Source organism: Ranitomeya imitator, chromosome 4, assembly GCF_032444005.1.
Source record: "Ranitomeya imitator isolate aRanImi1 chromosome 4, aRanImi1.pri, whole genome shotgun sequence".
Classification (NCBI taxonomy): domain Eukaryota; kingdom Metazoa; phylum Chordata; class Amphibia; order Anura; family Dendrobatidae; genus Ranitomeya; species Ranitomeya imitator.
The window spans coordinates 336,746,430-336,818,518 of record NC_091285.1 but is presented as its reverse complement, the minus strand read 5'-3'; positions in this window follow the sequence as shown (position 1 = coordinate 336,818,518).

Here is a 72,089-nt window from a genome sequence, read left to right as displayed (position 1 = left end):
GAGGGTGGTGTTGGACAGTGCAAATCGCTGCAGCACAAGCGGTTTTGTGGTTAATGGACCCTGCCTAACGCTATCCCTGCTTCTGACAAAGCGGCAGCAACCTCTCCCTAAGCTCAGATCAGCAGCAGTAAGATGGCGGTCGGCGGGAACGCCTCTTTATAGCCCCTGTGACGTCGCAGACAGCAAGCCAATCACTGCAATGCCCTTCTCTAAGATGGTGGGGACCAGGACCTATGTCATCACGCTGCCCACACTCTGCGTTTACCTTCATTGGCTGAGAAATGGCGCTTTTCGCGTCATTGAAACGCGACTTTGGCGCGAAAGTCGCGTACCGCATGGCCGACCCCGCACAGGGGTCGGATCGGGTTTCATGAAACCCCGACTTAGCCAAAAGTCGGCGACTTTTGAAAATGTTCGACCCGTTTCGCTCAACCCTAGATGTAAATATTGGTGTGCATGTTTTTTTTTTTGTCGACATTGTGTTAGGATCTTAACAAGGTTAATTTTCTTCTCTGTTCTTTTCTGTAGTTGACTGCTGCCTGCTCTTCAAAAATGTCATCAAGCCAAGAACTGACTGATTCCCAGGGTGGACTTGACAAAGATTGTGTAATCACAATTGCTATACTGATTGGTATGTATTGACTGGCAATTCTCCACATGTGTTAAATCATGTAATTTTTTTACAGGTACCTACCAGTGATTTAGAGCAGTCAAGTGGAAATTAAGCTTCCCAGGAACGTCGGGCCCATGTGCCTCAGGAGGAGAGATGGGGTGTAAGTAGTCTTTTCATCAGAGTCATACTAGAATTTTTTTGCAGTTTTAATTACAATTCTTTTTTTCTATTTTCTCTATAGGTTTCACAATGGGAAGAAGCCACACTGGATATAAACAATGAAAAACGAATCCACCTTGTGCAAGAGCAAGTACCATTGTGGGACACCCATGACCGTCAGCACTCCGACAATGTGGTGATTCGACGTCTCTGGGAAGAAGTGGCACCATCGCTGCTGGCTGATTGGGACGGTGCCACACCATGTGCCAGAAATGATTTTGGTAAGTATTGCAATGTGGTCTGATGCGGCAGTGAACCTGTTAATGTATGTGCATTGTTTTCCAATTATTTTTTTCTTTTTTTCCCCCTTCACAGTGAAGAGAATCAAAATCTGTTGGCGCTCCATGAAGGACCGCTTCAAAAAAAACATGAGAGAGGAGATTCGAATTTGAAGTGGTGCTGCTCAAAGGTTACAGAAATACAAACACCACCAGAATCTTGCATTTCTGAGGCCTGCACTTGCTCAGCGAACGCAAGTAATTTTTTTTTTCATTTTCATTTTAATAATGTTTTTTTTTTCTCACACAGAACCTGGAGCAGCACAACACATCCTGGATCATTTCACTAATGTTTTTTCTCTTTTCCACACAGAACCTGGTGCAGCACAACACAACCAGGATCATCCTCTGTTGAAGCGGCCTCTCATCTACCAGCCGCTGAACAAATGCAGTCCCAATCATCCACCAGCGATGGAGCAACCTTGCAGGCTTCACAGGCTGGGGAACAGGCAGCCGGTCGATCAGGTTTTCCCCTCTCCCAGCCCTCTGCCACTGCTTTTGCTGGGTGTTCTCATCAGCGGCAGAGGACCTGGGAGAGGCCAGGCATGCCCAAGTTTATGCACTTAAGCTCAGTCTTCCAGGATGGGATTAGGGTGCTTGGTGATAGACTGAAGAGTGGGTTCACAATTTTAATTTTTCCTTCAGGTCCATGTGGCATTCTAATTTTTGGTTTGGTTTGCAAACCTTATATATATTCAATTTGTAATATCACTAGATATTTATTTAAAGGACCTGGAGTGTATCCTTCTCATATGGATGCATACCTATATATGGCGGTACTATTTTTTGCATTTGTATCTCTGTTTGTATTCTTTTAATGTGATTACTAAATAAAGATGTATTGATTATTGTTTTGAACATTTGGCATTGACTTCCATTGATTGTAGGATTTTCTTGAAGTTTGGGAAGTGCCATCTTTAAGGCCATTCTTTATAGGATATATACATCTATGGGTTGCTTATCCAACCAAAGGTGTACAACAAATGCATCATTTTAAAAAGTAAATATAAATATTAAGAAGTAAAAACATGTAAATGTGGCACCCCAGGAGTTCGGGTACCACAGTAGTGCTGTCTTCCTCTAGGGGAGGGTAGTGCTATGCCTGGAAACAAGAGGGATCTCATTGGCAGGTAATTCACACACAACACCTTCTGAATCTAGGCCAGTAGGGGAATTCAAAACCCTGTTTTAGGGCAGCTTCCCTGGATAAAGATCCTGGGTGGGATGAGGAGTCAGACAGTCAGTCCAGAGAGACCAGACATCTAGTAGAGACAGGAAAGGAGCAGAAGAGAGATTTGAGGGCTCAAGGAGGCTGTAAGTGGGCCTCCAAGGAGCCAAAGCGCAGAAACCGGGTATTGGGAGCCCGAGACTAGAGTGGAACTGTAGGACACCTAGCAGAACCGGAGGGCACAGAGCTAAATGTATACTGCCCAAATTAAGCCTGTGGTAAAGCAGTACCCTCAAGCCTGGAGTCACTGTGCAAAGACCCCAGAAGGAATGGCTCAAGCTGCCTACCATACAGGTACCTGTCCCAGGACAGGGGAAAGAACCAGTACCTTGCTAGTACATTACAGGCAGCAAGGGACTATAGCAAGGGCACAGTGGAAGGCTCCCAACCAGACTTGCCAAGGGGATTCCACTTGTTTCCAGGCTGCCTGGACTCCTAGTGTACCTGTTGCCGGTACCCTGGACTGTGGCCTGCCAACTACAGTAAACCAGGTAAAGACTTTACAACTTGTGTCCTTTACTCATTGACCGTCAAATAATATCATCATCATACACTCTAGGACCCCTGGGGATCCCACTTCATCTGGGAGAAGCGTCACCATCATTGCTGCAACAACATCCCCCAGAGGACCCCTTTAAAGCAGCGTCGGTCCCCCTATTGACTGAACACCACAGGTGGCGTCACGACAGACTTATTCACAATTTCCCTTTAAAGACCATTCCCTTTACAGTGAGTGCCCAGGGCACGGACCGAGTCGCAGCCACCGTGACATCCGCTTTAAGCGTCCAGACCCGGTGCCAAGTAACCCAGGCCCTGGTAGGGCGACTCATCTTTTTGGAGTCACGAACAGGATTTTGAGCCCTGGCATCGCCAGATACTGTGTGCCAGAGACTGTGACAGTTTGTTTGAAAACCGCAATTGCCGTGCCGTGTGGAGCGCGAGGGGGAGGAGACATACCTTCGTGGGTGAAGCTGGCCGAAAAGAGCTTGAAAAAGGAAAAACAGGTGCCGCGCTGCCAGAGGAATGCCAGAAGTGAAGACGCCGTGCCGTGCAGCGAAGCCAGAAGAGAGGGTGCCGCAAAGTGATGGACGGAGCATCGGAGGAACCATTGCAGACTCCTGAGAGGAGATCCCGGCTTTTACCAGTTTAGCAAGGGGGAAGAGCCATGTCTGACACGGGAGGAGGATTGGCGGCGGTCGCAGGCGTAGACCTCATAGTACCCCCAGGCACCACAGCGGACGCACCCACAGGCCCCATACCGCTACCAGGTCTTGCAATGCCCGAAGCTCCAACAAGCCAGCTGACCCCGCCGCCACCACATCAACCATAATGCCATTGTCCATGCCATATATTCCTGTGGCGGCTTGGCTTCCACACTATCCCATACGTTAAATGACTTTAAGGAAAGGTAAATCTAACTCAAAATCCAATAGGCAAGAGGTGTAAATCCTCAAAATCATATGAAAAAACCTCAGTATAAAATAATTTTTATTATTAAAAACAAGGCAAGCAAACCCACCTACAGTAACCAACACACATCAAAAACCAACAAACAAAAAAAATGTGCTCAAAACAAATAAAATAAAACTAATGGGGAAACCTAGAGCACCCTATTAAAGGCACCTATACTGCCCCTGCCTGGCTGCGGAGGTAGACGCCCTAGGGGGGAGCGTTATGGCGCCCCTGCTCCATGATGAATCTCCCTATGGGCCCTACAAAGCCCTGCAGCCACTAATGTAAGCCACTGCCCACACACTAAAGGGTCCTCTAGCACTAGACAGATAACTACTATGCTAGGGATTACCTAGTTCCCCAAAAGCAACACGCTATGTGCACACACATATGGCGATAAGTATATCACAACTGGATAGTCATTCACAGCGGCCCCTGTTATGATCTGGTGGTTTAGGAGCAACATGGGACGAGCTCTGAAGGAGGTGGTACCTGTACTGACCGCAGTCCCTAAGCTCAACACAACACTAGAAGTAGCCGTGGGATGCTCCTGTCACTCCCTAGGCACCTCGTCACAGCCTGAGAACTAACTACCCCTTAAGATAGAAACAGGAAAACTATCTTGCCTCAGAGAAAATCCCCAAAGGATAGATAGCCCCTCACAAGTAATGACTGTGAGTGGAGAGGGAAAAGACATACACAGAATGAAACCAGGATGTAGCACAGGAGGCCAGTCTAGCTAGATAGATGGGACAGGATAGAATACTGTGCGGTCAGTATTAAAAACTACAAAAAATCCACACAGAGTTTACAAAAATCTCCACACCTGACTAAAGGTGTGGAGGGTAAATCTGCTTCCCAGAGCTTCCAGCTAAACTGAATTAATCCATACTGACAAGCTGGACAAAACATAGAAAGCACAGAACGAATAAGTCCACAACCTGTGGACAGAAAAGAGCAAGCAAGGACTTAACTTTGCTGAACTGGTCAGGATAACGGGGAAATCCAAGAGAGATGTGAATCCAACCAGGAACCATTGACAAGTGGCACTGGCTGAAGGGAAGACCAAGGCATAAATAGCCGAGCAGAAAGACAATCAGTGGAAGCAGCTGCAGACTGCTAAATCCAAGGAGCAGCCATACCACTTAAAACCACCGGAGGGAGCCCAAGAGCAGAACTCACAAAAGTGCCACTTACAACCACCGGAGGGAGCCCAAGAGCAGAATTCACAACAGTACCCCCCCTTGAGGAGGGGTCACCGAACCCTCACCAGAGCCCCCAGGCCGATCAGGATGAGCCAAGTGAAAAGCACAAACCAAATCGGCGGCATGGACATCGGAGGCAACAACCCAAGAATTATCCTCCTGGCCATAACCCTTCCACTTGACAAGATACTGAAGCCTCCGCCTCGAAAAACGAGAATCCAAAATTTTCTCAACCTCATATTCCAACTCTCCCGCAACCATTACCGGGGCAGGAGGATCAACCGAGGGAACATCGGGCACCACATATCTCCGCAACAAAGATCTATGGAAAACATTATGAATGGCAAAAGAGGCTGGAAGAGCCAAACGAAAAGACACCAGATTGATAATTTCAGAAATCTTATAAGGACCAATAAACCGAGGCTTAAACTTAGGGGAAGAAACCTTCATAGGAACATGACGAGAAGACAACCAAACCAAATCCCCCACACAAAGCTGGGGACCAACACACCGACGGCGGTTAGCAAAACGTTGAGCCCTTTCCTGAGACAACTTCAAATTGTCCACCACATGAGTCCAAATCTGCTGCAGCCTGTACACCACAGAATCCACACCAGGACAATCAGAAGGCTCAACCTGCCCCGAAGAAAAACGAGGATGAAAACCAAAATTACAAAAGAAAGGTGAAACCAAAGTAGCCGAACTAGCCCGATTATTAAGGGCAAACTCGGCCAACGGCAAGAAAGCCACCCAATCATCCTGATCAGCAGACACAAAGCATCTCAAATAGGTTTCCAAGGTCTGATTAGTTCGCTCAGTTTGGCCATTAGTCTGAGGATGAAACGCCGAAGAAAAATACAAATCAATTCCCATCCTAGCACAAAAGGCCCGCCAAAACCTAGAGACAAACTGAGAACCTCTGTCAGACACAATATTCTCCAGAATGCCATGCAAACGAACCACATGCTGAAAAAACAATGGAACCAAATTTGAGGAGGAAGGCAACTTAGGCAAAGGTACCAGATGGACCATTTTAGAGAACCGGTCAAAAACAACCCAGATAACAGACATCTTCTGGGAAACAGGAAGATCCGAAATAAAATCCATGGAAATATGCGTCCAGGGCCTCTCAGGGACCGGCAAAGGCAAAAGCAACCCTCTAGCGCGGGAACAGCAAGGCTTGACCCGGGCGCAAGTCCCTCAGGACTGCACAAAAGCACGCACATCGCGCGACAAGGAAGGCCACCAAAAGGACCTTGCAACCAAATCTCTGGTACCAAAAATCCCAGGATGACCAGCCAACACTGAACAATGAACCTCAGAAATTACCTTACTTGTCCATCTATCAGGAACAAACAGCTTCCCCACTGGACAGCGGTCTGGCCTATCAGCCTGAAATTCCCGAAGCTCCCGCCACAAATCAGGGGAGATGGCAGAAAGAATCACCCCTTCCTTAAGAATGCCAACCAGCTCAAGGACTCTAGGAGAATCAGGCAAAAAACTCCTAGAGAGGGCATCAGCCTTAACATTCTTAGATCCCGGAAGATACGAGACCACAAAATCAAAACGGGAGAAAAACAGGGACCATCGAGCCTGTATAGGATTCAGCAGCTTGGCCGACTCGAGGTAAATCAGATTCTTATGATCATTCAAGACCACAACGCGGTGCTTAGCTCCCTCAAGCCAATGTCGCCACTCCTCAAACGCCCACTTCATAGCCAACAACTCCCGATTGACGACATCATAATTGCGTTCCGCAGGCGAACACTTTCTGGAAAAAAAAGCACACGGTTTCATCAAAGAACCATCAGAATCCCTCTGAGACAAAACGGCCCCTGCCCCAATCTCAGAAGCGTCAATCTCAACCTGAAAAGGAAGAGAAACATCCGGCTGACGCAACACAGGGGCAGAAGTAAATCGGCGTTTAAGCTCCCGAAAGGCTTCAACAGCCGCAGAGGACCAATTCGTCACATCACGCCTTTCTTTGTCAAATCAGTAAGGGGCTTAACCACACTGGAAAAGTTGGCAATGAAACAGCGATAGAAATTAGCAAAGCCCAAAAATTTTTGAAGGCTCTTCACAGATGTGGGTTGAATCCAGTCATGAATAGCTTGGACCTTAACAGGATCCATTTCCATAGACGAGGGAGAAAAAACAAAACCCAAAAAAGAGACCTTCTGAACTCCGAATAGGCACTTAGACCCCTTCACAAATAAAGCATTATCACGAAGGATCTGGAATACCATCCTGACCTGCTTCACATGAGACTCCCAATCATCGGAAAAAATCAAAATATCATCCAAATATACAACCATGAATTTATCAAGATAATTGCGGAAAATATCATGCATGAAAGATTGGAACACAGATGGAGCATTAGAGAGCCCGAATGGCATCACGATGTATTCAAAATGGCCTTCGGGCGTATTAAATGCAGTTTTCCATTAGTCACCCTGTTTAATGCGAACAAGATTATATGCCCCTCAGAGGTCAATTTTAGTAAACCAACTAGCCCCCTTAATCTGAGCAAACAAATCAGAAAGCGAAGGCAAGGGGTATTGGAATTTGACCGTGATCTTATTAAGAAGACGATAATCTATACAGGGTCTCAAGGAGCCATCCTTCTTAGCAACAAAAAAGAAACCCGCTCCCAATGGTGACGAAGACGGCCGAATATGCCCCTTCTCCAAAGATTCCTTAACATAGCTCAGCATGGCGGCATGCTCTGGCACAGATAGATTGAAAAGTCGGCCCTTAGGGAACTTACAACCAGGAATCAAGTTAATAGCACAATCACAGTCCCTATGTGGAGGAAGGGAACTGGACTTGGGCTCATCAAATACATCCTGGAAATCCGACAAAAACTCAGGGACCTCAGAAGAGGGGGAAGAGGAAATTGACATCAGAGGAATGTCACTATGTACCCCTTGACAACCCCAACTAGTCACAGACATAGTTTTCCAATCCAGAACCGGATTATGTTCCTGTAACCATGGAAAACCCAGTACAACAACATCATGCAGGTTATGTAACACCAGAAAACGGCAATCTTCCTGATGTGCTGGAGCTATGTACATGGTCATCTGCATCCAGTACTGAGGTTTATCCTTGGCCAATGGTGTAGCATCAATGCCCCTCAAAGGAATAGGGCTCTGCAAAGGCTGCAAGGAGAAACCACAGCGCCTGGCGAATTCTAAGTCCATTAAGTTCAGGGCAGCGCCTGAATCCACAAATGCCATGACAGAAAAGGACGACAATGAGCAAATCAGGGTCACAGATAAAAGAAATTTAGGCTGTACAGTACTGATGGTAACAGACCTAGCGACCCTCCTAGTATGCTTAGGGCAATCAGAAATAACGAGCAGAATCACCACAGTAAAAACACAGCCTATTCTGACGTCTGAATTCCTGCTGTTCTGTTCTAGTCAAAATCCTATCACATTGCATAGGCTCAGGACTCTGCTCAGAGGACACTGCCATATGGTGCACAGCTTTGCGCTCGTGCAGACGCCGATCAATCTGAATGGCTAGAGACATAGATTCGCTCAAACCAGTAGGCATAGGGAAGCCCACCATAACATCTTTAAGGGCTTCAGAAAGACCTTTTCTGAAAATAGCAGCCAGAGCATCCTCATTCCATTTAGTGAGCACAGACCATTTCCTAAATTTCTGGCAGTATAATTCTGCCGCTTCCTGACCTTGACACAGGGCCAACAGGGTTTTTTCTGCATGATCGATAGTATTAGGTTCGTCATACAATAATCCGAGCGCTTGAAAAAATGCATCCACATTCAGCAATGCCGGATCCCCTGATTCAAGGGAGAATGCCCAGTCCTGAGGGTCACCACGCAGCAAGGATATGATGATTTTAACTTGCTGAATGGGATCACCAGAAGAACGGGGTTTCAAAGCAAAAAACAATTTGCAGTTATTTTTAAGGTTCAAAAACTTGGATCTGTCCCCAAAAAACGCCCTCTGAGGAAGGAGCATTGCGCTCCTAAACGCGCGTCGGGTGTGCTCCTGGCTGCTGGCTGTGACACCATCAGGTAGCTATCTATCTTTCTATACATTGTTTACATTATTGTGCTACTAGGATGCGGTGATTGCGGTTGTGTATTCCACGTATGATTGATCGTAGGCCCCTTATTTTTTATCTTGCCGCACGGATGATGCTGCAGCCGGTCGGCCTTGAGCCTGTGGGCATATGTACTGCCATCTAGTGCGTATCTTGTTTTCTCCCTGTGTTTTATGTACCTGTTCACAGTTTCATATATGTATATTTGTACTAATAAAGTTATAGTTTTATGGGAATTATTGACTGCAAGTTTGTGAGGTTCTTTACCAGGCTCATCAGGAGGCCAGATGTACTGATATCTTGTGTCACATCAGATATCTTGTGAATGATCAGCTATCCACAATCTGATGTGACACAAGATATCAGTACATCTGGCCTCCTGATGAGCCTGCATAGGCGAAACGCGTTGAGGCGTGTTCTTTAATATGGCGTTTGGTGCTACACAGCACACCAGGAGTTTTTCCCTGATCTATAATAGGACAGGATCACAGAGAGGTTAGAAAGACCATCCCATCTCCACCCTCCAGTGTTTTTTCTGAAGAGTGCTTCTAGACGCTAGAATCTAGAGTGAAGTTACCTTTTGTTGTAAAGCGTTGTTGTACGGACTTGACAAATTCTGGCTTTTCCTTCCCTGCCAAGCGGTCCGGGGCTAATAACTCTTTGAGTAGAGGTCCTTCAGCTATCAGTCGCTGCAGCGTCGGACTGGGGTGTCTGGGGCCCACAGGAGGAATTGACCCTAGGGGCCCATTCTGCAGCTATATCCAAATACCTATATGGTTACAGATACAAGAAATGTCATAGGGATCTATGACTGGCACTACCTGGTCATCACAGCAGATAACTCATCACATATGTTGTTTTATGAGGTTGGCATCAGTTATGGAGCTGCTGTGATATCACAGCCCATTGTGGTCAGGGGAGATGCTGTAATATTTCGGGTGAGTGACATTACAAGGGGAGTCATTGAGGCACACAGCTTCTGACAGTACAACCTTTCCAAACATGTAAAACGCTGTATAATCACAATTATGTATCAGTTGAAAGGGATGGCCCAGGACCAAAGCCGCCCATCAGTGCTCATAACAATGAGATCCAGCCCCAACATCACTGGAACGCTGCCAGTGTGGGAGGTGAATATATATTTATTTTACAGTAGACAATATAGTATTTATGGAAGAGTTGTCCAAATAGTGCTCAGCCCCTTTACGGATAGGTGATCAATATCCAACTGGCTGGGGACCCCCACTGATCAGCTATTAGCAGCCCCCACTACCACCGGAAGTACTCCTGTACATGCTTTGTACACTGTGTATTCACCTTTCCCAGCTATTGTAGCTCTGCTCCCAATCAATTTAATAAGAGCTGAGCTACAATACTCGAGAATGGCCACTACGTGTAGGAACCTGTGTTGTTCCCGCTCCGCAGGGACCTGGTAAAAGCTGACAGGTGGGTCATCAATATGGTAGCCTTGGAAAAAACTCTAAATTTGCTTCTGATCATAGCAGCAATCTAGTCATATGTACCTTTAACCATGTCCTAGCCACACAGGCACACTCACACACAGACACGCAGGCTCACTCACACACAGACATGCAGGTGTTGTGAATTCTGTTGTCAAGCTCCCTCCTGTGGTCATGAATGGTACTTTGGCTGGTTCTGTCCATGGGCTTCCTCTGGTGGTTGTGAGTGGGGCTGCGGCTTCTGAGTTTCCTTCCACAGGTGACGAGGTTAATTCGTTAGCTGGCTGCTCTATTTAACTCCACTTAGATCATTGCTCCAGGCCACCTGTCAATGTTCCAGTATTGGTCTAGTTCGCTCCTGGATCGTTCTTGTGACCTGTCTTCCCAGCAGAAGCTAAGTTCCTGCTTGTTTTTCTATTGTTTGCTATTTTTCTGTCCAGCTTGCTATTTTGATTTTTGTCTTGCTTGCTGGAAGCTCTGGGACGCAGAGGGGCGCCTCCGCACCGTGAGTCGGTGCGGAGGGTCTTTTTGCGCCCTCTGCGTGGTCTTTTTGTAGGTTTTTGTGCTGACCGCAAAGTTACCTTTCCTATCCTCTGTCTGTTCAGTAAGTCGGGCCTCACTTTGCTAAATCTATTTCATCTCTGTGTTTGTATTTTCATCTTAACTCACAGTCATTATATGTGGGGGGCTGCCTTTTCCTTTGGGGAATTTCTCTGAGGCAAGGTAGGCTTTATTTTTCTATCTTTAGGGCTAGCTAGTTCCTTAGGCTGTGACGAGTTGCATAGGGAGCGTTAGGAGCAATCCACGGCTATTTCTAGTGTGTGTGATAGGATTAGGGGTTGCGGTCAGCAGAGTTCACACGTCCCAGAGCTCGTCCTGTATTATTAGTAGCTATCAGGTCATTCCGTGTGCTCTTAACCACCAGGTCCATTATTGTCTCAACCACCAGGTCATAACAGTACAGGTGGCCCAAAGTACTAATGCATCTCAATAGAGGGATAACAGAAGTTCTGAGACCATTTTTTTTTCTTTGCAGTGTGTTTTGTCTCTCTTTTCCCCTTTACCTCTGGGTGGTTCAGGATACAGGTGTAGATATGGACATTCAAGGTCTGTCCTCTTGGATGGATAATCTCACTGCAAGGGTACAAAACATTCAAGATTTTGTGATTCAGAATCCGATGTCAGAGCCTAGGATTCCAATTCCTGATTTGTTTTTTGGGGATAGATCTAAGTTTCTGAATTTCAAAAATAATTGTAAATTGTTTCTTGCTTTGAAACCTCGCTCCTCAGGTGACCCTGTTCAACAAGTGAAAATCATTATTTCTTTGTTACGTGGCGACCCTCAAGACTGGGCATTTTCCCTTGCGCCAGGAGATCCGGCATTGCGTGATGTTGATGCATTTTTTCTGGCGCTTGGATTGCTTTATGATGAACCAAATTCAGTGGATCAGGCAGAGAAAATCTTGCTGGCTCTGTGTCAGGGTCAGGATGATGTAGAGATATATTGTCAGAAGTTTAGGAAGTGGTCTGTACTCACTCAGTGGAATGAATGTGCTCTGGCAGCAATTTTCAGAAAGGGTCTCTCTGAAGCCCTTAAGGATGTCATGGTGGGATTTCCCATGCCTGCCGGTCTGAATGAGTCCATGTCTTTGGCCATTCAGATCGATCGACGCTTGCGTGAGCGTAAAGCTGTGCACCATTTGGCGGTATTATCTGAGCATAGACCTGAGCCTATACAATGTGATAGGACTTTGACCAGAGCTGAACGGCAAGAACACAGACGTCGGAATGGGCTATGTTTTTACTGTGGTGATTCCACTCATGCTATCTCCGATTGTCCTAAGCGCACTAAGCGTTTCGCTAGGTCTGCCACCATTGGTACGGTACAGTCGAAATTTCTTTTGTCCGTTACTCTGATTTGCTCTTTGTCATCCTATTCTGTTATGGCATTTGTGGATTCAGGCGCTGCCCTGAATTTGATGGACTTGGAATTTGCTAGGCGCTGTGGTTTTTTCTTGGAGCCCTTGCAGCATCCTATTCCATTGAGAGGAATTGATGCTACGCCTTTGGCCAAGAATAAGCCTCAGTACTGGACCCAATTGACCATGTGCATGGCTCCTGCACATCAGGAGGATATTCGCTTTTTGGTGTGGCATAATCTGCATGATGTGGTCGTTTTAGGGTTGCCATGGCTACAGGTCCATAATCCAGTATTGGATTGGAAATCAATGTCTGTGTCCAGCTGGGGTTTTCAGGGAGTACATGGTGATGTTCCATTTTTGTCTATTTCGTCATCCACCCCTTCTGAAGTCCCGGAGTTTTTGTCGGATTACCGGGATGTATTTGATGAGCCCAAATCCAGTGCCCTACCTCCTCATAGGGATTGCGATTGTGCTATTAATTTGATTCCTGGTAGTAAGTTTCCTAAGGGCCGACTGTTCAATTTATCTGTGCCAGAACACGCCGCTATGCGGAGTTATATAAAGGAATCCTTGGAGAAGGGTCATATTCGCCCATCGTCACCATTGGGAGCAGGGTTCTTTTTTGTGGTCAAGAAGGATGGTTCTTTGAGACCTTGTATTGATTACCGCCTTCTTAATAAGATCACAGTCAAATTTCAGTACCCTTTGCCGCTGCTGTCTGATTTATTTGCTCGGATTAAGGGGGCTAGTTGGTTCACCAAGATAGATCTTCGTGGTGCGTATAATCTTATGCGTATTAAACAGGGCGATGAATGGAAAACAGCATTTAATACGCCCGAGGGTCATTTTGAGTACCTGGTTATGCCATTCGGGCTTTCCAATGCTCCATCAGTATTTCAGTCCTTTATGCATGACATCTTCTGAGAGTACCTAGATAAATTCCTGATTGTATATTTGGATGATATTTTGGTCTTCTCGGATGATTGGGAGTCTCACGTGAAGCAGGTCAGAATGGTGTTCCAGGTTCTTCGTGCGAATTCTTTGTTTGTGAAGGGGTCAAAGTGTCTCTTAGGAGTTCTGAAGGTTTCATTTTTGGGTTTCATTTTTTCCCCTTCTACTATCGAGATGGACCCTGTTAAAATCCAGGCCATTTCTGATTGGACTCAGCCGACATCTGTGAAGAGTCTGCAAAAGTTCCTGGGCTTTGCTAATTTTTATCATCGCTTCATCAGTAATTTTTCTAGTGTTGCTAAACCGTTGACTGATTTGACCAAGAAGGGTGCTGATGTGGTCAATTGGTCTTCTGCGGCTCTGGAAGCTTTTCAGGAGTTGAAGCGTCGTTTTTCTTCTGCCCCTGTGTTGTGCCAGCCTGATGTTTCGCTCCCGTTTCAGGTCGAGGTTGATGCTTCTGAGATTGGAGCAGGGGCTGTTTTGTCGCAAAGAAGTTCTGATGGCTCGGTGATGAAACCATGTGCCTTCTTTACTAGAAAGTTTTCGCCTACTGAGCGCAATTATGATGTTGGCAATCGAGAGTTGTTGGCCATGAAGTGGGCATTCGAGGAGTGGCGTCATTGGCTTGAAGGAGCCAAGCATCGCGTGGTGGTCTTGACGGATCACAAGAATTTAACTTATCTCGAGTCTGCCAAACGGTTGAATCCTAGACAGGCTCGATGGTCGCTATTTTTCTCCCGTTTTGATTTTGTGGTTTCGTACCTTCCGGGCTCTAAGAATGTGAAGGCTGATGCCCTGTCAAGGAGTTTTGTGCCCGACTCTCCGGGTGTTCCTGAGCCGGCAGGTATTCTCAAAGAGGGGGTAATTTTGTCTGCCATTTCCCCTGATTTGCGGCGGGTGCTGCAAAAATTTCAGGCTGATAGACCTGACCGTTGCCCAGCTGAGAAACTGTTTGTCCCTGATAAATGGACTAGTAGAGTTATCTCTGAGGTTCATTGTTCAGTGTTGGCTGGTCATCCTGGAATCTTTGGTACCAGAGATTTGGTGGCTAGATCCTTTTGGTGGCCGTCTTTGTCACGGGATGTGCGTTCTTTTGTGCAGTCCTGTGGGACTTGTGCTCGGGCTAAGCCCTGCTGTTCTCATGCCAGTGGGTTTGCTTTTGCCCTTGCCGATCCCGAAGAGGCCCTGGACGCATATTTCTATGGATTTTATTTTGGATCTCCCTGTCTCTCAAAAGATGTCGGTCATTTGGGTGGTTTGTGATCGCTTCTCCAAGATGGTCCATTTGGTACCCTTGTCTAAATTTCCTTCCTCCTCTGATTTGGTGCCATTGTTTTTCCAGCATGTGGTTCGTTTACATGGCATTCCGGAGAACATCGTTTCGGACAGAGGTTCCCAGTTTGTTTCGAGGTTTTGGCGATCCTTTTGTGCTAGGATGGGCATTGATTTGTCTTTTTCCTCGGCTTTCCATCCTCAGACAAATGGCCAAACCGAACGAACTAATCAGACTTTGGAAACATATCTGAGATGCTTTGTTTCTGCTGATCAGGATGATTGGGTGTCCTTTTTGCCTTTGGCTGAGCTCGCCCTTAATAATCGGGCCAGCTCGGCTACTTTGGTTTCGCCGTTTTTCTGCAATTCTGGTTTCCATCCTCGTTTCTCTTCAGGGCAGGTTGAGTCTTCGGACTGTCCTGGTGTGGATGCTGTGGTGGTTAGGTTGCAGCAGATTTGGACTCATGTGGTGGACAATTTGACATTGTCCCAGGAGAAGGCTCAATGTTTCGCTAACCGCCGGCGCTGTGTGGGTCCCCGACTTCGTGTTGGGGATTTGGTTTGGTTATCGTCTCGTTATGTTCCTATGAAGGTTTCCTCTCCTAAGTTTAAGCCTCGTTTCATTGGTCCGAATAAGATTTCTGAGGTTCTCAATCCTGTGTCATTTCGTTTGACCCTTCCAGCTTCTTTTGCCATCCATAATGTATTCCATAGGTCGTTGTTGCGGAGATACGTGGCGCCTGTGGTTCCATCCGTTGATCCTCCTGCCCCGGTGTTGGTTGAGGGGGAGTTGGAGTATGTGGTGGAGAAGATTTTGGATTCTCGTATTTCGAGACAGAAACTCCAGTACCTGGTCAAGTGGAAGGGTTATGGTCAGGAAGATAATTCCTGGGTCTTTGCCTCTGATGTTCATGCTGTCGATCTGGTTCGTGCCTTTCATTTGGCTCGTCCTGGTCGGCCTGGGGGCTCTGGTGAGGGTTTGGTGACCCCTCCTCAAGGGGGGGGTACTGTTGTGAATTCTGTTGTCAAGCTCCCTCCTGTGGTCATGAATGGTACTTCGGCTGGTTCTGTCCATGGGCTTCCTCTGGTGGTTGTGAGTGGGGATGCGACTTCTGAGTTTCCTTCCACAGTTGACGAGGTTAATTCGTTAGCTGGCTGCTCTATTTAACTCCACTTAGATCATTTCTCCAAGCCACCTGTCAATTTTCCAGTATTGGTCTAGTTCGCTCCTGGATCGTTCTTGTGACCTGTCTTCCCAGCAGAAGCTAAGTTCCTGCTTGTTTTTCTATTGTTTGCTATTTTTCTGTCCAGCTTGCTATTTTGATTTTTGTCTTGCTTGCTGGAAGCTCTGGGACGCAGAGGGCACCTCCGCACCGTGAGTCGGTGCGGAGGGTCTTTTTGCGCCCTCTGCGTGGTCTTTTTGTAGGTTTTTGTGCTGACCGCAAAGTTACCTTTCCTATCCTCTGTCTGTTCAGTAAGTCGGGCCTCACTTTGCTAAATCTATTTAATCTCTGTGTTTGTATTTTCATCTTAACTCACAGTCATATGTGGGGGGCTGCCTTTTCCTTTGGGGAATTTCTCTGAGGCAAGGTAGGCTTTATTTTTTCTATCTTTAGGGCTAGCTAGTTCCTTAGGCTGTGACAAGTTGCATAGGGAGCGTTAGGAGCAATCCACGGCTATTTCTAGTGTGTGTGATAGGATTAGGGATTGCGGTCAGCAGAGTTCCCACGTCCCAGAGCTCGTCCTGTATTATTAGTAACTATCAGGTCATTCCGTGTGCTCTTAACCACCAGGTCCATTATTGTCCTAACCACCAGGTCAAAACATGCAGGCACACTCACACACAGACACGCAGGTACACGCACACAGCACAGCTCACCTCCCTGCAGCCTCTTCTTTGCCAGCAGCTTTCTGTGTGAGACAGTGTGCTGGATGATGATGTCGTTCAGCTGGGCTGTCTCAGACAGGAAGCAGGACCCGGAATGTGCTGCTGCTGCCAGGAGGTGAAATGCTGAGTGTCTGACTCTGTGTGCGGCTGTGCCTGTGTATGTGGTGCGGACGGTGCTTTTGCTGTGCTGTGTGTATGTGGTGCGGTGGTGCGGCTTTACATGCGGGCAGCGTTAGCCTCACCCTGTGGCTATCGCTGCCCGCTATTAAAGAGAAATGGTATTCACGCTTCCCCACGCCCGTAGGGGCGTGGGGAAGCGTGAATATTCATTTGGCTTTAGCAGCGGGGACAGGATTCTGTCTCCAGCCGCTGCTAGGTTGGCACAGAGCGGGCCCCCTTGACTCAGGGGCCCATAGCCACTGGCTTGGGGCCCCAGGAGCAGTGGGGGCCCTTGAAGCAGTGGGGACCCTAGGCAGCTGCTGGCAGGTATGCCAGCAGGTGTCAGTGCCTGGGCCCACTGGAGAATCCTCTGGTTCTCTGGTGGGCCAGTCCGAGCCTGAGTCGCTGTATAAGAGTACAGACTCAGGAAGTCTTGGCCTTCCTTTCCACCAGTATAACAATCCAGGGCTGACACCTCTCTATGTAGAGGGGTCCCTCAGCCAACAGTCAGTAGATCTTCTGCAATAGTGCAATATTCCTGCATTATTCCTCCCTTAATGGGGGGCTCTCAGCATTATCAACTCCTCCTGTTAATCTAATGGTATCTGGAAGCTACGGGATGGTGTGGAGGCAGCACAGATATGTGCATTGTGTAAATGCTGTCTTGAAGGGCTAGGCCTCTGGGCTGATTCTAGCCACATGCCTTGATGCTGAAACTGGGCCTAGGGCCTCATGTGCTGAAGTTTGACTTCAGATATTGAAGCAAGGCCTTGGACCTCTGGGCTAAAATTATACCGCATGTCTGGGCTAAGTGTTTGGTTTGACTTCAGTTTGCCACATGTCATAGCTACACAGGGCATCATGATTGGACTTCAGAGTTTAACTTATGCCAAGGCCTCATGTTTGTCCTCTTTTTGTGGTTGAACAACACTTAGATGTTTCCACTGTTGTCCCGCCAGACTGATATCAGTCTAAATGCAATATATGTATGAGGGCACATGGTTTTAATACCGTACATTATCTCTGTGAAGTTTGCCCTCCAGCTGCACCTCATTAATTGGCTCCTTCAATTGGAGCTAAGGTACCGTCACACTCAGCGACGCTGCAGCGATATAGACAACGAGCCGACATAAACTTGATCGCTGGAGCGTCGCTGTTTAGGTCGCTGTAGAGACGTCAAACACAGCAACTCCAGAACGATGCAGGAGCGATCCAGTGATGTAACGGTGACTCACTTCTCGTTCTCGCTGGTTGTTAACTCCATGTCAAACAGCCGGAGTGTACCGATCCGACACACATCTAGGGGCCCTATGCTCATTGCTGGCGTCATTGCTTTTGATGTCAAACATGATGATACACGTTGACCTGGCAACGAAATAAAGTTCTGGACTTCTAGCTCCGACCAGCGATGGCACAGCAGGATCCAGATCACTGCTGCATGTCAAACACAATGAGATCGCTATCCAGGATGCTGCATCGTCACGGATTGTTGTCTTTCTCTTTGCAAAGTTGCTGAGTGTGACGGTACCTCTAGTCTGACAATTGAGATGTAACACTTGAAGTGAAAGTTTATCCTGAAAGCACAGATGAATTACTCTCTTAAATGTAAGTTTGAACATGGTCTCGTGACTAGCTCATTCAAGTGCAACCCTTGCCTCATAGTGCCTCCATTCCTCTTAGTGCCTCTGTGCATCTTAGTGCCTTTGTTACCCTCTAGATCTCATGCCTCCGAGCCTCCAGCCTCTAGCTATGTGTTTCTGGCTTCATGTCTTCTTCCTTGTGCCTCTGGCTTTATGCCTTGTGCCTATTGTCTCTGGCTTTGTGTCTTGTGCCTTGTTCCTTGAGCTTTGTGCCTCATGCCTTGTACATCTTGTTCCATGCCTCAAGTCTGGTGCCTCTGGCTTTGTGCCTCATGCCTTGTGCCTCTGGCTTCTTTCCTCGTGCCTTGTGCATCTGGCTTTGTGCCTCATGCCTCTGGCTTAGTGCTTCATGCCTCTGACTGCATGTCTTGTGCCTCTGGCTGCGTGTCTCATGCCTTGCACCTCTAGCTGTGTGCCTTGTGCTTCTGGCTGTGTGCTTTGTGCATCTGCCTGTGTGCCTCTGGCTTCATGAATCTTGCTTCGTATGATGTGATTTGTACCTCGTGCCTTGTGCCTCTGGCCCTGTACATCCGGCTTGAACTCCTGACCTCGTGCACCCGGCCTCTGGGCTCTCACTTCACACCTTGTGTCACTAGCCTTGACTCCAGTAAAAGATACTTTGTTTTTCTGGACACAGCTTCCTTTGCATCATTCCTTGGAACTTGTTTTAGCCAAAAGAGCAATGATACTCGGATTGAACTAGTATTTCTTCTGTTCCAAAACATAAGTCTCAATTCAACTACTGTTCATGCCCTGTCCAGTCAGAAGTGTTCTTTCTTGCTCCTTAATTGCTAAATTTGAGACCTTTTTTATAGTTATGGTTGAAGGGAGACATTGCCGCTACCTCCTCTCTGCCAGTGCCCACCAAAAGCAGTGTGCCACTGGTTTGGGGAGTTGGCCCTGGAAGCCCCGAAGCCGCAGCTACTCTAATCCTGGTGAACCAGGAGAAGGGTGAGACTCTGTAATTTGTGTATTTCCTGGGACTGTAATATAATATTATTGACTATTGCTGATCCAATAAATTATCACTGTAGTATGTTATCGGCACTCTGTGTTGCCTAAGTAGTATTTTGCCCATGGGAAAGGATTGAGAGCGTTCAGTGGTATGAGCCCTGGTCCATGCGGTCTCATGGGATGTGGATGAGAGCACCCACTAATCCTTGTGTTTCCACAGAAGGCATCCAAGAGGGGGCAGGAATAGGCAGAGCTATATGGAGGCCCCCCATGACTGTGCTTGGTCATGGGCTCTTTTTTCAATAAAATTGAGCTGCGTTGATTGGCCGATAGGAGGTGTGGGAGGGGTTGTGAGTGGGGAGGTGTGGTGGCTATATAGGGAAAAGTGCGGGAAAACGGGCATACTGTTATCTAGCAAGCCTGGGAAAGAGACGGAGGCAGCCCACCCCCCATAACTTTTGCATTACCTGAGGAGGCCTGCAGCGCCAGTCATGGAGTCGGTGGACACATTGGTGGGTTGATTGAGGGAGGCAGCCAGGTCCAGGAGAGGAGGATGGCTAGAGGAACAGCTGGCGGTGCTGCTCGGAGCAGCAGGAGCACCGGGGGCCAGCAGCAGGAGAGGCCGGTGCACGAGGCCCCCGCAACGACTCTCACCCGAGGTGAGCGAGCGCAGCCGGCGCAGACCTAGGAGCCCCTCCAGGGACCCTGCGGAGGCTGGGTGCAGTGGTGCGGCATCCCCCCGCTGTGCTCCCTCCGGCAGGAATCCTCCTTGCCGGCCAGCTGGCGCTGGTAACAGGAACAGCGCACAGGGAGGAAGAGCCGTGCCGGAAGTGAGGCCTGCAGCGGCGCGGTCGGCGGCACAAAGGACCAGGAGTGCAGTGGCGGGAAGACCGGAGCCCAGGAGGAGCGTCATGGCAGCCAGGGCAGGTGGGAGCGCTTCCGGGGCGGCAGGCATCGGCAGCATGGAGGACGGTTCGGCGGGCGGTGGATGACTGACTGCAGGAGCAGGGCCAGTCAGAGGGTGCACAGGAGGTCGGTTGGCGGCGGACGCTGTGGTGCAGGTGGCGTCTGAGCAGAGGACAGCTGCAGACGAGCATCGGACTGGAAGGGCGGCAGGCAGTGGGGCCCCACTGCCTTGCAGGCGGAGTGGTCGGGAGCCAGAACGGGAGCAGCAGCCTTCAGAGCAAGTACGGTCCAGGTCCGGGAGAAGGTCGGTCGAGCGAGGTACAGCAGACGCTCCGGTCCCCCCTGGTGACATGGAGGCCAGGGGTGCGGGCCGGGAGCAGCACGAGGGTGCAGAAGAATCGTTTTCTGACGGCGAGCCAGACATTGGGGATGAGCGGCGGGATGCAGGACACACGGCTGGCAGGGACACAGCACCTGCGCAGCTCGGTGAGTACCATTCTATTTCTAGTTTGTCACCCAGAGGAGCGTTTGGTGGGGTGGTTAGGGGTGATCAGGCGTCAGGGGGGCGGGCGTCTGATATTGGGGGGAGCAGCAGGTCGTCGGAGCCCGCGCTGCGGGATGTATTGGTGAGCATGTCGCAACTTTTGAGCAGTTTGCAAAGTGGGGCAGTGAGAAAGGCTGGGGTTTACCAGCCAGGGCATGGCTCCCTGGGGCAGGGGTTTCGGGGCCATCTATACTTGATTCGGGGAGTTTGTTAGCGGGCAAGCAGTCGCCATCGTTTGGAGTGTCTGTATCTGTGCAAACGGAGAAGAATAAAGGGGACACGGTGAAGTTGGATGATAGAGCTAAAGGCGAGGTGTACGTTTGTTTTGAGGGGCCGTTGGGGGCTCATTTGAAGAAGGAGATCAAAGAAAAGATCTGGCGCGATGATTATGTGGAGATATTTTCCTTACTCCCGTTAGAAAAGTTTAATCTCGATAAGGGCAAAAAAGGACGATAGCAAGAAAGAGGAAGAGGAGAAGAGGAAGTGGCGACTTATACCGCAGACGTTTGTTAACTGGTTGCAGGTGTTTGCAATACTAGCGAGCGTAATAGGTGAGAAGGCCCCTGAGAATTGTTCCGGCTTATTTTGTTATCTGGATGCGATTGGGGAAGTGCAACGTACTTATGGTGGACAGGCATGGTTGCACTATGATGAACAGTTCAGGCACAGGAAGGCGGTCAGGCCTGAGATACGTTGGGATCAAAAGGACATAGGACTCTGGTTAAAAGTGATGGCTCCAAGCAGGTATGGGCAGTCCTTTCATGGGAGCGGAAGTAATGCCAGCCAGCAGGCGGGACATAGCAGCAGTGGTCAGGGGGGACAGGGATTAAAAGAAAAAATGGGAACGTGCTGGCAATTTAATGAGGGCCAGTGTAAATTCGGGAACACCTGCAAGTTTAAACATGTGTGTTCCCAATGTAATGGAGGTTCGCATGGGGCTTCCAAATGCTTCAAGAAAGCAAGAGGCAAGCCGGCAGTGGTTGCCGGTCAAGGGGGTGATGCCGGTGAGGTTGGAAAAGATGGCCTCCTTTCTAAGTAGGTATCCGGATCGGGAGAAGGCCGGTGTTATTAGTCAGGGTTTTGCGGAGGGTTTTCGTATCCCTCCCCTGGAACATGTTGTTCCATTTGCAATTAAAAATTTGTGGTCAGCTGCGGTTCATGCAGTCGTGGTGAGTGACAAGTTGATAAAGGAGGTGGAGTTGGGGAGAATGGCTGGGCTGTTTCCTTGTTTACTGATTGAAGGGATGATCGTCTCCCCGTTGGGGGTGGTCCCCCAAAAAATACGAATATATTTTCGTTTAATTCATCACTTGTCGTACCCGAAGGGGTTGTCTGTGAATGATGGCATTTCGCAAGAGTTGTGTTCAGTTGTTTATATGTCATTCGACATGGCGGTGCACTGGGTGCGTTGTTATGGGCCGGGAGCTTTGTTGGCAAAGACGGACGTGGAGTCTGCCTTTCGTTTGCTTCCGATTCATCCGGACAATATCCCGTTGTTGGGGATGTTTTGGAATGATGGTTATTATGTGGACAGATGTCTACTGATGGGTTGTGCCATCTCATGTTCCTTGTTTGAGACGTTTAGTACCTTTCTAGAATGGGTTGTTAGAGAGGTGGCTGGTGTTCCATCCGTCATTCATTATTTGGATGATTTTTTGTTCATAGGTCCTCCTGATTCGAATGTGTGCAGGAACATTTTGGCGGCTATGGAGTGGGTGGCGGATCATTTTGGCGTTCCCCATGCTAGGGAAAAAACCGAGGGCCCTCGTACTGTATGGTGTTGAGTTTTCTTGGGATCTTGATAGACTCGGAAAACATGGGATGTCGGTTGCCTGATGATAAAATGTTGTCTCTGAAGCAGGAGGTGGGTCGCGTGGTCAGGCTCAAGAAGGTGACATTGAAAGAGTTGCAGTCTTTGCTCGGTCGGTTGAACTTTGCGTGTAGGATTATGCCCATGGGACGTATATTTTGCCGGAGGTTGTCCAGGGCGACGGCGGGGGTGCGGTCCCCGCATCATTTCATTCGACTTGGTCAGGAGCATAAGGACGACTTGTTGGTATGGCATAATTTCTTGGTGCACTATAACGGTCGCTCTTTGATGCAGCAGCAGTTGGTTAACAATTTTAACTGCGAGATTTACATGAACGCAGCCGGCAGTGTGGGTTATGGGGCCTATTGCGCAGGTCAGTGGAGTGTTGGAGCTTGGCCGGACTTCTGGCGCGCTAGCGGTTTTACAAAGAATCTTGCTTTGTTGGAGTTGTTTCCCATTGTGGTGGCAGTGTTCATTTGGGGGGACGCGTTTGCAAATCGCAGGTTTAGATTCCATTGTGACAACATGAGTGTGGTGTCTGTGATCAACTCGCTATCGACATCATTGCCGCCCGTGATAAAGATGGTGAGAGAACTTGTCTTAAGATGTTTGAGGATCAATACATGGATTTCAGCGGTGCATGTGCCTGGCGTTCAAAATTCGTTAGCGGATGCATTATCTCGTTTACAGTGGGAGCATTTCCGGGAGCTGGCACCAGAAGCGGACGCAGCAGGAGCAGTATGCCCTTCGCACTTGTGGCGGATTCCTATGGAGGAGCGGGACGGTTGATTCGGGCCTCGGTTACGAGTCAGATTTGGGTGGCATATGAAGCTTCCTGGAATGTTTGGCAGAGTTCGGTGTCGCAATGGGGGGACTTGGAGTCTGAGGAGGACAAGTTGTTAGCCGTTTTGTTTTTGGTTGGTAGGGCGGCTGATGCAGGTTGGTCGGTTTCTAAAGTAAATAAGTTTGTGACTGGGTTAGCTTTTGGTTTTAAGCTGGAGGGCTTGGTAGATGTGACAAAGAATGTTTTGGTACGGCAAGCATTGAAAGGTTATCGGAAAGATATTAGAAGGGTTGATGGGCGCAGGCCTATATCGTTTCATGTACTTGAACGTTTGAGCGGTGTTTTGGTTGGTATGTGCTGCTCTCATTTTGAAGCGGTGTTGTTTCGGTTGGCTTTTTCTTTGGCCTTTTTTGGAAAGGGGAATTGGTGTTACGTAGCAGGGTTAACGCGGGTGGTTTATTGGCTCAGGATGTTGATTTTTGGACGGGTGGCATCGTATTTTGGATCCGGGGTTCCAAGACGGATCAAACAGGGGTTGGGAAAAGGGTTGTGTTGGGAAGAGTTACGGGGTCATTGATGTGCCCTGAACAATGTTTATGGGAGTATTGGAGTTTATGGGCCGGTCGTACGGGCCCATTGTTGTGCCATCAGGACAGGGTTTTCTTGTCCCGTTTCCAATTTATTGCAATTCTGCATAAAAGTTTGAGGGCCTTGGGTTTTTCGCGGGATGAGTTCGGATCGCATTCCTTCAGGATAGGGGCAGCGTCGGAGGCTGATAGCCTTGGCTTGGGGCCTGATGTCATAAAGCATATTGGATGCTGGAGTTCAAGCCGCTATCTGTCTTATATTCGGCACTAAAATGGTTGGTTGTGTAATGTAATTGGCATTATGTTAACGGTTACTATTATTGTATATTGCAGGTCAGGATCCATATCTTGTCTGGATTTTTGGACATTCCTTTGTTTATTGGGGGGCGCTTCGGGCGGACGCCAGGCCAGACCGTAGGCAATTGGGTTTCAGCCGAAAGGAAGCGGTAGTTCGGTGGCTTGGTTTTCGGGGTATGGTCTGGAGCAGGGCGATGCCTTAGTTTTCCCGGGCTACCCGCTTGGATAGAGCACCAGATATTGTGGTGTTTCATCTGGGTGGGAATGATTTAGGTTCCAAACCAGTGAGAGATTTGATACGGGATATTCATTCTGATTTTCTCCGGTTGTGGACGGCCTTCCCCGGGGTACTATGGTATGGTCGGACATTGTCCCTTGTAAGAAATGGAGGTGTGCGTCATCCGTCAAGGGGATCAACAGGGCTCGTGTGAAGTTGAATAGGGCGATTACCAAGTTTATATCCAGAAATGGTGGTATAAGTGTGTTCGGCACTTCGATTTAGAGTCGGGTGTTGGTGAATTTTGGAGGGAAGACTGGGTGCACCTGAACGAGAGTGGCATTGATTTATGGACCCTGTCCATTCAGGAAGGAATTGAAAAAGCGTTGGTGGCTTTGGGGCACTCGCAGGCCTGAGGTGTTCAGGGCTGCGAGTTTGTGGCGGGGGGTGGGGTTCTTGGAGTTGACGTGGATTCAGCGGCGAAGGAATTTGAAGGAAATTCCAGACAGTTAAACGGGTTTGGTGTTCTGGCATTTTGGTTACAGGCTCTGGATGGGGTGTTTACCCTGGGAGCTGGTGGTGGTTAATTTTTCCCAAAACGGGAATTATGGTGTCCTCGAGCTGGACTGTAGTATGTTATCGGCACTCTGTGTTGCCTAAGTAGTATTTTGCCCATGGGAAAGGATTGAGAGCGTTCAGTGGTATGAGCCCTGGTCCATGCGGTCTCATGGGATGTGGATGAGAGCACCCACTAATCCTTGTGTTTCCACAGAAGGCATCCAGGAGGGGGCAGGAATAGGCTGAGCTATATGGAGGCCCCCCATGACTGTGCTTGGTCATGGGCTCTTTTTTCAATAAAATTGAGCTGCGTTGATTGGCTGATAGGAGGTGTGGGAGGGGTTGTGAGTGGGGAGGTGTGGGGGCTATATAGGGAAAAGTGCGGGAAAACGGGCACACTGTTATCTAGCAAGCCTGGGAAAGAGACCCACCCGCCCTCCCCCTTTTTTGGTTTGTTTTAGGTGGTTAGTTGTAGTTGGGGTTGACGGGGCATATTGAGTGAGAGCAAGGAATGTTAGTTGGACAGGTGTTAGGGTTATTATTATCTTGTCGCAGTGGCTGTGGCGGGGGGTTGGGTTCTTGGAGTTGATGCGGATTCAGCCGCGAAGGAATTTGAAGGAAATTCCGGACAGTTAAACGGGTTTGGTGTTCTGGCATTTTGGTTACAGGCTCTGGACGGGGTGTTTACCCTGGGAGCTGGTGGTGGTTAATTTTTCCCAAAACGGGAATTATGGTGCCCTCGAGCTGGTGGTACGGCTGGGGGTAAATTGAGGTGTTTTATGCTTTTTGGTTTTGCCAAAATATTTTTAGGCCAGAATTTTCCCGGTGGGCTCCAAGAACCCTCCCTCGAATTTTTGCATAAATTATGCTAATGTTTAACAAAAAAGTTTTGGTTTGTTTGTTAATAAACTGGCCGCTGTGGCCATAATTATCCAAATTAATTTGGTGTTACGTTTTTATTTGTAATTTTGATTTGTTTATCGCGATGGTGGGTGGTGGTTGGGATAATAAAGGGAGCCATATTAGCCATACACGGTCAAGATCCTCTTTGTACATATGTCATGAATCAACAGTAGAGTATCCTGTGTGGGAGAGTCTCATACTCTCACTACTCTTACAGTCAAGAATTCACAGCTTCAGGGCTCTTGCAGTAAAGAATTCATTGTCTCAGGCTCTTACAGTTAGGAATTCATAGTCTCACTTCCCTCACAGTAGATAATCACTCACTGTGTTTGAAAGAAGCCTTCTTTTCCCTATAGACATACAGGATGATCACTTTCACCGCTACAGACAAGGTATAAAAATATAATTGAAAAATATTCGAGCTGTTCCCTCATTTATTTGCACATGGTAGTAGGTTTGCCTTTTAGACCTTTAATTTCACCAGGCTGAGTGAGACCAAATTTGATAGCTTGTCCTGTTTAATAAATATAAAAAAATAAAAAATTGATATAGTGTGTCTGCGCTAATCATTTGTATAGAGTCAGATTCAAATTTAGTCTATCACATGTGGTAAAGAGTTATTCTTACCAGCCACCTACATTTTACCAAGGTCCTGTTTTAGAAGCCAGCTCTAGATATAACAAATCAATTCATGAATTTTCTTCCTATAAATATGTATACGGCACGACGAATGGTAAGGGCATTTTTTCAAGTCACTTTCATCAATTACAGAGTCCAGATTCACTGTGTCATTATCATCGGTACCATAGTGGAGATGATCCACACTTCTCCATTAGGTGGTTGGATGATGAACCCAGCTTTGGTAATAATGGCAGGAAATGTTCCCTGCCAGATTGCTTATTTCCCTTGTCTCAATAGGGTCCAGGTCCTTACTTGAGGCCTAGAGATTTAAGGATTCAAAATAGAAGTCTGTGGACTTCCTGGTGTGTAACGTATACAGTAAGCATACCACGGCTCTGCCTATTTATATATATATATATATATATATATATATACACTAACTAGATGGTGGCCCGATTCTAACGCATCGGGTATTGTAGAATATGTATGTATGTATATAGCAGCCACATAGTATATAGCACAGGCCACGTAGTATGTAGGAGAACTACGTGGCCTGTGGTATATACCATGTGGCTGCTATACAAATGCATACATATTGTAGAATACCCGATGCGTTAATATAGGCCACACAGTAAATAACACAGCCAACGAAGTATATAACATAGCCCACACAGTATATAGCAGCCAGGCAGTATATAACACAGCCCACTTAGTATGTAACACTGGACACGTAATATACAGGTCCTTCTCAAAAAATTAGCATATAGTGTTAAATTTCATTATTTATCATAATGTAATGATTACAATTAAACTTTCATATATTATAGATTCATTATCCACCAACTGGAATTTGTCAGGTCTTTTATTGTTTTAATACTGATGATTTTGGCATACAACTCCTGATAACCCAAAAAACCTGTCTCAATAAATTAGCATATTTCACCCATCCAATCAAATAAAAGTGTTTTTTAATAACAAACAAAAAAAACAACAAATAATAATGTTCAGTTATGCACTCAATACTTGGTCGGGAATCCTTTGGCAGAAATGACTGCTTCAATGCGGCGTGGCATGGAGGCAATCAGCCTGTGACACTGCTGAGATGTTATGGAGGCCCAGGATGCTTCAATAGCGGCCTTAAGCTCATCCAGAGTGTTGGGTCTTGCGTCTCTCAACTTTCTCTTCACAATATCCCACAGATTCTCTATGGGGTTCAGGTCAGGAGAGTTGGCAGGCCAATTGAGCACAGTAATACCATGGTCAGTAAACCATTTACCAGTGGTTTTGGCACTGTGAGCAGGTGCCAGGTCGTGCTGAAAAATGAAATCTCCATCTCCATAAAGCATTTCAGCCGATGGAAGCATGAAGTGCTCCAAAATCTCCTGATAGCTAGCTGCATTGACCCTGCCCTTGATGAAACACAGTGGACCAACACCAGCAGCTGACATGGCACCCCACACCATCACTGACTGTGTGTACTTGACACTGGACTTCAGGCATTTTGGCATTTCCTTCTCCCCAGTCTTCCTCCAGACTCTGGCACCTTGATTTCCGAATGACATGCAAAATTTGCTTTCATCAGAAAAAAGTACTTGGGACCACTTAGCAACAGTCCAGTGCTGCTTCTCTGTAGCCCAGGTCAGGCGCCTCTGCCGCTGTTTATGGTTCAAAAGTGGCTTTACCTGGGGAATGCGGCACCTGTAGCCCATTTCCTGCACACGCCTGTGCACGGTGGCTCTGGATGTTTCCACACCAGACTCAGTCCACTGCTTCCTCAGGTTCCCCAAGGTCTGGAATCGGTCCTTCTCCACAATCTTCCTCAGGGTCCGGTCTCCTCTTCTCGTTGTACAGCGTTTTCTGCCACATTGTTTCCTTCCAACAGACTTACCATTGAGGTGCCTTGATACAGCACTCTGGGAACAGCCTATTTGTTGAGAAATTTCTTTCTGGGTCTTACCCTCTTGCTTGAGGGTGTCAATGATGGCCTTCTTGACATCTGTCAGGTCGCTAGTCTTACCCATGATGGGGGTTTTGAGTAATGAACCAGGCAGGGAGTTTATAAAAGCCTCAGGTATCTTTTGCATGTGTTTAGAGTTAATTAGTTGATTCAGAAGATTAGGGTAATAGGTCGTTTAGAGAACCTTTTCTTGATATGCTAATTTATTGAGACAGGTTTTTTGGGTTATCAGGAGTTGTATGCCAAAATCATCAGTATTAAAACAATAAAAGACCTGACAAATTTCAGTTGGTGGATAATGAATCTATAATATATGAAAGTTTAATTGTAATCATTACATTATGGTAAATAATGAAATTTAACACTATATGCTAATTTTTTGAGAAGGACCTGTATAACACAGCCCACGTAATATATAGCACAGCCCACATAGTATATATCAGTGGCCACGTAGTATATAGCACACAGTATAGAACACAGCCACGTAGTATATAATACTTCGTACTCAATGTGACTGACAGAAAGTGTTCATAAATTTGACTGAACTACGTGGCACCGTGACTAACCTGACAGAACTTATTCAGTAAACTTCAGTGAACTACGCCTCGCTGTGAGTGGGGGTTAAATTGCGTGCCAATATCGCTGATTGGTCGCAGCCAGCGGGCGCGACCAATCAGGAAAGCTTGGTTCAAATGCCGCGCCAATTCGCGGCCGGACTGGGCCTATCCCACCCCCGGCCGCGAATTGGCATGTGATTTAAATCACGCTTTGCTGATTGGTCGCCGCCGGCGTGCCATGACCAATCAGATACAGGCGCAGTCTGGCCTGAAGCATGGTTCAAATCCCGTGCCAATTTGCGGCCGGACTACGCCTGTTGCTGATCAGCGACAGGCGCAGTCCAGCCGCAACATTGCCACAGGCTTTAAATCCCGCTTTGCTGATTGGTCGCGCCCAGCCAGCGCTTGGCGCGACCAATCAGCGAAGTGGGATTTAAATCCCGCGCCAATGACGGCTGGGCGCGCCCAATCATCAAAGCGGGATTTAAAGTCTGTGGCAATGTCGCTGATTGGTCACGCCGGCTGAGCACGAGCAATCAGCGAAGCGGGATTTAAATCCCACAACAATGTCGCTGATTGGTCGCGCTGGCTAGGCGCAAGAATCAGCGGAGCATCAGTGCTGGATCAGGGGTAGCAAAGAGGCCAGGACCACCGGAGCATCAGTGCTGGATCAGGGGGCGCGCCCAATCAGCGAAGCGGGATTTAAATCCAGCACCAATGTTGCTGATTGGTTGCGCGCGCCGGCTGGGCGTGACCAATCAGCGAAGCAGGATTTAAATCACGTGCCAATGTCGCTAATTGGTCGCACGCACCGGCTGGGCGCGACCAATCAGCAAAGCGGGATGTAAATCTCATGGCAATGTCGCTGATTGGTCGCGTGCGCCGGCTGGGCGCGACAAATCAGCGAAGCGGGATTTAAATCCCACGGCAATGACGCCGATTAGTCGTGCTGGCTGGGCGCGAGAAATCAGCGAAGCAGGATTTAAATCCCGCGCCAATGTTGCTGATTGGTCGTGCAGTGCTGGATCAGGGGTAGCGAAGAGGCCAGGACCACCGGAGCATCAGTACTGGATCAGGGGACGTGCCCAATCAGGGAAGTGGGATTTAAATCCCGCAGCAATGTCGCTGATTGGTCGCGACCAATCAGCGAAGCGGCATTTAAATCCCATGGCAATGTCGCTGATTGGTCACGCGCGCTGGCCGGGCGCGACCAATCAGCGAAGCGGGATTTAAATCCTGCGCCAATGTCGCTGATTGGACGCGTCAGCTGGGCGCGAGTGATCAGTGAATCGGGTTTTCAATTCCGCGCCAATCAGTGGAGCATCAGTGCTGGATCAGGGGTAGCGAAGAGGCCAGGACCACCGGAGCAGCAGTGCTGGATCAGGGGGCGCGCCCAATCAGCGAAGTGGGATTTAAATCCCGCACCAATGTCACTTATTGGGCGCGACCAATCAGCCAAGCGGGATTTAAATCCTGCGCTAATGTCGCTGATTGGTCGCGCCGGCTGGACGCGAGTGATCAGCGAATTGGGATTTAAATCCAGCACCAATGTCGCTGATTGGTCGCCGCGCCGGCTGGGCGAAGAGGCCAGGACCATCGGAGCATCAGTGCTGGATCAGGTGGCGCGCCAAATCAGCGAAGCGAGATTTAAATCCCACGCCAATGTCGCTTATTGGGCGCGACCAATCATCCAAGCGGGATTTAAATCCTGCTCTAATGTCGCTGATTGGTCACGCCGGCGGAACGCGAGTGATCAGCGAATCGGGATTTAAATCCCGTGCTAATGTCGCTGATTGGTCACGCGCTGGCTGTGCACGACCAATCAGCGATGCGGGATTTAAATCCTGCGCCAATGTCGCTGATTGGTCACGCGTGACGGCTAGGCGCTACCAATCAGCGAAGCTGCATTGCGGTCTCACGAGATGATGACGTAGTTGTCTCGCGACACCATTACGTCATCATCTCGCGAGACCGCAATGCATGGACCTGAGCGTCGCGAGGAGCGGGAAAGGTCTGGGCTGGATCCGGGGGCCGACAGAAGGTGAGTATAAAATGATTTTTTTTTTAGTATTTTTATCAGATCTTTTTACTATTGATGCCGCATAGGCAGCATCAATAGTAAAAAGTTGGGGACTCACAGGGTTAATAGCAGCGGTTATGGAGTGCGTTACCCGCGGTATAACGTGGTCCGTTACCACCGGCATTAACCCTGTGTAAGCGGTGACTGGAGGGGAGTATGCGGGCACCGGGCACTGACTGCGGGGAGTAAGGAGCGGGCATTTTCTTCCAGACTGTGCCCGTTGCTCATTGGTCGTGGCTGTTTTACCGCAACCAATCAGTGATTTGGGATTTCCATGACAGACAGACAGAAAGACAGACAGAAAGACAGACAGACGGAAGTGACCCATGGACAATTATATAGTAGAAGTTCATTGATTTGATCTTTCAGCAATCCAGGGCCTCTGTCCTCCTGCAGGATTCATTATGCTACGTAAGCTGGTCTGTAACTAAGGTTTAGTTTGAGCCCAGGAGGACCAGTGACCAAACAGTCCTGTGTTATTAAGCACATGCAAGTTTATCATTGGACAGCAACAGTCCTCATTCATTTTCTGCTGGTGGCTATCATCCTACTTTTTTATTTATCTTTGAATATTTCTATAATTGTCTATATTTTCTTTTGATCTTGAAGATTAATTGCAATATGTAACCTAGTTCTTGCCCGGGACTATGGTCCTTTAGGGCTTCTATACACACCCTGGTGTTATTTCTCTGGTATTGCTACTGGTGTCCTGTCCAGAGGGACATACTGGAAAAACCAAAATTAGACCTACCGGTAATGTTGTTTCCAGGAGTCCATCCTGACAGCACCATGGAGAACGTCCTTCCTTTCTTATAGGGACAGGAAATGCATGAGAGGTTAAAAGTCCCCTCTCCACCCACATCCCCAGTGATTTTCCACGTACCATCTGGATGGATGCAATTGTTATTTATTCAAACTCTGTACAAGTTTAACATCACAAATACTAAATTTAAGGAAGGGAATTACCCATGCTGTCAGGATGGACTCCTGGAAACAAAATTACCAGTAGGTCTAATTCCAGTTTTCCAGGACGTCCCTCCAGACAGCACCATGGAGAATACCAAAGTACTCTGAATTTAGAACCTTACAGCCATAGGACAGTTGATCCCTCTCTAAAGTATCCAGCTTATAATGTTTACAGAATGTATTTAGGCTAGACCAAGTAGCTGCACTACAAATTTGATCTACAGAAGCACCTGCCCTCTTGGCCCAGGAGGTTGCAACTGCTCTGGTAGAGTGGCCCCCTAATCCTACCGGAATGGGTAAACCCTCAGTTTTGTATGCTAGGGAAATGGTGGTTGTGATCCATCTAGCTAAGGAAGATTTTGACGACTTTCTTCCCTTATTTTTTCCCCATACTGGACAAATAGATTTGTATCTTGCCTCGACTCTCGGGTTGCTTTGAGATAGTGGATGACCGCCTGTGTAACATTCAAAGAGTGGAAATACTTCGCTTTTGGGTTTTGGGGGGTTTGGCAGAAAGAGGGAAGTACTATTTCCTGATTTAAATTTTGAGAAGAGACGACTTTGGGCAAAAACCCAGGGTTTAGCCTTAGAGTTATGCAATCGTCATAGATTTGGATATATGGGTTTTGGATTGATAGTGCCTGGATTTCTGCTAGTCTCTTGGTCGAAGTAATGGCCACTAAAAAGACCGTTTTGAATGAAAGGTTCACAATGTCAATGAGTTCTACCGGCTCATAAGGAGACTTACAAAACGTACAAGATTTAAATCCCATGGAGGAACTGAAAATACTTAGGGCCACAATCTGCACTTTTAGTGTGCTTGGTTTTAATACTTTGTTAAAACCCACCTGGAGAAAATCCAGGATATTTGGGATATCAGGCTGGGATGAATCTATGAAAGAGCTACCACATTCCAAACAAAATCTCTTCCAGATTTTGTTGTAGATTGCACAGGTCACAGGTTTATGGCTAGCCTGGATCGTGGAGATCATCTGGTCGGAGATGATCTGGTTCTTTCAGTATCCATGCAAATAACTGAAGCACCATTGGGTCTGGATGAAGAACTGGATGATGGAACAGCAGGTCTTCTTTCTCCGGCAAGCGGAGCGGGCCTCTCTGGGACATCTTCAGCAGAGGAAACCAGCTTTGTTTTGGCCACAATGGAACCATCAACATCACTAATGTGCCTTACTCCTGAATTTTCCTGAGGACTCTTGGGATCAAGGCGATAGGGGGAGAGGCAAACAGAAGTGCCTTCCTACATGTTTGGTTTAAGGCATCGATCCCTACTGACATGACCTTTATATGCTGACCTTGCAGGTGGGACTGATTTCACATCAGGGTCTCCCAGACCGCCCGTAATTCCCTGAAATTTGAGGATTGGTACCTGATGTGTGGGGACCAGCTATCTTTATAGTATCTTCCTTCTAAATGGGCTCCCCATCCTTCCTTGCTTGCATACGTCACTATTGTTATGCAAGGTGACAAAATCCACGGCACTACCTGTTTGAGTTTCCTGGGACTGGTCCACCATATCAGGGATGATTTTAATGATGGAGATAGATGGATCTGTTTGTCCAATGATGTCTGTTTTCTGTCCCAGGCTGACAGGATCTCTCTCTGCAGTCCCCTTGTGTGGGACTGACCCCACTGAACACAGGATATGCAGGCCGTCAATGTTCCTAGAACTCTCATTGATGTCCTTATGGAAATTCGGTTCTGAAGCAGAAGATGAATCCTGCTCTTCACCGTCTCCTGATTCTCTCCTTGAAGTTGCGAGAATCTTTGTCTGGAGCCTACTATAACTCCGAAAATATTTTCCTGGTTCCAAGTAACAGGTCTGATTTTCTGATTTTTCTTCAAGATCCAACCTAGACCTTCTAAAGTAGGGATCACCAGATTGAGATGTTCCTTTAATTCTGCTTCTGAAGCGGATATCATCAGGAAGTTGCCCAAATATGGGACAATAACCACGTCTTTCCATCTCAGGTAAGCCACGATCTCGGCGACTAGTTTCGTAAATACTCGAGGAGCAGAGGCGAGACCAAATGGAAGAGCGCAAAATTGGAAGTGGTAGCATCTGCTTCCTAACTCTAGGGTGAACCATAGGTATTTCTGTGAGTGTGGGTGAATCGGGACTTTTTAGATCGATTGTGCACATTACCGCATTTTTGTCTATGAGGAGAATCGTGGTCTTTAGAGACTCCATTCTGAACCTCTTGTGCACGATCCACTGATTTATCGGTTTTAAGTTTATAATAGTGCGGCTTTCTCCTGAGGGTTTTTTTTTTACTGTGAACAAAGGGCAGACGGAGTTTGAAATCCTGAGGAATGGCCAAACGCTTCCCAGCATCCTCCCACTCCTCCATAATCATTGCTTGGATGTGCTCGTTGATAGGAAACACAAGATGAATCTGTGACCCCAGACCTCCGAACATTTCATCTTGTATCGATTGGGGCTTCTGGGATTCCTCTATCTGCATGGTTGCTCTGACAGTCCAGAGCAGCTTTTCTATGTCATCTGAGGAGAAAATGTATTTCTTGCCCACTTCAGGAGGTTCCAAGGTGATCTCTCCTTCTTCCTCCTAGTCCAAGCATCTGGACTGATCCTCCTCCACTGAGGATTGCTCCATTTCCCATCTCGGTCTTTTAGGACGAGGACCCTGCTGAGGTGGCTGTGCTGGTAAGAGGTTTGAGATGGAAGCCTGAACTTCCTCTCTAACCATGGATCGCATGTCTGTCAGAAAGGAGGATTGTTCATCCCTGATGCCCTTCCATATGCATCCTTCACACAGCTGTTTAGGCCAAGACTCAGGCAGCTTGAAATTACAGATGTCACACCTCTTGGATTTCCCTGAGGCGTAGGCAGACCTCCTGGCTACCGCTGTAGAGGCTGGGGCGGTATTTTCCTAATAAAACATAGGATCACTTAATCAGCTCAGTCCCATTCCTGGACTGTTTCCCCATATCTTCGCTATTCACAATCATTGGTGATTCAGGGGGAAGAAGACTCCTCACAGGGTCCTCCATGCTGTTTCAGAGGTATACTCTGTCACAGCGTAACACCGACTAAGATTGTTTTTATCTCCTATCTTGTCATCGCCTGGCATGTCCTCTCTCGCCTCCATGCTGAATCTGGTGTCTGATGTCACCAGAAATCGTGTTGCGTCTTACGTTCCAGCCTGGAATGCATCCCGGAAGTTCATCTCCGGATGTGACATCAGTGGCGACACCGAGAGAGGGAAGTGTAACACCCCAGGTAACCGGTTGTTACAGTGGCATTGCTTTCCTCATGGGGAGAATGATGTCATGTTTGGAAGTGAGGAAGGATCTCTTTAACAGGTATTCCGCACATACAACACCGTTCTGACTCCAGGCCAGAAGGGGGAGCTCCATACCCGACTTCAGGGAAGCTGATCTCTCTGGTCGGGAGGAGGAGTCAGTTGCTAGGCAGTTGGGGAGAGTTAGTCAGTTGGTGAGAGGAGAGCCAGGAGTGAGGGCCCTGCAGACGAGTGACTCTGCAGCTCCTCTGAATGAAAAAGAGAGCAGAACAACTTGTAAAGAGACTAAAAGGAGGAAGGAGCAAAGGCGAAGTGAAGAGCTGGAAAGAGAAGTTGCGACTGAACTTCCTCCCCACTGAGCGCATATACCGGTAGCCGGAAGACCAAGGTTGTGGGGGTAACTTCATGCCCCACAGCAGAAACTGGCGAACAGCTAGATTTCAAGTTACCTGTTCACCATTAACACCCGAGGACACAGTAACAGATAGAGCCTGGGTCATGATATAGATCCAGTAAAAAGGCTCAAGTTACCTGTCATACGGGTTAGTGTCCTATCTAAAGGGTGACAGAGAGAACATGAGGACCTTGAGTGAGGCCTAAGGCAGCAAGGGACTACAACAGCACAGCGCTATAAGGAAGGCTTCCAACTCCACCTGGTTAGGGGGATTCCTGAGATGCTTCCAAGCCGGCTGGACCACCACCAGCACCAGATATCCGGTACCCTGGACTGTGGCTGCCTGAATCATACAGTAAAGCAAAATTACCGCACACTCAATACTGGAATAGTGCTTGAAAAAGGTATATGCCAATTTTATTCAAAGAAATGATACAAAAAATGGTGGTTGCCACATAGGTAGAGGTAGACAATGAACCCGACTTTTCAACCCTCCCGGGTCTTATTCATAGGGTTACTGGGAAGGCAAAGAAACAGTATAAATAACAGTGTCATATACATAGAAAAACGGCATAGCAGTACACGTGAAGTATATATACAAAATAAACTAACCACAGGTAAAAGAAAGGGGGGGGGAAAAGGGGGGAGAAAATATATACACAGCAAAATACAAAATAACAAGGTCATATGGAAAGGAACGGCGAGAGAACAACATTATAGGTATAGAGGATCACGGTAAAAGTCCATATAAGTATTACCTCTAGTCCTTTGATATGAGCGCATAAAGGTGGCAGTAGTGTGGGAAAAGCAAGTGCTCCCTTACGTACAAGACATGACCTGTCACAGTAACAAGATTATAGGTTATAATATATTGGAACAAAAAATGACTAACTAAGAACTCCATGAGATGAAGGTAAATACCAGACACGTGTGGGACGGATGATATTATATGTGAGTCAGAACAGGTGATGAGCGGTCGTAAACGGCCTCATAGTATGGAATGGTAAAAAATGTAGAATCTATTGTAGATACAGGTAAGGGGGAGGCGCAGGTAACATATGCGGAGATCCCTCTGACATCATTGGGACTAAGAAACCCTAGTTCCTTTAATCCACCTCATTCGTTCCATGCTGTTGAAACGTTCATTTCTTTTGTTGAGAGGGATGTTAAGGATCTATCTCACCAGCACCGTCTGGGCCTCTTCCCCACACGTGCTAATCTGACACCATCTGAAAAACAAGCTCTCACTTCCCTACGCAATAACAAAACCATTGTCATTAAACCAGCGGACAAGGGTGGGGCTATAGTTATCCTAGATCGCACACTTTACTCTACGGAGGTATTACGCCAACTCTCAGATACCAACACTTATAAGATTGTAACTAGAGACCCCACCTTTGATATCCGCAGGAAAATAGAACATGTTATTAAAACATATAGTGAAAATGGCACCATTGACCATCAGACAGCTACATTTCTTTCTAACCCTCATCCTACCACTCCGGTCTTCTATATACAGGTCCTTCTCAAAAAATTAGCATATAGTGTTAAATTTCATTATTTACCTGTGGCAATGTTGCGGCTGGACTGCGCCTGTCGCTGATCAGCAACAGGCGTAGTCCGGCCGCAAATTGGCACGGGATTTGAACCATGCTTCAGGCCAGACTGCGCCTGTATCTGATTGGTCATGGCACGCCGGCGGCGACCAATCAGCAAAGCGTGATTTAAATCACATGCCAATTCGCGGCCGGGGGTGGGATAGGCCCAGTCCGGCCGCGAATTGGCGCGGCATTTGAACCAAGCTTTCCTGATTGGTCGCGCCCGCTGGCTGCGACCAATCAGCGATATTGGCACGCAATTTAACCCCCACTCACAGCGAGGCGTAGTTCACTGAAGTTTACTGAATAAGTTCTGTCAGGTTAGTCACGGTGCCACGTAGTTCAGTCAAATTTATGAACACTTTCTGTCAGTCACATTGAGTACGAAGTATTATATACTACGTGGCTGTGTTCTATACTGCGTGCTATATACTACGTGGCCACTGATATATACTATGTGGGCTGTGCTATATATTACGTGGGCTGTGTTATACAGGTCCTTCTCAAAAAATTAGCATATAGTGTTAAATTTCATTATTTACCATAATGTAATGATTACAATTAAACTTTCATATATTATAGATTCATTATCCACCAACTGAAATTTGTCAGGTCTTTTATTGTTTTAATACTGATGATTTTGGCATACAACTCCTGATAACCCAAAAAACCTGTCTCAATAAATTAGCATATCAAGAAAAGGTTCTCTAAACGACCTATTACCCTAATCTTCTGAATCAACTAATTAACTCTAAACACATGCAAAAGATACCTGAGGCTTTTATAAACTCCCTGCCTGGTTCATTACTCAAAACCCCCATCATGGGTAAGACTAGCGACCTGACAGATGTCAAGAAGGCCATCATTGACACCCTCAAGCAAGAGGGTAAGACCCAGAAAGAAATTTCTCAACAAATAGGCTGTTCCCAGAGTGCTGTATCAAGGCACCTCAATGGTAAGTCTGTTGGAAGGAAACAATGTGGCAGAAAACGCTGTACAACGAGAAGAGGAGACCGGACCCTGAGGAAGATTGTGGAGAAGGACCGATTCCAGACCTTGGGGAACCTGAGGAAGCAGTGGACTGAGTCTGGTGTGGAAACATCCAGCGCCACCGTGCACAGGCGTGTGCAGGAAATGGGCTACAGGTGCCGCATTCCCCAGGTAAAGCCACTTTTGAACCATAAACAGCGGCAGAGGCGCCTGACCTGGGCTACAGAGAAGCAGCACTGGACTGTTGCTAAGTGGTCCCAAGTACTTTTTTCTGATGAAAGCAAATTTTGCATGTCATTCGGAAATCAAGGTGCCAGAGTCTGGAGGAAGACTGGGGAGAAGGAAATGCCAAAATGCCTGAAGTCCAGTGTCAAGTACACACAGTCAGTGATGGTGTGGGGTGCCATGTCAGCTGCTGGTGTTGGTCCACTGTGTTTCATCAAGGGCAGGGTCAATGCAGCTAGCTATCAGGAGATTTTGGAGCACTTCATGCTTCCATCGGCTGAAATGCTTTATGGAGATGAAGATTTCATTTTTCAGCACGACCTGGCACCTGCTCACAGTGCCAAAACCACTGGTAAATGGTTTACTGACCATGGTATTACTGTGCTCAATTGGCCTGCCAACTCTCCTGACCTGAACCCCATAGAGAATCTGTGGGATATTGTGAAGAGAAAGTTGAGAGACGCAAGACCCAACACTCTGGATGAGCTTAAGGCCGCTATTGAAGCATCCTGGGCCTCCATAACATCTCAGCAGTGTCACAGGCTGATTGCCTCCATGCCACGCCGCATTGAAGCAGTCATTTCTGCCAAAGGATTCCCGACCAAGTATTGAGTGCATAACTGAACATTATTATTTGTTGGTTTTTTTGTTTGTTATTAAAAAACACTTTTATTTGATTGGATGGGTGAAATATGCTAATTTATTGAGACAGGTTTTTTTGGGTTATCAGGAGTTGTATGCCAAAATCATCAGTATTGAAACAATAAAAGACCTGACAAATTTCAGTTGGTGGATAATGAATCTATAATATATGAAAGTTTAATTGTAATCATTACATTATGGTAAATAATGAAATTTAACACTATATGCTAATTTTTTGAGAAGGACCTGTACTACCAAAGATCCATAAATCCCTAACCAATCCTCCCGGACATCCTATAGTGGCATCTACCGACTCGATATTATCACCATTATCAGTCTTCCTAGAGAAAATCCTTACACCATTGACTAAAAATAATAAATCCTTTATACTTGATACCGGTCATTTCCTTAGAGTACTTAGACAACATGGTAATGTACCCACCGACAGCCTCCTAGTCACTATGGACGTTAATAGCCTTTATACCTCTATCACCCACGAGAAAGGTATTGCAGCATCCAAACTCCTTCTGGAGAATTCAGGCAAATCTACTACCTATGTACGGCTGTGCATAGACCTTCTGAGACTAGTCCTCTATGAGAATTTTTTCCTCTATGAGGATACCTACTACGTACAGTGCCAGGGGACTGCGATGGGCTCTAATGTCGCACCGGCGTATGCTAATGCGTACATGAACTCATTTGAAGAAAGTTTTGTTTACACGGACATCAGATATGAGGAACACATTAAATGTTACCTACGCTATATATATATGACATTTTTTTCATCTGGACGTGCTCCGTTGACACATTACAGGCATTCCATCAGACTCTCAATTCCATCTATCCAGAGCTCCAATTCACCATGCACTTTGACCCCACTCAAATCTCCTTCCTAGACACTCTTGTCCATAAGGATGACCAGGGTCTCCTGTCCACCGACTTATTTTGCAAACCCACGGACTGCAACAGTTTTTTGCATTATTCTAGCAGCCACCCAAAAGCTACACGCAATAGTCTTCCCCGTTCGCAGTTTACCAGAGTGGCCAGAATAGTCTCAGATCCAGAAATACTTCCCTCACGCTTAGAGGACATGTCCCAAAATTTTAGGGAGAGGAGATACCCCCAAAACTTACTCGACCGAGAGAAAACAAGAGCCCTACAACCACCACCTGTGTCTCCCAGTAACACCAGCATGAACAGGGTTCCATTTTTTCACACGTTCCACCCGTTTATGCCCAAGGTTGAGAGGGTGATCATTAAACACTGGTCCCTCCTAAAGAAAGCCTACCCTAACATCAAAAGCTTCTCGGAACCACCTCTCAAGTGTAACAGAAGGGCCCCCAACATCAGGGACAAATTGGTCCGGGCCGACATAGGTAGTCTACGCCCCACTATGACTCAGACTACACTGACTCCACACCGCTCAGGGACTTTTCCATGCCTCAACTGTGCCTCATGCTCGAATGTGATTAAGTCAGACAGTGTAACACATCCCAGGACGGGTAAAACCTACCCGATTCGTGGCTACTATACTTGTAACTCTAACTTTGTCATCTACGTCATTAAGTGCCCATGTGGCCTTCTATATGTGGGAGAAACAACCCAGCATGTGAAGGATCGTATAGCCAGCCACAAGTCTACCATTCGTTGCAGCAAAACATGGCTACCAATCCCTGAGCACTTCATCAAATGCAGACATACGGTGGCGCAACTTAAGTATCAGGTCACTGAACAGGTCCCCAGGCCCAGGAGAGGGGGTAACCATATTAGGCAACTGAAGATGCGTGAGACCTACTGGATCCACAAACTCGAGACCCTCAGCCCCAAGGGTCTCAACAGGGACATTGATTGGTTCCTATAATGCCTTACTAATCTTCTAACCTTTTTACTTTCCAGACACATTGAGTCTACCTCTTATTAGGTGAGTCGTCCGGCCTCATTACGATTTTTTATTATTTTATTATTATTTTTTATTATTTTTTATTTTTTATTTTTTCTCTTTGTTTATTTTTATTTTTATCTTGTCATTATTTACTTCATTCTCTTTTTTCAAAATATCGTTTCCGTCATTTCTTTTAATTTTTCATTTTTTCATTTTTATCATTTTTTTCATTTTCTTCACTTTTTTCATTTTTTTCATTTTTTTCGTTTTTTTCATTGTTCATTTTTTTCATTTTTCTACTTTATTTTCTATTTTTTACATTTTTTATTTATTATTTCAACCCTTTTGTTTATTTTTTCCAGCTTTTTCTCTTATTTATGCCGTATGTGTACATCCTGTATTCTACATATTCTTTACATTTCCCCCTTTCATCACATTCTCCCATTTGGCCATATTGCTCTCCTATTAGGGTCTTTTTCCCTGGTTATTTTATCTATCCACACATTCCCCCAGTCCTCTGACCCTGCTTTTTTATCTATAGTAGCCCCACTATACCGCCCTCTAAGCCGCCACCCACTGGTCGCTCCATTTGCATCCTCCCCCCTTAGCCCCTTTCAGCGCTACTAACAGCGCTTGTCCACTCCCTCTCTTGGGCAGGAGCTTGCCCACACTAGTGCTAGGAGCCATCTGCGCATGCGCGAGCTTGTACCGCGTCACTTCCGGTCCGTGACTTCCGGTCCGGCGCTACTTCAGGGCGGCTCGCTCGTCCTTTCTCACTCCTCCAGCATCCTTCCAGGACGATACAGCTAGGCGCGGGATGCGCCGCTGACCCCTCACAGGACTCCTCACAGGTATCAGTGCGGCGCTACTCCCCTTTCTCTCTGCCTGCCAGTTCCTGATATGATATCTCGTGGCACTCATTCTCCTTTACCCTAAACCTGCAGGCCCTTTGGACACATTACGGCCACTCCTGTGCTCAATCCTTTTCTACCCGGGACAGCTGCCCTTACTGGTTATACTGACAGGTAGATATGTTGTTCTATTGGTATACTAATTCAGACTTTAAGGTCCCCACTATCATATTTATCATTATGTAGAATCGTAGTCACCCTCTCTGGTACCACACTACTTCAACACGATATATGTTACCTGCGCCTCCCCCTTACCTGTATCTAAAATAGATTCTAGATTTTTTACCATTCCATACTATGAGGCCGTTTACGACCGCTCATCACCTGTTCTGACTCACATATAATATCATCTGCCCCACACGTGTCTGGTATTTACCTTCATCTCATGGAGTTCTTAGTTAGTCATTTTTTGTTCCAATATATTATAACCTATAATCTTGTTACTGTGACAGGTCATGTCTTGTACGTAAGGGAGCACTTGCTTTTCCCACACTACTGCCACCTTTATGCGCTCATATCAAAGGACTAGAGGTAATACTTATATGGACTTTTACCGTGATCCTCTATACCTATAATGTTGTTCTCTCGCCGTTCCTTTCCATATGACCTTGTTATTTTGTATTTTGCTGTGTATATATTTTCTCCCCCCTTTCCCCCCCCCTTTCTTTTACCTGTGGTTAGATTATTTTGTATATATACTTCACGTGTACTGCTATGCCGTTTTTCTATGTATATGACACTGTTATTTATACTGCTTCTTTGCCTTCCCAGTAGCCCTATGAATAAGACCCGGGAGGGTCGAAACGTCGGGTTCATTGTCTACCTCTACCTATGTGGCAACCACCATTTTTTGTATCATTTCTTTGAATAAAATTGGCATATACCTTTTTCAAGCACAATTCCAGTATTGAGTGTGCGGTAATTTTTCTCTACTATTGATTAGACCACATGGTCGGTTTACCAGCACCTCACCTGTCCCTGACCTGAGTGCACACCATTTTCCCTATTTTATATGACTTTTTCTTGGTGTAGCACCGGTCCACCAGATGTCGTCTGATACTTTCGCATACGACGCTGCAACCAGTTCCAGCATTCTGTCTCAAGTTTCCAACTCCAGTGAGTTCTTGAAGATTCCCCCCCATGAACTCAGAACAAGGGATTATGAGAAGGAACGACGGAGATTAATTTCCTTTGATTTACATTGCATTACCTTGGCAGAGTACCACAAGCAGGGAAAGATCCCTAGAGGCCTTAGGTGCAACCTACGACCTACCCTCTTTTCGGAAAATCCTGATTTCTGTGACAAGTACAAGAAGATACTAAACAAGTGTTCTTTGGACATTATTATACTGACCATTGAATTCTTACAAAAAGCCATCACTGAAACCAAGGACAGCATTAGAGCCATTGAAACTCAACTTTCCTCAACCCTAGCCTCCACTGATTGGTCTAGCCTCAAAGAAAAGACTGACCGCATCCTCGCTGATCACCAAAAGTTCCTGGAGGAAAAGAAACGTCAAAAGTTTCAACGTGACAACGACGACTATACCCACAACAGGGTGTACAGATGGAGCAATTCTACAGGCAACAACTCCTGGCGCCGTCCATACCACCGCAAGACAGGCTCCTTCAGTACAGAGAGCGATTCATCCACAGGCTCAAGCAGACCTCATTTTTTAGGAAAAGGCCGCAGGGGAGGCTACCAACGTACCGACCAACAAGAAGATCGAGGAAAAATGACAACTCGGTCACAGGTAAGCCATCTAACCTAGTCATTAATATTTCAGGTTACACGCTCTCCCCTGCGGAACTCGACGTACTACAAAAGGACTATCGTTCTGTCCCACTCCTATCTGGGATAGCCTCCAGCTGGAGCAGGACCTACAAAGACTCTACCGCCTAGTGAGATTGAAAACTCACTTCGGGACATTGACGGGTAACTCCGAGAACAGAGTGTCTCCTGGTGGGGACATCTCTGTTGCGGAGATCCCTCTGACATCATTGGGACTAAGAAACCCTAGTTCCTTTAATCCACTTCATTCGTTCCATGCTGTTGAATTGTTAATTTCTTTTGTTGAGAGGGATGTTAAGGATCTATCTCACCAGCACCGTCTGGGCCTCTTCCCCACATGTGCTAATCTGACACCATCTGAAAAACAAGCTCTCACTTCCCTACGCAATAACAAAACCATTGTCATAAAACCAGCGGACAAGGGTGGGGCTATAGTTATCCTAGATCGCACACTTTACTCTACGGAGGTATTACGCCAACTCTCAGATACCAACACTTATAAGATTGTACCTAGAGACCCCACCTTTGATATCCGCAGGAAAATAGAACATGTTATTAAAACATATAGTGAAAATGGCACCATTGACCATCAGACAGCTACATTTCTTTCTAACCCTCATCCTACCACTCCGGTCTTCTATATACTACCAAAGATCCATAAATCCCTAACCAATCCTCCCGGACGTCCTATAGTGGCATCTACCGACTTGATATTATCACCATTATCAGTCTTCCTAGAGAAAATCCTTACACCATTGACTAAAAATAATAAATCCTTTATACTTGATACCGGTCATTTCCTTAGAGTACTTAGACAACACGGTAATGTACCCCCCGACAGCCTCCTAGTCACTATGGACGTTAATAGTCTTTATACCTCTATCACCCACGAGAAAGGTATTGCAGCATCCAAACTCCTTCTGGAGAATTCAGGCAAATCTACTACCTATGTACGGCTGTGCATAGACCTTCTGAGACTAGTCCTCTATGAGAATTTTTTCCTCTATGAGGATACCTACTACGTACAGTGCCAGGGGACCGCGATGGGCTCTAATGTCGCACCGGCGTATGCTAATGCGTACATGAACTCATTTGAAGAAAGTTTTGTTTACACGGACATCAGATATGAGGAACACATTAAATGTTACCTACGCTATATAGATGACATTTTTTTCATCTGGACGGGCTCCGTTGACACATTACAGGCATTCCATCAGACTCTCAATTCCATCTATCCAGAGCTCCAATTCACCATGCACTTTGACCCCACTCAAATCTCCTTCCTAGACACTCTTGTCCGTAAGGATGACCAGGGTCTCCTGTCCACCAACTTATTTTGCAAACCCACGGACTGCAACAGTCTTCTGCATTATTCTAGCAGCCACCCAAAAGCTACACGCAATAGTCTTCCCCATTCGCAGTTTACCAGAGTGGCCAGAATAGTCTCAGATCCAGAAATACTTTCCTCACGCTTAGAGGACATGTCCCAAAAGCATAGGGAGAGGAGATACCCCCAAAACTTACTCGACTGAGAGAAAACAAGAGCCCTACAACCACCACCTGTGTCTCCCAGTAACACCAGCATGAACAGGGTTCCATTTTTTCACACGTTCCACCCGTTTATGCCCAAGGTTGAGAGGGTGATCATTAAACACTTGTCCCTCCTAAAGAAAGCCTACCCTAACATCACAAGCTTCTCGGAGCCACCTCTCATGTGTAACAGAAGGGCCCCCAACATCAGGGACAAATTGGTCCGGGCCGACATAGGTAGTCTACGCCCCACTATGACTCAGACTACACTGACTCCACACCGCTCAGGGACTTTTCCATGCCTCAACTGTGCCTCATGCTCGAATGTGATTAAGTCAGACAGTGTAACACATCCCAGGACGGGTAAAACCTACCCGATTCGTGGCTACTATACTTGTAACTCTAACTTTGTCATCTACGTCATTAAGTGCCCATGTGGCCTTCTATATGTGGGAGAAACAACCCAGCATGTGAAGGATCGTATAGCCAGCCACAAGTCTACCATTCGTTGCAGCAAAACATGGCTACCAATCCCTGAGCACTTCATCAAATGCAGACATACGGTGGCGCAACTTAAGTATCAAGTCACTGAACAGGTCCCCAGGCCTATCTCACCAGCACCGTCTGGGCCTCTTCCCCACACGTGCTAATCTGACACCATCTGAAAAACAAGCTCTCACTTCCCTACGCAATAACAAAACCATTGTCATTAAACTATCATATTTATCATTATGTAGAATCGTAGTCACCCTCTCTGGTACCACACTACTTCAACACTATATATGTTACCTGCGCCTCCCCCTTACCTGTATCTACAATAGATTCTAGATTTTTTACCATTCCATACTATGAGGCCGTTTACGACCGCTCATCACCTGTTCTGACTCACATATAATATCATCCGTCCCACACGTGTCTGGTATTTACCTTCATCTCATGGAGTTCTTAGTTAGTCATTTTTTGTTCCAATATATTATAACCTATAATCTTGTTACTGTGACAGGTCATGTCTTGTACGTAAGGGAGCACTTGCTTTTCCCACACTACTGCCACCTTTATGCGCTCATATCAAAGGACTAGAGGTAATACTTATATGGACTTTTACCGTGATCCTCTATACCTATAATGTTGTTCTCTCGCCGTTCCTTTCCATATGACCTTGTTATTTTGTATTTTGCTGTGTATATATTTTCTCCCCCCTTTTTTCCCCTCCCCCTTTCTTTTACCTGTGGTTAGTTTATTTTGTATATATACTTCACGTGTACTGCTATGCCGTTTTTCTATGTATATGACACTGTTATTTATACTGTTTCTTTGCCTTCCCAGTAACCCTATGAATAAGACCCGGGAGGGTCGAAACGTCGGGTTCATTGTCTACCTCTACCTATGTGGCAACCACCATTTTTTGTATCATTTCTTTGAATAAAATTGGCATATACCTTTTTCAAGCACTATTCCAGTATTGAGTGTGCGGTAATTTTTCTCTACTATTGATTAGACCACATGGTCGGTTTACCAGCACCTCACCTGTCCCTGACCTGAGTGCACACCATTTTCTCTATTTCATACAGTAAAGCGGTAAAGAGACTCCAACCCTGTGTAATCTGTTTCTTTATACACCCCCTACCACCTGTCCCTACTACACCGGGAGCACTGGGGACCCAGCTTCACCTGTGGGAAGCCATATCCTGCCAGCTGCCATAACATCACCCCAGTGGACCCCTTTAAGCAGCGTTGGTCATCCCTGACCGAATACCACAGATGGTGTCGCAAACTTTTATTATTCACTAATCCCTGTAAAGATTTTTCCCTTAACATGAGTGCCCAGGGCCACAGACTGGGTCACTGCCGCTGTGACACATCCCTTTAAGTACCGGACCTGGTACCGAGTACTCCACAGCTCTGGTGGACATTCCAGAAGCGGTACTAGCCCTGCAGCTCCCACTCAGTGGGGAACCTGGCTAAGGAACCCTCTTTCGGGAGGTGTTGGCCCCGAGCATCATGACAGGGGGAAGGAGAGGTTGAACCCCCAGACCCCCTGCGCCAGTCAGAAAGGTTAGTCTGGCTGGAGCTCCAACCCCGACCTCTCTCTCATGCCTGTCCTTGCAGGGACAGGAAAAACACTGGGGATGGGGGTGAGGAGGGAACTTTTAACCTCTCGTGCATTTCAGGTCCCTATAAGGAAGGAGGACGTACTCCATGGTGCTGTAAGGAGGGACGTCCTGGAAAGAGAAATTAGACTTATCAGTAATTCTATTTCCAAGTAGTCCCTCAGGACAGCCCCTTTATTTCCCCTCCCTTACGTTTATCTTTAGGTTTGTACAAGATCAATCTTCCTGCAGATCGTTTATTCATAATGTTGCCATGGCTCGAGTTCGAGCTGGGACCATTCAAGTGTTTATCTTGCATATGATTTTCTAGTGGCTCGCATAGGCCATTTCAATCCATCCTTCTGTGGTACTATGAAATATACTGAAGGGTTGAGGTGGGAGGGGCTTTTAATCTCTGCGTGATCCTGTCCTTGTATTGGTCAAGGAAAGACTACGTCCTGGCATGCTATCCTGAGGGACAATCTGGAATTCGAATTACCCATAGTTTAGTTCCCCTTTTTACTATTGTACAGTGTCTGCACTTTCCTAAATGATATAGCTGTATTATCCACATGAAACTACTAACATTTAAACACACCACCACTAATTCTAGTTTAGTCTGCAAGAAGTTAGTGTGATTTTCACATCACTCATTTTCTGCTCCTGTGCAGTGTCTGCTTTTGCTGCACTCAATATCACTATATTTTTTTTTGTGAACCTACTAGCATGTAAACACATATCATCTTTTATTTTAGTTTAGTCGGCGGCAACTTATTGTGAATATCACAGCTTTCATTTTCAGACAGCGTCTGTATTTGCTACACCCATTATTGCTGCATATTCTGGATCCGAACTACTAGCATTTAAAGGCCACACCACTGATAAAGGAATTGTCCACTACTAGCACAACCCCTTCTTGAACTAAATGTTTGGCCCCGATAAAATGAAAAACATACACTAGCCTCCTTTGCCGACGTTCCCGCTGTGTCGGCACGGGCTGTCCCCAGGGCTCTCGTGCTGTGCTGTGTTGTGACATGTGACCCAGAGCTCCCAATCAGCCCTGGCATCATTGTCCCTCCTATGCATGGATTGAACATAAAGAGGAAGTCAGAGCACAGCTGTAGCCCAGACTTCCTATTCATGTTCAATCCGTATGTAAGCGGGGACTAAGAGTGATTGGGCACCACAGTCCGAACACTGTCACATGTCACAACTCTGCACGAGAGCCCCAGGGAGAACAAATGCCGACACCTAAGGAATGGCGCTGACATTGGAGGTGAGTATAGTTTTTTTTATTTTATGGGGACCAAACATTTAGTTAAAGGGACACTGTCACCTGAATTTGGAGGGAACAATCTTCAGCCATGGAGGCGGGGTTTTCGGGTGTTTGATTCACCCTTTCCTTACCCGCTGGCTGCATGCTGGCTGGAATATTGGATTGAAGTTCATTCTCTGTCCTCCGTACTACATGCCTGCACAAAGCAATCTTGCCTTGCGCAGGCATGTACTATGGAGGACAGAGAATGAACTTCAATCCAATATTCCAGCCAGCATGCAGCCAGCGGGTAAGGAAGGGGTGAATCAAACACCCAAAATCCCCGCCTCCATGGCTGAAGATTGTTCCCTCCAAATTCAGGTGACAGTGTCCCTTTAAAGAAGGGGTTGTCCTGGTAGTGGACACCCCCTTTAATTATAGTTCAAAGTTAGTTTGAGCACTCATTTTTGCATCTGTTTAGCATGCTTTGTTAGTATCCTACATTATTATTATTATTATTTATTTATATAGCACCATTAATTCCATGGTGCTGTACATGAGAAAGGGGTTACATACAGGGTTTTAGATATCGTTTACAGTAAACAGGTTTACAGTGACAGACTGGTACAGAGGGGAGAGGACCCTGTTATGGCTGGCAATCAGGCAACACAGCGTGCAGTAATCAGCGCACATACAGAGATCTGGCAATAACCAAAAACAATAGGACGAGCTCTGAGACGTGGAATCTCTGTAGACTGCAGTACCTGATCTATCCTCACACAACTATAAGCAGCAGTGGATTGCGCCTATCACTACCTATGCAACTCGGCACTGCCTGAGGAGCTGACTAGCCTGAAGATAGAAATACAAGCCTGACTTACCTCAGAGAAATACCCCAAAGGAATAGGCAGCCCCCCACATATAATGACTGTTAGCAAGATGAAAAGACAAACGTAGGAATGAAATAGATTCAGCAAAGTGAGGCCCGATATTCTAGACAGAGCGAGGATAGCAAAGAGAACTATGCAGTCTACAAAAAACCCTAAAACGAAAACCACGCAAAGGGGCAAAAAGACCCACCGTGCCGAACTAACAGCACGGCGGTGCACCCCTTTGCTTCTCAGAGCTTCCAGCAAAAGTTAATAGCAAGCTGGACAGAAAAAACAGAAAACAAACTAGAAGCACTTATCTAGCAGAGCAGCAGGCCCAAGGAAAGATGCAGTAGCTCAGATCCAACACTGGAACATTGACAAGGAGCAAGGAAGACAGACTCAGGTGGAGCTAAATAGCAAGGCAGCCAACGAGCTCACCAAAACACCTGAGGGAGGAAGCCCAGAGACTGCAATACCACTTGTGACCACAGAAGTGAACTCAGCCACAGAATTCACAACAGTACCCCCCCCTTGAGGAGGGGTCACCGAACCCTCACCAGAACCCCCAGGCCGACCAGGATGAGCCACATGAAAGGCACGAACAAGATCTGGGGCATGGACATCAGAGGCAAAAACCCAGGAATTATCTTCCTGAGCATAACCTTTCCATTTGACCAGATACTGGAGTTTCCGTCTAGAGACACGAGAATCCAAAATCTTCTCCACAATATACTCCAATTCCCCCTCCACCAAAACAGGGGCAGGAGGCTCCACAGATGGAACCATAGGTGCCACGTATCTCCTCAACAACGACCTATGGAATACATTATGTATGGAAAAGGAGTCTGGGAGGGTCAGACGAAAAGACACCGGATTGAGAATCTCAGAAATCCTATACGGACCAATAAAACGAGGTTTAAATTTAGGAGAGGAAACCTTCATAGGAATATGACGAGAAGATAACCAAACCAGATCCCCAACACGAAGTCGGGGTCCCACACGGCGTCTGCGATTAGCGAAAAGCTGAGCCTTCTCCTGGGACAAGGTCAAATTGTCCACTACCTGAGTCCAGATCTGCTGCAACCTGTCCACCACAGAATCCACACCAGGACAGTCCGAAGACTCAACCTGTCCTGAAGAGAAACGAGGATGGAACCCAGAATTGCAGAAAAATGGAGAGACCAAGGTAGCCGAGCTGGCCCGATTATTAAGGGCGAACTCAGCCAACGGCAAAAATGACACCCAATCATCCTGGTCAGCGGAAACAAAACATCTCAGATATGTTTCCAAGGTCTGATTGGTTCGTTCGGTCTGGCCATTAGTCTGAGGATGGAAGGCCGAGGAGAAAGATAGGTCAATGCCCATCCTACCACAAAAGGCTCGCCAGAACCTCGAGACAAACTGGGAACCTCTGTCAGAAACAATATTCTCAGGAATGCCATGTAAACGAACCACATGCTGGAAGAACAAAGGCACCAAATCAGAGGAGGAAGGCAATTTAACCAAGGGCACCAAATGGACCATTTTAGAAAAGCGATCACAGACCACCCAAATGACCGACATTTTTTGAGAAACGGGAAGGTCAGAAATGAAATCCATCGAAATATGTGTCCAAGGCCTCTTCGGGACCGGCAAGGGCAAAAGCAACCCACTGGCACGTGAACAGCAGGGCTTAGCCCTAGCACAAATTCCACAGGACTGCACAAAAGCACGCACATCCCGTGACAGAGATGGCCACCAGAAGGATCTAGCAACCAACTCCCTGGTACCAAAGATTCCTGGATGACCGGCCAGCACCGAACAATGAAGTTCAGAGATAACTTTACTAGTCCACCTATCAGGGACGAACAGTTTCTCGGCCGGACAACGATCAGGTTTATTAGCCTGAAATTTCTGCAACACTCTCCGCAAATCAGGGGAGATGGCAGACACAATGACTCCTTCCTTGAGGATACTCGCCGGCTCAGATAACCCCGGAGAGTCGGGCACAAAACTCCTAGACAGAGCATCCGCCTTCACATTTTTAGAGCCCGGAAGGTATGAAATCACAAAATCAAAACGAGCAAAAAATAACGACCAACGGGCCTGTCTAGGATTCAAGCGCTTGGCAGACTCAAGATAAGTAAGGTTCTTATGATCAGTCAAAACCACCACGCGATGCTTAGCACCCTCAAGCCAATGACGCCACTCCTCGAATGCCCACTTCATGGCCAGCAACTCTCGGTTGCCCACATCATAATTACGCTCAACAGCAGAAAATTTCCTGGAAAAGAAAGCACATGGTTTGAACACTGAGCAACCAGAACCTCTCTGTGACAAAACCGCCCCTGCACCAATCTCAGAAGCATCAACCTCGACCTGGAACGGAAGAGAAACATCAGGTTGACACAACACAGGGGCACAGCAAAAACGACGCTTCAACTCCTGAAAAGCTTCCACGGCAGCAGAAGACCAATTAACCAAATCAGCACCCTTCTTGGTCAAATCGGTCAATGGTCTGGCAATGCTAGAAAAATTACAGATGAAGCGACGATAAAAATTAGCAAAGCCCAGGAATTTCTGCAGACTTTTTAGAGATGTCGGCTGAGTCCAATCCTGGATGGCCTGAACCTTAACCGGATCCATCTCGATAGTAGAAGGGGAAAAGATGAACCCCAAAAATGAAACTTTCTGCACACCGAAGAGACACTTTGATCCCTTCACGAACAAGGAATTAGCACGCAGTACCTGGAAAACCATTCTGACTTGCTTCACATGAGACTCCCAATCATCTGAGAAGATCAAAATGTCATCCAAGTAAACAATCAAGAATTTATCCAGATACTCACGGAAAATGTCATGCATAAAAGACTGAAAAACAGATGGAGCATTGGCAAGTCCGAACGGCATCACCAGATACTCAAAATGACCCTCGGGCGTATTAAATGCCGTTTTCCATTCATCTCCCTGCCTGATTCTCACCAGATTATACGCACCACGAAGATCAATCTTAGTAAACCATCTAGCCCCCTTAATCCGAGCAAACAAGTCAGAAATCAATGGCAAGGGATACTGAAACTTAACAGTGATCTTATTAAGAAGGCGATAATCAATACACGGTCTTAGCGAACCATCCTTCTTGGCTACAAAAAAGAACCCTGCTCCCAATGGTGACGACGATGGGCGAATATGTCCCTTCTCCAGGGACTCCTTCACATAACTGCGCATAGCGGTGTGTTCAGGTACGGACAAATTAAATAAACGACCCTTAGGGAATTTACTACCAGGAATCAAATCGATAGCACAATCACAATTCCTATGCGGAGGTAGGGCATCAGACTTGGACTCTTCAAATACATCCTGAAAGTCCGACAAGAACTCTGGGATGTCAGAAGGAATGGATGACGAAATAGACAAAAATGGAACATCACCATGTACTCCCTGACAACCCCAGCTGGTTACCGACATAGAGTTCCAATCCAATACTGGATTATGGGTTTGTAGCCATGGCAACCCCAACACAACCACATCATGCAAATTATGCAGTACCAGAAAGCGAATAACTTCCTGATGTGCAGGAGCCATGCACATGGTCAGCTGGGCCCAGTACTGAGGCTTATTCTTGGCCAAAGGTGTAGCATCAATTCCTCTCAACGGAATAGGACACCGCAAAGGCTCCAAGAAAAATCCACAACGTTTAGCATAATCCAAATCCATCAGATTCAGGGCAGCGCCTGAATCCACAAACGCCATGACAGAATACGATGACAAAGAGCACATTAAGGTAATGGACAAAAGGAATTTGGACTGTACAGTACCAATAACGGCAGAGCTATCGAACCGCCTAGTGCGTTTAGGACAATTAGAAATAGCATGAGTAGAATCACCACAATAGAAACACAGTCTGTTAAGACGTCTGTGTTCTTGCCGTTCTACTTTAGTCATAGTCCTGTCGCACTGCATAGGCTCAGGTTTACTCTCAGACAATACCGCCAGATGGTGCACAGATTTACGCTCGCGCAAGCGACGACCGATCTGAATGGCCAAGGACATAGACTCATTCAAACCAGCAGGCATAGGAAATCCCACCATTACATCCTTAAGAGCTTCAGAGAGACCCTTTCTGAACAAAGCCGCTAGTGCAGATTCATTCCACAGAGTGAGTACTGACCACTTCCTAAATTTCTGACAATATACTTCTACATCATCCTGACCCTGGCATAAAGCCAGCAGATTTTTCTCAGCCTGATCCACTGAATTAGGCTCATCGTAAAGCAATCCCAGCGCCTGGAAAAATGCATCAACATTACTCAATGCAGAATCTCCTGGTGCAAGAGAAAACGCCCAGTCCTGTGGGTCGCCGCGCAAAAAAGAAATAATAATCAAAACCTGTTGAATAGGATTACCAGAAGAATGAGGTTTCAAGGCCAAAAATAGCTTACAATTATTTCTGAAGCTCAGGAACTTAGTTCTGTCACCAAAAAACAAATCAGGAATCGGAATTCTTGGTTCTAGCATCGATTTCTGATCAATAGTATCTTGAATCTTTTGTACATTTACAACGAGATTATCCATTGAGGAGCACAGAGCTTGAATATCCATGTCCACAGCTGTGTCCTGAAGCACTCTAATGTCTAGGGGAAAAAAAAGACTGAAGACAGAGCTAAGAAAAAAAAATGATGTCAGGATTTCTTTTTTCCCTCTATTGGGAATCATTGGTAGGGCTCCTTGTACTGTTATGGCTGGCAATCAGGCAACACAGCGTGCAGTAATCAGCGCACATACAGAGATCTGGCAATAACCAAAAACAATAGGACGAGCTCTGAGACGTGGAATCTCTGTAGACTGCAGTACCTGATCTATCCTCACACAACTATAAGCAGCAGTGGATTGCGCCTATCACTACCTATGCAACTCGGCACTGCCTGAGGAGCTGACTAGCCTGAAGATAGAAATACAAGCCTGACTTACCTCAGAGAAATACCCCAAAGGAATAGGCAGCCCCCCACATATAATGACTGTTAGCAAGATGAAAAGACAAACGTAGGAATGAAATAGATTCAGCAAAGTGAGGCCCGATATTCTAGACAGAGCGAGGATAGCAAAGAGAACTATGCAGTCTACAAAAAACCCTAAAACGAAAACCACGCAAAGGGGCAAAAAGACCCACCGTGCCGAACTAACAGCACGGCGGTGCACCCCTTTGCTTCTCAGAGCTTCCAGCAAAAGTTAATAGCAAGCTGGACAGAAAAAACAGAAAACAAACTAGAAGCACTTATCTAGCAGAGCAGCAGGCCCAAGGAAAGATGCAGTAGCTCAGATCCAACACTGGAACATTGACAAGGAGCAAGGAAGACAGACTCAGGTGGAGCTAAATAGCAAGGCAGCCAACGAGCTCACCAAAACACCTGAGGGAGGAAGCCCAGAGACTGCAATACCACTTGTGACCACAGAAGTGAACTCAGCCACAGAATTCACAACAGGACCCTGTCCTTGCGGACTTACATTCTATGGGAAGGGTCTACATTGCTGTATTTTCGGTCCACTATCTATCACACTCTACACTGAAAAGTTAATCGACTAGTAAACTACTTATAGAAGCAATACTACTTTAGATTAGGGAACTACTAGGTCTCATGGTCAACTCACCTCAACTATGTGTGCAAAACATTTACTTATAAGAATGTCCTTGGACTAAATCATAAGTTGAAGTTTAAAGAACGTCATTAAACTTGAACCACAGCTAGTTTACATTCAAATTAAACTTCTGCATTGGCATTTTGTGTAAATGAGTGCAATTATGCCAAAAAATTCATATTCTGTGAAAAAAATCTATGAAATCTATACTTTACACTACTAGATTTATAACATGCCTATTTAAATGTTTTTTATTTTATTTTAATTGCTTAAATGACGATATTAGTTTTATTTTCAATTTACTGTTTTCAATCAACTTTTAATCAGTACTCAATATAGCCTTATGTAGCCGAGTTTATTGCCGAACTTCAAAACTTTATTTTTTTTAAAGCGTGAAGAAAAAAAATAAAATCAAAATGCTCATGCTAATACTCTCTGTACTATGCAAATGTTCTAAGTGTTGACTGAAATCTATTTTAAAGAAGATTTCTGGGGCAATTTAATACTTTGCATAAACAGGTTATTTTAAAATAAATAGCTCTGAGGCAATATTTGCTATAGTTGTCTTTAATTATTTTCTGTGCCAACGGATTAAATACAAATCATTGGCTGAGATATCTTCGGAAAAAAAATATATATATGAAAATAAAAAGGTCTTAAAAACAAATATGAAATGCAAATGAGAATGGTCATCCATTAAATGATGGCATGCTATCAAGGTATATTTATTATATTTCGGTTTCAGTTCAATGTATTAGTTAGCATTGCAAAATGATTATAATATTTTACATTTCTTCCATATTTAACAAAAGTTACAAAGGTTACAGTGCTCATATTTTACATTACATATATCTTCAGATATTAATAAAAATGCTACAATAGCCATTTAACGACAATATATCCACTGGGGTTCTCACCAATTAAGAAAAACTAGCTGCTGATCTCACTACTTATTCACGCACCCCAGGATATCACAATTGGACTTGGGAGCTATTTCTTACAATAAATGCATGCAATTATCCAGAGCTCCCTAAGATATTTCTCTTTTTGTTATAACACCACAAATATAATAGGGGACATTGATGTTATTCCTAGCTGATTTTCCTGCAAATTTACAGAAACTCTGTTATCACCTTTGACGACATTTTATTTAAATTAAACAGTGAGAAATAATGGATCTTAAACAAAGGAGTGTTAACAATATTGTGGTATCATAGGGTTTTGGTTCTATTTCTTTTTGGCTACAAAATACGGAATTTTGAGCGCGGCTTGAATTTTAAGATATTAGAGGTGAACGAATTGATTTGATGTGAGTTGAATTTGAGTGGGGTTTTTAGGAATTGGGTGAACTCGGCAAACAAATTTGAACAATTTGTGACTTGCTTTGCATGATCCACCTAAAATGGCTGCTGATATTTTACGCACTGCAAAAAATGATGCCATGTATAAAAAATTGCATAATTTTAAGTAGTGCCAAAATTTTGCGACTTTTCAAAGCAGATTACACCAGAATTGCATTGCGGAATCAGGGCCATGGTGTCTAATCCTTAGTTCCTGGGGATTAATTACTAGCTTCAAAGAAAAATATTTAGAATTGAGAGTCCTCAGTGGTTGATACCTTTTAATGGCTAACTGAAAGTGGTTTTGTATCAACCACTGAGGACTCTCAATTCTAAATATTTTTCTATCTACTGGCTCACACGATACCAAGATATATTTCTTTACAAAAACAAGAAAAAAAAATGACTAAAAAAGTCGCAGCCAGCTCACCAACCAGACCATCGAAAGCGGAGCACAGGAGCCCGTCCTGATCCAGACGTCCAGCAGCAGCACTTCCAACAAAGTAGACACTCCAGCTCCAGCAAGATGGATAAAAAGTTGCAAATTTTATTAATCCAAAGTGGCAATAAAAGCAGAAAAATTCCTTACAAAAAGTGAACCAGACAGGTGATTGTAAGAATACAGCTACGCGTTTCGACCTATAGCGGTCTTACTCAATGAGAAAGGATTCTATAAGCTATTTCCACTAACTATGTTTTCTCAACAGCAACAAAAACGCTAAAACTGATGAGCATGAGATAAACTGATCATAATAGTAGTCTACCCATAGAAATCTTGACTTTAATGTCATCAATTTAAGACAAAAAATATTTAGAGTATTTTAACTAAATTTGATCGTAACAAACGTTTCTTCCACTTCATGTCAAGATAATGCGCCCTGCCTCAGATACCTGTATACAATGCCAACATTTCTGCTTTAGCCTGTCAGTGCTATAAAATAATTTACAGTTGCGGATGTGCCCAGTTTTATATATTGCAATGTCATTGTAAGTAGCACACTATTACTGTAACCTAAGGAACTTGTTATTTCTACACTGTTTTCTTTAAACCTTTTTTCTGAATTAGCCAATCATCTTCAAGTTATTCTGTAATTTCTTATTTTATTTGTAAATAATCTTGCCTAATGATAGGGATCTGTTACATATAACATAAGCAAGAATTGAAGCACGAGTTGGGATTTTTGTAACCCGAAACACAACGGTCCCGAAACAAGACTATTTTGGAGTCAGTTGTGTCTCTAGAAAGAGAACCAGTACCTTCCAAGAATTAATTGCTGTAAAAACATAACCAGAACAACAGTTATAGTAAGCAAATCACCATTAAAAATTTGTCATATATTGTCAGTGTGATATTTCATAGCATACATGGCATCTATAGTATTTGGCAATCAACTTTTAGCAGTTCTCCCACCAGCAGCTTGGCACTTTAGCTTGGCACAATACCAATGCTGACATTGACCAACTGGTTGACAAGCAAGCCATGGTAGATAGGAGATCACCTCGAATGCCAATATTGACAAGTACTATGTGATATAGAGCAACATTTTGCTAAATTGAATTTTATACATTTATTTATTTAAATAACATATTTTTCCATGTTCCATTTTCATTACACAAACAGATTTGGACTAATTAAGATCGTGAGGCACATACCAATGTCTTTGCTAAATCAAAAGATAGAAAATTCCCTAGGCAATTTTATTGGTCTTTATTAATGACCACACATCCATATTCATAAAAAAAAGGTTTAGATTACTAATGCCATATTTTGTCTGATATGAAGACAATACTGTAGTGTTTTCAGGATTGCAATTGAATTTCCCATTTAGATAATAAAGGAAGAATGCACAACACATGTTTACCTTTGACCAAGCGTGCATTCTCTTGTAATGAAATTACTGTGCTAGCCATCACAATGATGTATCTATAATGAGGACTAATGTCATAATTGAATACAATAAATGTGAAAATATGACTTCAACTTTCCTTGAGAGGAAGACATTTTGAAAAAAGCCTGAGCAGACTCATACCTAATTGTGGAACAACTATGCAGTGCTTCTGAAAGGAAGCAAATCTGATTAACTGTGGCAGGTCTCATGTGTTCTGCTCATAAATCTCACACCTGCTAATGCATTAGAGATGGCAGGTGTAAACATGATGAAAAAGTGCAATTTCATAATGTCATGTGAGATTAAGATAAGCAAATTAAATCTAGTCTTGTACCCAGCAAAACCAGCAAAATGAAATGCAGCCGGATACAGGGTTATACCAGAATTAATTTTCATCCTGATAATAATACATTTTTAGCACTGAGTTCACTTGTTATTCTTCACCTCAAAATTACAATCAGCAATAAAAAGTGGTTTTGAGTTCAGAAATATGCACATACTTAATATCCAGGAAATATTGCTGAGCTATTAAGAAGGAAAATGTTAAAGATTGTAGAACACTGCAGTTTTCCACTGGGGCCAAAAATAGATAGTATGTTATGTTCAAGGTATCCTTGTGGGAAAAAAAAAGAACTCGCTAGTTACTGAGCTACCAAAAGCGGAAGATGTTTCATATGGTAGCCTAAACAAATATTTCTCTCATTCTGCCTCTATCGACAATAAATTAGGTCTCCCAGGTTTTTTAACTTTACTTATAATGACCTTATTGAACTGAGGAGAGGATTTTGGTAAGATATATTTTAGCACCTTAACCCCTTAGTGACTGAGACAATTTTAACTTTATATAATAATAACTGGAACTAGAGTTGAGCGACCTTGACCTTTTTAGAGTCGAGCCGGGTTTTGCGAAACCCGACTATGTCCAAAGTCGGGTCGAGTGAAATCGGCCGATTATGACGTAAAGTCGGGATCGACCGAAACACGAAACCCAATGCAAGTCAATGGGGCAGCATAGTCGGCAGTGAGTGGGGGCCAGGAAAACACCTAGAGTGCCCATTTTAATGTCAAAACCATCCATTCTTCTTAATGAAGCTTGTCAAGCGTAATTTACCTTATAATAATTGGAAGGCATTTGAAATTGGGGGTCATTTGGCTAAAGTTGTGGGGGGTAGGGCTGGTTCAAGTAATTAGTGGGCCCAGGAAATCTGGACCACGTCACGGCAGTGGAGCAGGGAGAGGTAAGTATTTCAACTTTGCAAGTGCTGTGAACCTGAGCAAGCAGGGGGGGCCCACTCGTTGGCATTGGCACTGGCACAGGGCCCCTCAAAGTACAGCGGTGTGTTTGCACGGCGGGGGCGCCTCCCACCGGCAGCAACACTTTTGCGTACTATGAGAGGCCCTGTGCCAGTGACGTCGCCAACTAGTATTCCTCCCCCCACCTGATGAAGGAACCTGCACTTTCATCTGCACCTTCCTCTTTGTCCCCGTGTAAGGTGGTATGGTATGCGGGAAGAGCAACCTGACTTTCAGCAGGGTCACAATGTTGTTGTGTAGCGTGCACGGGGAATGTTGCGTTATGGGTCAATGTACCAGCAGACTCATCTATCACTGGCTGGGCAATGGGCACGATGAAGTGGAAACACAGATATAGGCCCAAAGAAGAAAGTGGGCTAAATGCAGTTCAAAATTGGTAACACAGGAATAACCAGGGGGCATTGCAGTGGAGGACAACTGGAATGAGAGGCTGACACAGAGAGTAGGGCCAAATCAGTAAGTAGTCGAAATGCAGTTCAAAATTGGCAACCGTAGTAAACAGGCGGCACAGCTTTGTTCAGTGGAGGAGAACAGCAAGGAGTGGCAGACACCGATAGTAGGCCCCAAACCAACTAGTACGCCAAATGCAGTTGTTCCATTTAACCACAATTTAATGAGAGCCTGAAGATAGAAGCTCAGGAAAGGCAACCTGGGGAACACCTTGGAGTGTAACACACCATCTCTCTCCACCCCATACCCATTTTGTATGGCCTAATGCAGTGTACTTTTCTACAACTACTAAACGAGAGTCGGAAGACCGAAGCAATGGCAAGGAAACCTGGGGAACACCTTAGAGTGTAACACACCCTCTCTCTACACCCCATACCCAATTTGAAGGTCTAATGCAGTGTAGTTTCCAAGAACTACTAAACGAGAGCCGGAAGATCGAAGCTCAGGAAAGGCAACCTGGGGAACACCTTGGAGTGTAACACACCCTCTCGCTACACCCCATACCCAATTTGAAGGCCTAATGCAGCGTAGTTTCCAACAACTACTAAACGAGAGCCGGAAGATCGAAGCTCAGGAAAGGCAACCTGGGGAACACCTTGGAGTGTAACAAACCCTCTCTCTACACCCCATACCCAATTTGTAGGCCTAATGCAGCGTAGTTTCCGACAACTACTAAACGAGAGCCGGAATATCGAAGCTCAGGAAAGGCAACCTGGGGAACACCTTGGAGTGTAACACACCCTCTCTCTACACCCCATACCCAATTTGTAGGCCTAATGCAGCGTAGTTTCCGACAACTACTAAACGAGAGCCGGAATATCGAAGCTCAGGAAAGGCAACCTGGGGAACACCTTGGAGTGTAACACACCCTCTCTCTACACCCCATACCCAATTTGAAGGCCTAATGCAGTGTAGTTTCCAAGAACTACTAAACGAGAGCCGGAAGATCGAAGCTCAGGAAAGGCAACCTGGGGAACACCTTGGAGTGGAACACACCATCTCTCTACACCCCATACCCAATTTGAAGGCCTAATGCAGCGTAGTTTCCAACAACTACTAAACGAGAGCCGGTAGATCGAAGCTCAGGAAAGGCAACCTGGGGAACACCTTGGAGTGTAACACAACGTCTCTCTACACCACGGAAGGGATGATTCTTAGGAAGGAAGGCTGTTGGAAATAAGCATTGCGCGTCCGAGGGTGATTAGATTCTTATTAGGTATATACTCACCCTCGGACGCGCCCTGCTTCTTTATTTGGAATGAATGTTTATTTGCAATGTGGTGTTGACTTTCTCTATTATTTTGGTAATTAATGATTTTATTATTTTCATTATTTTGCATCTTATCGGCAATAATATAAAGAAGACGCGACAGGACAACACTCGGTGGATGCCATATGTGTGTTTTCAATTTAAAAAACCTTTCAGTTAACTACTTGCAGGAGAAAGTAATTGTAGCTGGTGGCCATTTTTAGTACTGTACCAGATTTTAGCTGTTTGTTTGTTTTTAATGTCAAAATGTCTGCATTTGATATCTCACCAGTATTTTCTTTTTTATAAGCAAAATCCTTTTTTTTTTATTTTATGATGTTGGTTCAAGGGGTACACGGGCAGCAGTAGACAGGTCAGTGGAGGCCTAGTGGAAGGAGGGACCGCAGACAGGCTTCGAAGCCCTAACATAATAAATTGGGCTGCCTGTAGGCAATTTAAAATTGGTTCCAGGGGAACACGGGCAGCAGTAGACAGGTCAGTGGAGGCCTAGAGGAAGGAGGGACCGCAGATGCGCCAATGTTTCCCCCATACCAAATTTGTAGGCCTAATGCAGTGTAGTTTCCAACAACTACTAAACGAGAGCCGGAATTTCGAAGCTCAGGAAAGGCAACCTGGGGAACACCTTGGAGTGTAACACACCCTCTCTCTACACCCCATACCCAATTTGAAGGCCTAATGCAGTGTAGTTTCCAACAACTACTAAACGAGAGCCGGAATATCGAAGCTCAGGAAAGGCAACCTGGGGAACACCTTGGAGTGTAACACACCCTCTCTCTACACCCCATACCCAATTTGAAGGCCTAATGCAGTGTAGTTTCCAAGAACTACTAAACGAGAGCCGGAAGATCGAAGCTCAGGAAAGGCAACCTGGGGAACACCTTGGAGTGTAACACAACGTCTCTCTACACGACGGAAGGGCTGATTCTTAGGAAGGAAGGCTGTTGGAAATAAGCATTGCGCGTCCGAGGGTGATTAGATTCTTATTAGGTATATACTCACCCTCGGACGCGCCCTGCTTCTTTATTTGGAATGAATGTTTATTTGCAATGTGGTGTTGACTTTCTCTATTATTTTGGTAATTAATGATTTTATTATTTTCATTATTTTGCATCTTCTCGGCAATAATATAAAGAAGACGCGACAGGACAACACTCGGTGGATGCCATATGTGTGTTTTCAATTTAAAAAAACTTTCAGTTAACTACTTGCAGGAGAAAGTAATTGTAGCTGGTGGCCATTTTTAGTACTGTACCAGATTTTAGTTGTGTGTTTGTTTTTAATGTTAAAATGTCTGCATTTGATATCTCACCAGTATTTTCTTTTTTATAAGCAAAATACTTATTTTTATATTTTCTGATGTTGGTTCCAGGGGTACACGGCCAGCAGTGCCCTGGTCAGTGTAGTAGTAGTTGAAAGAATGGACCGCAGACAGGCATCGAAAGCCTAAAATAAAAACACATGGCTGTAGGCAATTTTAAATTGGTTCCAGGGGTACACGGGCAGCAGTGGTGTGGTCAGTGGAGGCCTAGTGGAAGGAGTGACCGCAGACAGGCATCGAAGGCCTAAAATAATAACACATGGCTGTAGGCAATTTTAAATTGGTCCCAGGGGTACACGGGCAGCAGTGACCTGGTCAGTGTAGTTGTAGTTGAAAGAATGGACCGCAGACAGGCATCGAAGGCCTAAAATAAAAAAATTGGGCTGGCTGTAGGCAATTTTAAATTGGTTCCAGGGGTACACGGGCAGCAGTGGTGTGGTCAGTGGAGGCCTAGTGGAAGGAGTGACCGCAGACAGGCATCGAAGGCCTAAAATAATAACACATGGCTGTAGGCAATTTTAAATTGGTTCCAGGGGTACACGGGCAGCAGTGACCTGGTCAGTGTAGTAGTAGTTGAAAGAATGGACCGCAGACAGGCATCGAAGGCCTAAAATAAAAAAATTGGGCTGGCTGTAGGCAATTTTAAATTGGTTCCAGGGGTACACGGGCAGCAGTGGTGTGGTCAGTGGAGGCCTAGTGGAAGGAGTGACCGCAGACAGGCATCGAAGGCCTAAAATAATAACACATGGCTGTAGGCAATTTTAAATTGGTTCCAGGGGTACACGGGCAGCAGTGACCTGGTCAGTGTAGTAGTAGTTGAAAGAATGGACCGCAGACAGGCATCGAAGGCCTAAAATAATAACACATGGCTGTAGGCAATTTTAAATTGGTTCCAGGGGTACACGGACAGCAGTGGTGTGGTCAGTGGAGGCCTAGTGGAAGGAGTGACCGCAGACAGGCTTCCAAGGCCTAACATAACAAACTTGGGCTGGCTGTAGGCACTTTAAAATTGGTTCCAGGGGTACACGGGCAGCAGTGGTCTGGTCAGTGGAAGTCTAGTGGAAGGAGTGACCGCAGACAGGCTTCCAAGGCCTAACATAACAAAATTGGGCTGGCTGTAGGCACTTTAAATTGGTTCCAGGGGTACATGGGCAGCAGTGTATGGTCAGTGGAAGTCTAGTGGAAGGAGTGACGGCAGACAGTCTTCGAAGGCCTAACATAACAAAATTGGGCTGACTGTAGGCACTTTTAAATTGGTTCCAGGGTAACACGGCCAGCAGTGGCCTGGTCAGTGTAGTAGTTGTAGAAAGAAGGGACCGCAGACAGGCTTCGAAGGCCTAACATAACAAAAATGTCAAAACAATGGTATTGTCAGTGCCAGGCATTGAAGGATGTCAGCGCCTAGACTACACATTGGTGAAGCTGTGAGAGATAATTTTGCTAGTGGTAGAGCACTGTTTGAGCTGGGGGGGGGGAACTGTCTTGTGGCCGGCGTTACAGGCACAGGGCCCCTCATATTACAACGGTGTGTCTGACGTTGGGTGCGCACCACCACCGCCAGAGACACTTTATTGTACTATGAGGGACCCAGTGGCAGTGCCGTCGACCAAAAGCGGCCACACCCACCTCTTCAGACAAACAGCACTCTCAAGGGTCCAAGCGCAAAGTGGCGATAGCACGGCCCCGTGTGGGGAGTTTGGCCATTTCGTGAGGTGGAAACATGTCGTATGCTGGACAATCAGGTGAAGAAAATTACGAGATTGGAAAAGTCATTCAGAATAGTCCACAGGCAAGACCTTTTCATAGGAAAGCTAGGTGTCAGCCGGGCAGGGTGGGGCAAAAGATTTTGAAATCCAGTTGTGGTTCATTTTAATGAAGGTTAGATCATCTACATTTTGGGTAGCCAGACGAGTCCTTTTTTCTGTTAGTATTGAACCTGCAGCACTGAATACTCTTTCTGATAGGACACTAGCTGCCGGGCAAGCAAGCTCCTGCAATGCATATTCTGCCAATTCTGGCCAGGTGTCTAATTTGGATGCCCAGTAATCAAATGGGAATGACGGTTGAGGGAGAACGTCGATAAGGGATGAAAAATAGTTTGTAACCATACTGGACAAATGTTGTCTCCTGTCACTTTGAATTGATGCTGCAGTACCTGTCCTGTCTGCGGTCATAGAAAAATCACTCCACAACCTGGTCAGAAAACCCCTCTGGCCAACGCCACTTCTGATTTCTGCCCCTCTAACACCTCTGGTCTGCTGGCCCCTGCAGCTCGTGTGAGAACGATCACGGGCGCTGTGTGCAGGGAATGCCAGAAGCAAACGGTCAACAAGAGTTGATTGTTTTGTTGCTAATATTAGTTCCAAGTTCTCATGTGGCATAATATTTTGCAATTTGCCTTTATAGCGAGGATCAAGGAGGCAGGCCAACCAGTAATCGTCATCGTTCATCATTTTTGTAATGCGTGTGTCCCTTTTGAGGATACGCAAGGCATAATCCGCCATGTGGGCCAAAGTTCCCGTTGTCAAATCTGCGGTTGTGCTTGGTTGAGGGGCAGTTGCAGGCAAATCTACGTCACTTGTGTCCCTCAAAAAACCAGAACCCGGCCTTGCCACGCCACCAATTTCCCGTGCCCCCGGGAAAGCTTCCTCATTAAAAATATACTCATCCCCATCATCCTCCTCATCCTCCACCTCCTCTTCGCCCGGTACCTCGTCATGTACACTGCCCTGACCAGACAATCGCTGACTGTCATCAAGGCTTTCCTCTTCCTCTGGTGCAGACGCCTGATCCTTTATGTGCGTCAAACTTTGCATCAGCAGACGCATTAGGGGGATGCTCATGCTTATTATGGCGTTGTCTGCACTAACCAGCCGTGTGCATTCCTCAAAACACTGAAGGACTTGACACATGTCTTGAATCTTCGACCACTGCACACCTGACAACTCCATGTCTGCCATCCTACTGCCTGCCCGTGTATGTGTATCCTCCCACAAAAACATAACAGCCCGCCTCTGTTCGCACAGTCTCTGAAGCATGTGCAGTGTTGAGTTCCACCTTGTTGCAACGTCTATGATTAGGCGATGCTGGGGAAGGTTCAAAGAACGCTGATAGGTCTGCATACGGCTGGAGTGTACAGGCGAACGGCGGATATGTGCGCAAAGTCCACGCACTTTGAGGAGCAGGTCGGATAACCCCGGATAACTTTTCAGGAAGCACTGCACCACCAGGTTTAAGGTGTGAGCCAGGCAAGGAATGTGTTTCAGTTGGGAAAGGGAGATGGCAGCCATGAAATTCCTTCCGTTATCACTCACTACCTTGCCTGCCTCAAGATCTACAGTGCCCAGCCACGACTGCGTTTCTTGCTGCAAGAACTCGGACAGAACTTCCGCGGTGTGTCTATTGTCGCCCAAACACTTCATAGCCAATACAGCCTGCTGACGTATGCCAGTAGCTGCCCCATAATGGGAGACCTGGTGTGCAACAGTGGCAGGTGCGGATGGAGTGTTTGTGCGACTGCGGTCTGTGGACGAGCTCTTGCTTCTGCAGGAGGACGAGGAGGAGGAGGAGGAGGGGGTGCGAACGGCTACAGACAACTGTTTACTAGACCGTGGGCTAGGCAGAACTGTCCCAAACTTGCTGTCCCCTGTGGACCCTGAATCCACCACATTTACCCAGTGTGCCGTGATGGACACGTAACGTCCCTGGCCATGCCTACTGGTCCATGCATCTGTTGTCAGGTGCACCTTTGTGCTCACAGATTGCCTGAGTGCATGGACGATGCGCTCTTTAACATGCTGGTGGAGGGCTGGGATGGCTTTTCTGGAAAAAAAGTGTCGACTGGGTAGCTCGTAGCGTGGTACAGCGTAGTCCATCAGGTCTTTGAAAGCTTCGCTTTCAACTAACCGGTAGGGCATCATCTCTAACGAGATTAGTCTAGCTATGTGGGCGTTCAAACCCTGTGTACGCGGATGCGAGGCTAAGTATTTCCTTTTTCTAACCATAGTCTCATGTAGGGTGAGCTGGACTGGAGAGCTGGAGATCGTGGAACTAGCGGGGGTGCCGGTGGACATGGCAGACTGAGAGACGGTGGGAGATGGTATTGTTGCCGCCGGTGCCCTAGATGCAGTGTTTCCTACTACGAAACTGGTGATTCCCTGACCCTGACTGCTTTGGCCTGGCAAAGATACCTGCACAGATACAGCAGGTGGTGCGCTAAATGGTGGTCCTACACTGCCGGAAGGGATGTTGCGTTGATGACTAGCTTCATTGGCCGAGGGTGCAACAACCTTAAGGGACGTTTGGTAGTTAGTCCAAGCTTTCAAATGCATGGTGGTTAAATGTCTATGCATGCAACTAGTATTGAGACTTTTCAGATTCTGACCTCTGCTTAAGGAAGTAGAACATTTTTGACAGATGACTTTGCGCTGATCAATTGGATGTTGTTTAAAAAAATGCCAGACTGCACTCTTTCTAGCATCGGATACCTTTTCAGGCATTGCAGACTGAGCTTTAACCGGATGGCCACGCTGTCCTCCACCAGGTTTTGGCTTTGCCACGCGTTTTGGGCAAGATACGGGCCCGGCAGATGGAACCTGTGGCGATGTTGATGCCTGCTGCGGCCCCTCCTCCTCCTCTGCTTCAGAACTGCTGCCGCCTGCACCCTGTTCCCCCAATGGCTGCCAATCGGGGTCAAGAACTGGGTCATCTAATAACTCTTCTTGTACCTCCTGCGCAACTTCGTCTGTGTCACCGTGTCGTTCGGTGGTATAGCGTTCGTGATGGGGCAACATAGTCTCATCAGGGTCTGATTCTTGATCAGCACCCTGCGAGGGCAATGTTGTGGTCTGAGTCAAAGGACCAGCATAGTAGTCTGGCTGTGGCTGTGCGTCAGTGCACTCCATGTCAGATTCAATTTGTAATGGGCATGGACTGTTAACTGCTTCACTTTCTAAGCCAGGGACGGTATGTGTAAAGAGCTCCATGGAGTAACCCGTTGTGTCGCCTGCTGCATTCTTCTCTGTTGTTGTTTTTGCTGAAGAGGACAAGGAAGTGACTTGTCCCTGACCGTGAACATCCACTAACGACGCGCTGCTTTTACTTTTACCAGTTTCACGAGATGAGGCAAAAGAGCTAGAGGCTGAGTCAGCAAGATAAGCCAAAACTTGCTCTTGCTGCTCCGGCTTTAAAAGCGGTTTTCCTAATCCCAGAAAAGGGAGCGTTCGAGGCCTTGTGTAGCCGGACGACGAACCTGGCTCCACAGCTCCAGACTTAGGTGCAATATTTTTTCCCCCACGACCACCTGATGCTCCACCACTACCACTACCCTCATTACCAGCTGACAATGAACGCCCCCGGCCACGACCTCTTCCACTAGACTTCCTCATTGTTTTAAAAACGTAACCAAACTAACGTTATTTGTTGCAGTCACACAACTTACACGGTGAGCTATAACTTCAGTATGATTTAGCTACCCCTTTACAGGTTGGTGAGACCACAGCGAAAATCAGGCCCAATGTTACACACTCTTTTTTTGGTGGCTGCAAATTAGAGAGATGCCCCACACGCAGGACTGTCACTGAAGCACAAATGTTAATATTAATGTCACACTATTATTTTTTTTTTATTTTTATTTTTTTCAGGAACACTTTAGAAACCCCCCAAAAAAAAAAAAAAAAGATTTTTGCAGGGAGAATTTAGAAAACAAATGTAACAAACTATATGCTTTCTATGGGCCACTGAGTGAGAGATGACGCACACAGGAATCAGGAGTGGCACACAAGCCCAGAGGCCAATATTTTTCTACCAATGATTGATGGAGTTATTTTCTCTGGTAGATTTTGGAACCCAAATCAAGGAAAAAAAATGTAGGCTTTCTATGGACCACAATTGGAGAGAGAGAGAGAGAGAGAGAGAGATGGCACACCCAGGAGTCAAGACTGGCACACAAGCAGAAAGGCCAATATTAATCTCCCACTGTTTTTTTTTTTTTTTTTTTTTTTTTTTTTTTTTCAGGGAGACTTTAGAAAAAAAAATAATAAAAAAAATATGATTTTATCAGGAAGAATTTAGAAACCAAATAAAATAAAATGATTTTTTCAGGGAGAATTTATAAAACAAATAAAAACAAAAATAGGCGTTCTATGGCCCACTGACTGAGAGAGAGAGAGAGAGAGATGGAACGCTTAGTACTGGCACACAAGCCCAAAGGGCAATATTAATCTCCCTTTTTTTTTCCAGGGAGAATTTCTAAAACCCAAAAAAAAAAAAAAATAGGCTTTCTATGGCCCACTATTTGTGAGAGAGATGGGACGCTCAGGACTGGCACAGATGGCACGCTCAGGACTGGCACAGAAGCCCAGAGGCCAATATTAATCTCCCTTTTTTTCTGGTAGAATTTATAAAACCAAAAAAAAATTTAAATAGGCTTTCTATGGCCCACTATTTGTGAGAGAGATGGCACGCTCAGGACTGGCACAGATGGCACGCTCACAACTGGCACACAAGCCCAGAGGCCAATATTAATCTCCCTTTTTTCAGGGAAAATTTATAAAACAAAAAAAAAAAATAAATAGGCTTTCTATGGCCCACTATTTGTGAGAGAGATGGCACGCTCAGGGCTGGCACAGATGGCACGCTCAGGACTGGCACACAAGCCCAGAGGCCAATATTAATCTCCCTTTTTTTCAGGGAGAATTTATAAAACCCCCCAAAAAAATAAAATAGGCTTTCTATGGCCCACTATTTGTGAGAGAGATGGGACGCTCAGGACTGGCACAGATGGCACGCTCAGGACTGGCACAGAAGCCCAGAGGCCAATATTAATCTCCCTTTTTTTCTGGTAGAATTTATAAAACCAAAAAAAAATTTAAATAGGCTTTCTATGGCCCACTATTTGTGAGAGAGATGGCACGCTCAGGACTGGCACAGATGGCACGCTCACAACTGGCACACAAGCCCAGAGGCCAATATTAATCTCCCTTTTTTCAGGGAAAATTTATAAAACAAAAAAAAAAATTAAATAGGCTTTCTATGGCCCACTATTTGTGAGAGAGATGGCACGCTCAGGGCTGGCACAGATGGCACGCTCAGGACTGGCACACAAGCCCAGAGGCCAATATTAATCTCCCTTTTTTTCAGGGAGAATTTATAAAACCAAAAAAAAAAATTAATAGGCTTTCTATGGCCCACTATTTGTGAGAGAGATGGCACGCTCAGGGCTGGCACAGATGGCACGCTCAGGACTGGCACACAAGCCCAGAGGCCAATATTAATCTCCCTTTTTTTCAGGGAGAATTTATAAAACCCCCAAAAAAATAAAATAGGCTTTCTATGGCCCACTATTTGTGAGAGAGATGGCACACTCAGGACTGGCACACAAGCCCAAAGGCCAATATTAATCTCCCACTGTATTTTTATCAGGGAGAATTTATACACCCCACAAAAAAAAATACAGAAAAATGAAAAGGCTTTCTATGGCCCACTATGTGAGAGAGATGGCACACACAGGGATGGCACTCTAGCAGAAATGCCAAATTGCCAATCTTAATCTCCCACCAAAAAAAAAAAAAAAAAAAAAACAGGGAATGTCCTACAATTACTATCTCCCTGCCTGCAGTAATCTCAGCCAGGTATGGCAGGCAGCTACTATCTCCCTGCCTGCAGTAATCTCAGCCAGGTATGGCAGGCAGCAATAAGGAGTGGACTGATGCACAAATGAAATAAAAAGTGTGGACAAACAAAAAAGATAGCTGTGCAGAAAGGAAGGAACAAGAGGATTTGTGCTTTGAAAAAAGCAGTTGGTTTGCACAGCGGCGTACACACAGCAATGCAGCTATCAGGGAGCCTTCTAGGGCAGCCCAATGAGCTACAGCGCTGAGGGGAAAAAAAAAAAAAAAAAAAAACTTCCACTGTCCCTGCACACCGAGCGTGGTGTTGGACAGTGCAAATCGCTGCAGCACAAGCGGTTTTGTGGTTAATGGACCCTGCCTAACGCTATCCCTGCTTCTGACAAAGCGGCAGCAACCTCTCCCTAAGCTCAGATCAGCAGCAGTAAGATGGCGGTCGGCGGGAACGCCTCTTTATAGCCCCTGTGACGTCGCAGACAGCAAGCCAATCACTGCAATGCCCTTCTCTAAGATGGTGGGGACCAGGACCTATGTCATCACGCTGCCCACACTCTGCGTTTACCTTCATTGGCTGAGAAATGGCGCTTTTCGCGTCATTGAAACGCGACTTTGGCGCGAAAGTCGCGTACCGCATGGCCGACCCCGCACAGGGGTCGGATCGGGTTTCATGAAACCCCGACTTAGCCAAAAGTCGGCGACTTTTGAAAATGTTCGACCCGTTTCGCTCAACCCTAACTGGAACGCTTCAACATATGCCAGTGAATCTGAGATTGCTTTTTGTGACGCATTGTACTTTGTTAGTTTTAAATTTAGGTTGACATGATTTGCATTTATTTGTGAAAATATAAGATTTTTGGCCAAAAATTTAAAAATATTCTCAATTTTCAATCAACTTTCAATCTTTATATCCTTAAAGGGAACCTGTCACCCCCCTCAGGCATTTGTAACTAAAAGAGCCACCTTGTGCTTTATTCTGACAAAGTGACTCTTTTAGTTATGATGCCTGCACACGCTGAAATAATCACTTATAAAATGTGCCCCCTCATACCCTGAAATCGCCAGGGAGGCGGGTCTTTCCTTCCTAATCAGACGCAACACAGCTGTCACTCCGGGCCTGTGCGCATCGGGTGCCACCTCCTCAGCATTGTTTGAATCTGTCCCAGAGCCTGCGCTGTGTTGTTAACCCTTGAGCATGCGCAGTGAGCGCTGCCCGTCCACTGTCCAAATTTGCAGTCTAGCTGACTGTGCCTGTGCGGCCTCCCTGCCAGACATCCCGCCCCGCAGTGTCTTATGTCTGGCAGGGTGGCCGCACAGGCGCAGTCAGGTAGACTGCAAATGAGAACAGTAGACGGGCAGCGCTCACTGCGCATGCCCAAGGGTTAATGACAGCGCAGGCTCTGGGACAGATTCAAACAATGCTGAGGAGGTGGCACACGGCGCGGACAGGCCCGGAGTGATGGCTGTGCTGCTTCTGATTAGGAAGGAAAGACCCGCCTCCCTGGCGATTTCAGGGTAGGAAGGGGCACATTTTATAAGTGATTATTTCAGCATGTGCAGGGAGCATAACTAAAGAGCCACCTTGTCAGAATGCAGCATTTGTGCTGCACAAGGTGGCTCTTTTAGTTACAAACGCCTGAGGGGGTAACAGGTTCCCTTTAAGCCAATTAGTCAAGCTGTACAAATGAATTAATAAGTAAAT